Consider the following 53,242-nt stretch of genomic DNA (forward strand, 5'->3'; position numbering starts at 1 on the left):
ATTGAGGGATTATATCCTTGTTCCTATTTGTGACTGGCTGTCAGGATGCATCAGGGGTGGTTGAGATCTTGGTGACTTACATGTATCAAATGAAGAGTGTATTTGTATGCGCTGTTCCCATGACAACAGTAATAACAAGTACCACATTACACAACCACGTATCGTATTCAGGGCCACGGGGAGGCTGGAGCCTATTCCAGCTGACACTGGCAAGATGTTGGCTATGTCCTGTCACTAAGACAGGTTGCCAGACTATCGAACAGAAACAGGCAACCATTTACAGTCACCCCTACTTTTGTGGTCTGCTAGTGTCCTCGTCACTATTACCCTCGTCACTATCCTAACCCTCAAAGTTAAGACTAGGTCCTTGTAAAGAAAAATGTTATTCACAGAGCATCTTAGACCTTAAAGAGCCCTTAGAAGCTCTTTTAAGGTCTAAGATGCTCTGTGAATAACATTTTTTTTTACAAGGACCTAGTCTTAACTGAGGGTAAATTCTAAGAAAACGTCCGAATGCTAAGAATTTTCTTAGAATTTTGTCACTAAGAGCAACTCTTCCAAGCTGTGTGAATACGGCCCCTGGACTGTGGCTTCAGATGTTGTTCCTGGAATCCGCCGGTTTGAGGGTCACTGCCCCGAATGCTCCTACTACCACAGGGACCACATCAACTTTGACCATCCACGTCTATTCCAGCTGTTCTTTCAACCCTTGATACTTATCCACCTTTTCATGTTGGATCATCTGAGGGGCATCTTTGAACAGCCCGCACCTTGATCTGCTTGGTACACCCTGGCCTCTATGGCCCTTGTGCTTAGGACCTATTCTTGTGCTGCGATGATTAGTGCCTCTGTGCTGTCTGCCAGTCCAGTATTCTCCAGCCACTAGATATTTTCATTTTCATATGTAGATATTTTTAAATATATTTTCTATATTTTCCTTGGTTTAAGGACTCTTTCCTGGGGCACTCCATGTAAGGAAAATGGACGTTTAATATAAACCTATAGAATATTCAAACACCAGCTGGCAAAGCTTTGTTTCACTAACCTCTTGTGGTTTAAGATTTAACTCTGTTACAAGGAGCACTGCACATGCGCAAGTGTTATTTACATTATTTAAGACTTTTAAGACTTTTAGGGTGCTGGTAGCTGAATTCGAGATGAGACAATATGTTTTTTCATGATTTTAAAAATAAAATGTTCATGTGTTAGACATGACACTGACAACATGGCTTTCACGTTGACAGGAATGAGAAAAAAATAAGTGGAATTCTGTTTCCATATAGAAATGGAAGCGCCAGGGCAAGAGCCAACATGAAATGAGCATAAATAGAAGTGAAGCTAATCATTTTCTCCCCCCCCAAAAAAACCCTCCTTCTGTATAAATATTCACGCCAAAACAATTATCTGCATGGCATCATCTCCTTGATTAGAGTGAGGAAAAAAACCAAACTCCGTCTCAGTCTGATCTGAGCAGCACACATGGTCAGTCCTCCCACGCTGCAGTCTCATAAACTCTGTCTGAACCTGCCTCAGAGGAAAAACGCTCTCTCACATTCATGTAAGTACATCAGTCTCTTGGGTCTGACAGCTTTATTTGGTTTAGAAATATTCATTGTAAAATTATGTTTTTATTTTGTATCACAGGGGAAACGGTTTTTGTTATTCTTTTATTTTGTTTCCATACTTTTTGAAAACAGTTTGTCTGATAAATAAACAAGAGACCAGGATTTAAAGTTAGCTCACTCAGTGACACATTTTATCTGTGTTTACAACTTGTTTAATTTGTATTTGCTTTCTCCGTCTTGGTTATAGTAATAAAGTGTCGACTACGCACTGATGGCGAGTAAAAAGATGACTCATCAAGCGACACTGATGCTGCTATTAATAACCTGGAGGGAGAGCATGCATTGCAATGGACTTACAGGTTGGCCCAGATTTGTTTACTTAAATTATGAGATAATAAACCGCATGACACTTTTCACGTGCATACCCTTCCATCGTTTGAACTCCTTAGTGGAAACCAAACCACGTTTAAACAAAGGATTTAATGGGACACACAATGAATTAAATGTTGTGCAGAGATGAGAGTTGCTGCCAGAATGGGTGCGACTTTGCGCTCACATTTCCAAGAAATGAGTTGCAAATTATCAGAGTGTAATGTCTGAACAGGCTGAACATACTGAAATAATGTTTTTGGTTTTTTTTAAAGTAAAAATTAAAGGCTATTTTCTGTATATTTTTTCCCCTCTGCAGTGGATCCTCCTGAAGACCTTGTGATATCAGACCCTGGACATCTTGGACATCTCGACATTACATGGAGCCCCCCGGCCAGTTTGATCAATGTGACAGAGTGTCAAAAACAGTATCAGCTGGAGTACTTCAACACATACAAGAACAGCTGGACTGTAAGTGCAAACCATTTTATTCACATCTTACATGGATGCACTTAACTTGCCAAACCTCTTGAAATGAAGTTAAAGCCATAGTAGTTATAGCAATTTTCATGTATATGCACTGGTTCTGATGGTGTAGTTGCGCTTCAACCACTACGGTGGACCTTAGCGCGTCACGCCATACACTGCCACCTACTGGTCGGCCGTCGTAAGTGCAACGCAAATCTCTCAAATCCAAGTTGGCCAGCTCAATGCCACAAAATGCTGTGCAGCAAATCTATCTTGCCAATCTTTACATAGGAAGAGACACTTGCATCTAAATAACATGTGGTAAGATTAAGTAACAACTAAGGAGTGGCAGCCTTCAGTTGTTAAAATTCCCAAGTATTGAATTTATGCTGTGGAAAAAATATAATTAATCATGTCCACTAATTTGGACATCATGCATCTCTGTATGTATTTAAACTACAATTATAGGCCTGCTATTGCTTTGATTCTATTGTTATTGAAAATACGTAATTTTTGTCTGTAAATCACTGTATTTATGTCATAAAAATGTAACTTGCAGTTTTTATGACAAGAAAATGTGACAGTGTGTTTGAGGAAAATGTTAACTGGAGAAAAATATATGCCTACAGTTGACTGGGGGGCTGAGAATTCGGGAGCAAAATAAATACAAGTTATATAGAAGTTAAATACTTATAGCCAAGTTTCCACATCATTAATCATTTTATTCATGGTTTATATGTCTTCAGGTGAAAACTCAATCGCGTGCTCTCGAGCAGACGTGAAAAAACTCCTTGAAAAATGTGTATTTAAAACAAAACGTTCAATATTAAAATATTCTGCCACTCAAATATAATATAACATGTGCCTAAAGAGTAATAAAAATACTTTGGAAGAAAAAATATTGACTGAATTGATAAAAAATAATGCATGACAGAGCTAAATCATTATTAGCCATGTAAATGAGACAATTCACCTCAGAGGGATGTCGTATGCTGTAAAGCCCTCTGAGGCAACTTCTGATTTGTGATATTGGACTTTATGAATGAAATTTTATTGAATTGAACATAAAAACACACATATAATATACTGTATATTTTTATACTGAGAATACGTCTCTTACAAAGTGTTTTTATTGCTCGAACAGTGAATGGAAAAAGGATCATATTAATGAATAAAAATAATAATCTTGTGATTATGGTTGTAATCTCAGCAGCAGTGTATGGATACACCTGCTAAAATGAGAGATTGGGTGAACAAACAGGCCCTTCAAAGGACCAAACAATGCAGCAGGCTGATAAGGCTGAATTATGTTTTTGATGTCTCTCTGTGGAGCGTGCTTAACTTCATACAACCCTGATTATACATGTAAATCTTTGTTAATCAAGTACTTATGTTAAAGAAATCAGGTTTCATATCTCAGGGGAAAAACACAGGTATCCTTAATTAAAATAAAAGTGCCACTTCAACTTTAATGATCTGCCGCATCACTTTTGTTGTGGTACTTTACAGTGTTAGTCAGTGATTCACACGAGGAGAGCAGTTCTGTGGAAGGTGTGAAAGGTCTGTTTGGAATGATCCGGATATTAGCGAAGGGTGCAGTACTTCAGGCCATTACATTGGAAACCTATTAGAGGTTGCTTTAGATCTGTAGCTATGACCTCAGGTAGTGTGGGAACTTTTAATATGTTTCAGTGTCAGAACAGGTTCATATGGTTTCAATTTCACACACCCTGGAGGCTCGTTGATCCAGTGAGAATATTCCAGTGAAGTTCACTGTTACAAACCTTTCATCATTTAATTTTTAATGAGGGGCAAAAACAAAAAAAGGACCCACAGGTCTCTTTCAAATCCCCAGGCTGGTTTTATTTTTGCCGGGTTGTGCATTGATTGAGCACAGGTTAATGTTTGTGTAACATATGCTGGTGTCTGAGTCAGGTCACATGACAATGACAGATGTGACTATGTCATAACTAAGACAATGATCGTATTTGACAATTGTGACTGCCCAGGCTCATCATGAGTTAAACAAAATACATTCATTGTTTATTCATTACTTACATGCTCCAGGATATGATCTTCTCGAGTGAGCACCTGAGGTGTCAAATTTAGTTTCAAACCACAATCAGTAGCTTTGAATTCAAGCATACAGTAAAGGAAAGCACAAGGTTGGGTTTCTCAGAACTATATCTATCATGGAAATTTAAGATTGGGAAGCGAACTTTCTGTCATAAGCAAGGGATTATCTCCGGGTCTAAATAGGCTAACCAATGGGGAAGTGCCTACATTCTTTCTAATGGCCAGCAGGGGGCGACGCCACTGGTTGCAAAAAAAAAGTCTATACGATAATGACTCTACATCTCACTTGATTTATATTTCAGTTAACATTTTCCTAATGAGTTTATGGTCTCAATCGCTAGTTTCAAGTCTTCTTCAACACAATATAATGTTCATTTTGTAAATAATGGTCCCATATAGGGTGTGACTACCTTGTGATTGACAAGTTGCAACCTGGTTGCTGTGTTCTCAGGTTCACAGTCAGATCCACCTCTCTGTCCTCCACATCTCCCCAGTCTCATCCAAATATGGTCACTTCTGGCTCCAAAAATACAACATGGCAACAGCCAAAATGCCAAACATGAGGCTTCAAAACAGTAGTCCACATACCAATAAGCGACGTCATGGTGGCTATGTCCACTTCTTTTATAAAGTCAGTGGTCCAAAAGGCGTCTTTGTTGAAAGTCTGAGCATAGTAAACATCCAATTACACTGTAATCTCAATAACACAGTTGTGTTCCTGGTTTGACAGACTATCAGGACGTCCAGGATGACACACAGTGCCCAGTTTGATCTGATGAAAGACGTCAGAGTGAGAGTGTACACCTTGCTGAATGGACCCTGCACCAATGGCACCATGATGAAGAGCATGAGCTACACTGAACTGATCCGGAAACCACTCAGCACAGGTCAGTCCTTAAGGTTTTATACATGGTGGTAAAGACATCAAGACATCTAGAAAATATGAATTGACATTGATTGGTTTTATTCCACTTTCTACCTCTAGGTGTTGTGGGTACTGCTGTCCAGGATTTTGTCTGTGTGTACCATAACATGAGGTATGTGGAGTGCAGCTGGGGAAGGAGCCCAAAGATGCCGACCAACTCACAGCAAAATCTATACTTCTGGTATGTCATGTGCTCATTAGAGGCGCTTTTAATCTCTTCAGCAGAGGTCAGTTGTCGACCACTTTGGTCCTGAACTAAATTTCTATTTGATAGCTTCCCTTGAAGTTATTCATGGTCCTTGGAAGATAAATCCTGCCGACTTTAGAGATCCTCTGACTCTGCAGTGCCACAATGTAGTTGGCTTTGAATGAAATGGCTCGAGAACTTTGGATCAATTGCCATAAATTTGGAGCGGATATTCAAGATCCCCAAAGGATGAATCTGAACAGCTTTGGTGATCACTTGACTTGTTAACATCCACTTCAGAGTCTGAGAAACTGAGAATTGTTGATGGTCTTAAATAATAGCTATGATTTATTTAAAGGTTCACTGTGTAAGATTTAGGGGGATTTAGTGGCATCTAGTGGTGAGGATTGCAGATTGCAACCAGATGAAACTTCTCCTGGTTAGAATTCCTTCAGGGTTCATTGTTCAGGAAGGTTTTTACTGTGAGATAAATTATCCGCAGAGGTCTCTTCCTCTCCAAAACAAGCGGACCAGGTGATTAAAAGCAGTAAAACACAGTATAAAGCAGTTTCACACAAGATATTAGTGTTTTTCTGATGCTGTTTGTCGCAGACTGGCTTCTATCTAAAGGGGCTGATGCGTGAAAATGCAAAACAGAAACAGCCCTGTCTAGAGTCTATGTTTGATCTGTCTGTTGTGAGCGACTGCAGAAATATGCTGGTGAACACGGAATGAATGGAGATCGCCAAAGATATCCACGGTCTGGGGCTCTTTATAGCTACACAGTCCACCGGTTACATATACGCTGAAGAAAACATACCAATCATATCATATCCCATTTCTGGCAGTACGTCACCCTAAATCCTGGAACTTGTTGAGTGTTGTTGAGTTGTAATGCCACGAAGTATCACAAAACAAAAGCTATTGACCTCGAATTGCAGTGATGCTAAACATATGGTGAACAACTTCAAACTCAACTTTCCACAGTACTGTCAGGGTGAATTGACTGCACCCATATCAATAGTGTTTTATCTGTTCTGTCTCTTCCTCAGGCACAAAGAGCTGGAACAGGCAGAAGAATGCCCAAAATATTTGTTCTCAAGTGGAACCAGGAGTGGCTGCAACTTCACAGGGAAATCTCTCCCGGAGTTCACCAATATAAATTTCTGCGTAAACGGCTCCTCTTCTGAAGGGCCCCTGAAACCGATGTTCATCTCCCTGCAAATCCAAAACCAAGGTACGTGCATGGTTACCTTCTGGTTTAACAGAGCCATAACATGCAAACTCAATGGGGGTCATAGTAATTATCACCCTCATGTTTTGACCCTGTGTTTCAGGCCATTACTTGCTCCAAAGTGATCTCACCAAAATCTGGTTTTTGTTTTCTTCTCAGCTTCTTACACAATCTGTAATCTGTTCTGCACTTTTTATTGCTTATGCAGTGAAGCCTGACACCACAGAGAAAGTGCATCTACAAACAGGTCCAGGCATGCAGCTGGAGCTACACTGGGATGGTCCTGCTGGGAGGATTCCTGGACACTGCCTAGAATGGGAGGTGGAACACAATCAAGAGGAACCTGATGGGAAAATTGCTTCGGTATGGATTACCTAACATGTAAACCTGAAGTAGTCACTGAACTAACCAGAATCCTTTTCACAGAAATCCTGTAGTGTGGAAGGTGTACAACTTTCTGCATCCTTTGTTTGTTTTGAATGGGCTTAAACAGATGCTGGACTGATGACAGCACTGCAAAGCCACCTGTGATAAACAGGATTAGGCTGCTGTGAGAGTCATAGAAGCATCTTCTTTAAACATGTTGCATTCTCTTTAAATTCCTCCTTAAATCACAGGGTTTCTGCGTAGAGATTTAGCCCATTCGCTGGAATAAAACGTTAGCATTGTACATTTCTGCAAACCACAGAAAGCCACAGGTTACATTTGTATGTTTCATATGTATCAAAGTAGCTTTCTCAAGGGACGTAGTTCAGATTACATGTGTGTGATTCGAGTTTCTCATCAAGCAGAGGAGGGAATGTTGCATGGTGTGAGAAAAGTCAGTACATTTCCAGCTGTGTTTATGGTGACAAAACTAGGTTTTTGAAGCCAAAACATCATGTTGTAGTTGTGGTTTTTGTGCCTAAAAGTAACCCCATGTTAACCACAGCATTGACACAAAATGAAATTAAAAAATTGAACGAAGAAACATTATGTTTCTTCAAAACTGCAATAAATGAAACGAACAAATTTAGCATGTCCATGGTTTGCTGAAACGTACAATGTTAACATTTAATCTGACAGCTGGGTTGAGAGATTAGTTTCCGTGCCTAACCTGCTTGCCAGTCATTTGTTTTATTCCCCCTGCAGCGATTTATTCACTTTTCCAAGTACTGAGAACAATTAAAAAGTTAAATGTCAACAATTGCAACTGTCGAGGTGTCAACACACCGCTGACATTTATTGCCAGTCACTTAAATCAGATTATGATCTCACGCTTCCAGTTAAACACAAACCTGTTACAAGAGCAACGGACTGTGACAAAATAAAATATTAAAAAGCAATAAAAGACGCTCAGGGTATGACTTGTTTTGAAAAGACCACATCACATGTAATAACTACCCCACAACAGAACAGTAGCATTAAAATACCTCAGCACCACTTTAATTAATGTGGTGATTACATAGACTGTGAAGAAATGCATAAGGATTTTTGCAGCGCAGTTTCTTCATTGCACTAAAATTTAAATATCCATGGAGGAACATTATTATCACCATCCACAACAACACAGGCGCTGGTATTGTTTTCTCCTCATGAGTCTGTTTATATGATTTTGTCAAAACATTATTGTACACTAACAACCCTACAAGATGCAGTCATGAAACTTTATAGGTGTTTAGACATCAAAATAAAGGCTGAGTTCAAAGATGGGTGTGGTCTGAGCAAGGGGGCTGAAAGTAGTGGGGTAGGAAGCAGAGAGGAGGCCCTTGGCTCCCCCAACTTTACACCCTTGGCCCACATATGTTTTAAGTTGTGGATCGCAGTATCACTGCACTATCACAGCTGGGCTTATCCCATTGCAAAATGGGCTCCAGTTTGTGGCCACCAATACTTTGATTTGGCCTCCACTGACTCCTGAGACAGTTATCTCGGTCTTAAGCTGCAAGATGTCAATCTGTATTTCCCCAGAGCAGTGCTAACTTGTGTGTGCGCTTTGGTGCTGTGCAGGTCGAGTATGATAGAGTTATTAAAGGTAGAAGAAAAGAAAAGGTGACCTAATGCTGTTTAAAACTGGGTTGATGGGTGTGGTGTGACTGAACCAAATGTGCCATATGACCAGGACAATGAGTTAAAAGATACTAAAATAAAAATACTGATTAATGCAACTAAGCCAGTTTAGACTTGGGCTATGAGCGTTAACTTTCTGACTCTAACTTATTTTCAAATCATGTTTCTACAGCATCAGATTTCAACCAAACAGACGACCCTATCTCTGCCCGCCATCCACGACAATCAGAGTAACTGCTTCAGGGTTCGGTCCAGATTGCACAAGTACTGTGCAGAAAAGAGCTTTTGGAGTGAGTGGAGTCGTCCGACATGCCACCCAGGTAATGATGTTTCAATTTACTACAACAAACTTGTTGTCATTACAAAGAAAAAACTCAAAATATGTGCATGAAATCAGTTCACCAGAGGGCGACAAAAAAAGATTAATCACCAGTACTGCCCCAGTGCGCCATCCACCAAACCGATTTTGTCACATGTATTAATGCGTCACATAGAAATCTGACAAATCTCTGCATGAGCTGTTATAGATCATGGGTTTAAATGCTTGAGAGATTTATTTCTAATGCGGCTTTCCTAAAAGATCTACTCAGAGTGTTTCCCGCTGGTAAAGGATTTACAAACTAAGCTGTGAAGCAACTTTTGTGTTTAAAGCAACATCAGCAAGTCCTCATGAGTCCCGCTAACTTTTTGGATTCCCAGCTGGAAGACCCTGATGTCCTCACCAAATAGTAAGTTTAATTTTATATTATCGATAATTATTGTTTTTATGATACTGCAAAACATAAATTGCATATGGCATTGTCATATTTTAAAAAAAAAAAATCATTATTTTCATGCCTTTTGTTCTCATGTTTACTTCAGTTTGACGTTATTTTTGCTCCATATTATTAGGATTTTGTTAAATGAATAATCTAAGTCAATTAAAAATATCAAAAATAAAAAAAAATATATACATTAACAAGTAATTACACTTTGTGTGCATTCTAATCTGTTTTTATGTCAGTATCTAATTTATGTCACCTCACCAGGTGTGTCAAAATACCAAAATGACATTTCAGGCTATTAGGCAGCATTAAAACATTGTTGTCCTTTTGCAAAACCAAAAAACATACTAAAATCTCAACATGTGCAACCCTTCTAATGTGTCCAATTTTTTTTACAGCCACTGATACTGCCCAGATCTGGTCTGCTGAATGGCAAGAGGAAGGATCATCTTCTGTTTAGGCATCAGAGAGTACTGGCAACATCCTGACAGAAATGTTCTGATAATTTTGAGAGGCTCAAACTGATGAGTGCACCATGAATGTATTTTAAGGGCTTCAAACAAGAGACATTTAGTAGCCTGAAAGGCCTCACTGGCACTTTGTGTTCATTTATGTGGGGTCATTTAATAATTTCAAATTTGTTTGGGACTTTATACCACTTAGCAGCAAAAATACTGCACTTGTAAAATGATTTTTTGTATATCTATGACTCACCGTGTGTTACCTTGAATTCATTCAGAAAACTTTGTTTCACTCTTATAATGATAATATAGTAATAAACTTTATTTATATAGCACCTTTCAAAACACAGTTATTAAGTGCTTTACAAAACTAAATAAAAGACAAAGCAATAAAACAAGATAAAAACAATAAAATAGAATACAAATAACATAGTAAAAACACACAAAAAAAGTTAAACCACCACAGTGAACGAAGAACACAAAGAAGGTGAACATTCGGTCTGAATTTTAGTTATTGGGGACCACATTTAACGTTGGTTCTCAAACTCTTACACAACTCGTGCAGTATTATCCAGATGGCATTTATCCAGTCATATGCTCAGTACTTCCCAAACACAAGCATTTTCACTAAAACGCTGTAATATAAAAAAAAGAGCAGAGTTCAAATACCCAGTCACGTTACTTGTCTGTACATTAAACTGTTTGAAATTGCAAAGTTTTGGTGAAAATACCTTTTTTAGATTCTTTGCTCACCATGGAGGCATTCATGAAAAACAATTTTTCTTTATCCCAAAAGGTAACACAGGGTGAGCAACTGATACACAAATGGCTTTTTTATTTTTTTCTTAATATCTGTATTTACAGTATGTTGAGTGCATTACATCAAGAAAAGGATTAAGCTTTTGATTGTACAGCTACTGTTGCACAGCTAGTGACTCATACTGTCTGTCTGTCTGTCTGTCATCACTGCATCTAAGAGTGGGAGCTGGCCACATTAAGGACCGCAGTGCACAGATAGAGTGGTGTTTTTTTCCATTGCCTAATGTAACGTTTGTTTTGTTAAAGGGACATTACACAACTGTACTTTGGAAGGTACTGACAAGTATTATCTGTTTTTATTTTCATGAGAATGTAGGAATGCTGGTTGATTTATGGGGCTCTAAGTAAAATGTGATGAAACTGTGTTCTGCTGAGCGCACTGTACTGTATGGGTACTTGAAGGCAACAGCATCTGTATGTATTGCACAGTGTGGAAGAAAGGGGGGGCAGTAGGGGTCTAGTAGTTCATTTTGCCTCTTGAAGGTAAATGGCTGTTGGCCACAGACTGCCTTTTCATCTAATTTGCTGAATGTTAAAATTGGTCTCAAAGATTCTTGTTAAAATCTCCTTTTGGATGTACACCAATATTGTATAACTAATTGGATGTTTGTTTCAATGTTTTATGGTTGACTACTCGCCAAAACTCTTGCCAATTTATTAAAACATGCATGACTTCACTCTTGTTAAAATTCCTATTTCTACCAATACAGAAGAAATGGACTTAAAGTATCCGTAGCTTCAGGCTTGATAAATGAAACTCTGATCTCTGATTTGAAGCGTCACAATGTTTTGGCAAAATACATTTTTTTTTTACCAAACTCTATGCTGGTGTCTCTGTTATTGCTGTCCAGATGGTTGATTAGGGTGTCTCACAAGGGTCAACATTAAGTCCCATGTTGTTTTAGGAAATAAGTATCTATTTTCCACCATATATTGCAATGTCCATTTATATGCTGATGATACCATCCTGTATTCCATCAGCAGCTCTACTGCAAACCGGGCATTTCTTCAAGTTAGTCTGCTTTTGTCAACCTCCAGACCTCTTTTATTACTTTAAAACTTTATCAACTCAAAAAAAAACCAGTACATATTTCACAAAAGCACAGCATTTTGATGTCCCTACTCCTAAATATAATGACACAGTGTGGCATTATAAGAACTTAGAAATTTGGTTAGATAGAAAATTCTATAAAACTCATGAACTCTAAAGCTGAAAATTCTGATTGGATTCTTGTATGGGAACAGAAAACTGACCATTTTACAATCCACTATATATTTTATGGAGATATCCCGACCCTTTAACCACTGGACGCCATTTACACACAACATTTGATTCATTATAATCACACAGCTATCACTCTTTTTTTCACAGGTTACATGAAAAGGTTGAACGGCAATTTAAAGACTATGTCATCCCAGCTAATGAGATTTTCAACTCACTTAGTTGAGTTTAATGTAACCAACCATGACTTGGATCACAGAAAACGTTGAATTAAAAGACTAAATTACCAACTCTGACTCGGAGAAAACTGGTTTCTGGTACTATGCGCCTTACATCACTGAAATTAACTGCAAAATAAACAAAACACTGATTCCCCTGACGGACTTTAATGTTCTTTTTGCTGATATTTTTAGCATGTGTGACCATTTTGATGTGTCTGTGTGTGGTATGTGTGTGTAATTACTGCTTTGTTTGGCAAAATTTTGTCTCTCATACAACGAAAGTGTTCAAATTACTCATGAATTGAATAACAATGTCCAAATATGCATCATCAGCTTTGTTTAGACATTGTGCTCATCATTTATTGTTGGTTATTTAGATTTTATTTGACTTATCTTTGTGAGGTTCATTGATAGCTTTTTTTTGACAAAGGGATATGTTAAAAAAAAAAAAAATGAGTGTAAATGAGTGTAAATTTGTGTGTATGTTTGTTACAGAAAAGCAAGAAGTCGCGTCTGAACCAGAATGGGACATGGTACCTGTCTATGTTTATATCGCTGTTGCCATCATCGCCATACTGGTGCTGTCGCTGTGTGTGGGGGCAATGCTTAAAGCGTGAGTAAACACACACATATACAGTATACAGTGAGATATACAGAAAGATTAACTCTGAAATTAGAAGCTCACTGCAAAATGTGTGTCTGTTGTAGGAGGAGATCGAGACAAGTAAAGAAGCCAGACTCTCTGCTCACCACTCTGTTTGCCAGAAATTCAGTCCTTACAGTGACGGACGTGTAAAAAGACCAGGAAACCTCTATCGCTCTCAAACAGCACCGTTGTCAGATGATTTTTATCGTATAGCGTTCCACCTCTCTCGTTGTTCAGGGTGTTGGATTGAAAATCACACAATGAAGCTCTCAAAGATGCCTCACAGTCATCAGATTACTACTGCCAACACACAGTTACTGAAGATATAACACATTAGGCTGAAGGTTACAGTGGGTTATTTACCAAAAAAATATAACACTCACATTTTTTATGTACATTTTTATACAAATGCTTGAATTTACATGAACTATTCTGAGTCATGTTAACTGGAAATGTTATGTTCATGATTGTTTACTGTTTGCTATGACACTTGCCAGCTGATTCAGTCAGCAGTATAGCCAGTGTTGTGTTCAGGAGCAGTTGCTTATTCTTTGGGAATTTGTTTTTGATGTTTTTACTATTTGCCAGATCTCTTGCCAGCTGAGTCACTCAGCATGACTCCACTTCATGTTGTGGAGAAATTTTTATTGAAATCTGTTTTATGTTTTCTTGTTAACTTGTTTACTTTTTGCCTGAACTCTTGCCTCTTGGTCCAGACATCAGAGATTTTATTATTTCGTCCAGACCCATTATACAAGGATAATATGTATGAAAAGGTTTAGTACTTTACTGCAAACCAGGCCAATGAAGTCTTTGATCATCCCAAGAATTTATAATAATGACTGAGTGGACTTTTTTTTAACTTGAAAGGGTTTAATACAAAAGAGTGTCAGGTGATTATAATGCCAAGACTCCTTGCCAGTTTTGTCTTGAAGAATTTAAATTGTAACTCAACCTGCAAAACGATCCTAAATGTTGTCTCAGTTACACCAAATGTACTCCACCTTTCTTCTGAATTTTGTACATTTTTATTGTTTGAAATTGTAGAGTTGGTCAGATGTTATCATGCTTTTTATGTGCAACATGCCTCATAAAAATGTCTCTTTTTAAAACATCCAGACATCCAGATACCTGACCCTATCTGTCTGTTCTTGAATACAGACTTTGTGAGTATCATAAACAGGAAGTATGATGCAGAAAATGAATGTATCACACGCAGCTTTCATGTGTTCATATCTTGTCGGACTATTTTGGGCTCTTACTGTATGTGTTTACAGGGTCAACATAATTTCAACTGCTGTTACTTTGAGTTATTACATAGTAAGAGTTTTGAACTGTGACCTGCTTTTATATTTACGGCATTTTTATGGAATAATAATGCAAATGCATAATGGGTATATGGTGCACATCGTCTCTGTATTTCATGGATGACATCTGACATGTGTTCATAGGTTGTAGAAGAAAAAAGTGTCCATTGGGTACAATAAAAAAAACTTGTCAAATACTTTTTGTTCGATTTACTGACACGCAGCAGTTTTTGTAGGGGTGGCCAGATGGGGCCACTGAAAATCTTGGTGGCACACCAAAAGCTAAAGCTAAAGCAAAAGCCGTAACTGAATTTCAGGAATTCAATTATGCTGTTGTAGTATATATACGTAGACTAGTTAAAAACAATGTCAATATGAAGAGTTACAAACATACTGATATACTTTGGATTCTTGTTATAATAATAATGATAATAATAGAACGTTATTTATATAGCACTTTTCAAACAGTTACAAAGTGCTGTACAATAAAACTAAACATGTTTAAAACACAAGGAGAATAAAACATGGCATAAAATGTCATCTAGTAAAAGATAAAATAAGGAAGGCCAAAGCTAAAATCAAGATAATAAATGGGAAATAACATCAATAAGATACCAATAAAATATAAGGACAGCTCAGATAAAAGCAGGATTAATACCTACGCACATGACCTACACTGTTGTGATCATTTATACTTGTCTCTGTGTCACTCTGCAGTTAGTTTAGTTAGTTTTCTGTGTAATGCAAATGCAAAGTTTAGTTGGTTCAGAACACACATTAAACACACATTAAACATAGCTTAATAGCGACAATTTCAAACACAAGTATACAAATCAGCTCCACTATAACTTGCAGCATTCACAGACAAACACTTGTCTTTATCTGGACACATTTTCCCTACAAATACAACATGCTAATGTTATTAGCACAAGCCTATGGCATTTTACATTGTATAAATTAGCCTAGCAGCTAGTGATTATATCCACTTCTCACATAAAACCAGGGACAACAGCAACATTTAACAAAAGTAACGGCACACAATTTGGCTCCGATATAACTCAGGGAGCCAATGTAAAGAGGCTAAAACTGGTGTGATGTGGTTGTACTTCTTGGTTTGGGTTAAAAGCCTTGCGGCTGAGTTCTGAACGATCTGAAGTCGTTGCAAGGTTTTTTGATCAAGACAGGAATAAAGGCTGTTGCAATAATCAAGACGTGAAGAGATAAAAGTATGTACAACAGTTTCTGTATCTCTAAAAGTTCAAATAGATCTTATTTAAGCAATATTTTTGAGGTGATAAAAATATGATTGGTCAAGCTTAGTGACATGCTGTACAAAACATTCTATAGTTAATCTGATGTGCAAAGACTCATACAAACATTTTGAGTTCCACAACAATCCCAGTGTATTAATGTGTTTATCTCAAATAGGCTGGTTATCCTTTTCCTTAAAATTCAAATATACAGCTTTAATTTGAAGGCCTACGCTGATTCTGAGGAACAAAACATTTACTGGGAACAAGCCCTCCCAAGTTTGGAAAACACACACAGAGAGTCCAACTATTTTATTATTTTCATGAGGTGGGGCCAGTAAGGGGGCCAGCGATTATATTGCGCCACTAACATGCAAGCCAGGGAAAGATAAATGATGAAAAAGACAGCTTGGGTTTTTTGTTATTAGGGGCACAATATGGGATGTTTGTTTTGAAAAATGTCTAACAAGTCACTGGATGTTGTAATACATAATAAACTACACAGGAAGCCGCACATAAATTATATCAAAGGCAAAATTTCAAAGTCAACTGCAATATTATATGAAGATCTTCCAAATCAAGCCTCATTATACATCTTATACTGTTCCTTTATTCTACCATACATCACTTACTGTGTGGAAGTGTGGGGAACTTCATATAGAACAAACACAAATACAATTTTCATACTTCAAAAGACAGCCATGAGAATTGTGAGCAAAACCCCATATAAAGAACTGACAAACTTATTATTTGCTAAACTAAAGACTATTAAATTTGAAGATTTGGTAACCTGGGAAATTTACCTAAAAGACATTCACAAATGCTGCATAAATTCCAGACACCAATTTACTCAATTTAAAGTGCTTCACAGGCTCCACTACTCCTGTACGAAACGTCACTCCTTTTATCCCTCTGTCTCTCCACTTTGCCCAAAATTTAAATCAGCAGAAGGCACCCTGGGCTACCTCTTTTGGTCTTGCCCCAAGCTGAACAAGTTCTGGTTAAATATTTTTAAGCGCTTTTCAGAAGTGTACAACTGTGATATTACACCAGACCCACGCACTGCCATTCTGGGTGGAACCTGACATCCATCAGCTTTATCTCACTTGCAACAAAAGACAATACGATAGGGCATGGTGGTGGCAAAAAGGAATATCCCGACTCTTTGGAAAACTGAGGATGTGCCTTCTTTCATGACCTGGTTGACAGAAATCACCAGCTTCTTACACATGGAGAGGCAACCATTCATGTCCTATTTATCACGAATGGCCCAAAATGTTTGCGTGCATGTACAGATACATGTTCATAACAGGTTGGACAAATAACATTTGGTTACTTGTACTATATGCATATGTATTTTGTACTGTTAACTTCCATGGGTGGGGGGAGGGTGATTTGTACCTGGTTTTGTGTTGTTTGTGTCAATATCTGAAAATCTACAAATAAAAATATATGTATATAAAAAGATTTGAAGATTTGGTCTTGGTAGACGTATCACCACGAACACAAAGGGTGGTCCATCAGACTGAATGCCTCGTCCTGGAAATATTTCAATTCCTCTGAGTTGACAGAAGTAAACATTTAGGGATTATTTACTCCTTCAAATAAAAATGGTTCCAGTTAAAACACAATAGGCTATTAAACATCTGCATAATTCGCCTGTCACGACTGCAACAGCTGCAACTACTTTATAATCCTTTTTTATTTTAACCCTTATTGTTGCGGCATGATATATTTGTTTAAACAGGAACAATGATAACGATCACTGCTGCACATTAAGTCTCTGTTGTCTTATTGCATTTTCATAAATTTCAACCTATCTCACAAGTCAATCTCAATAACAGTCATGGAGTAACATGCCATTACCTGCACAGCTGCATTTGCATTAAATTAAAAAACATCTAATGTACAGCAGGACATAACGTTGGTGAAACTGCTATAGGAATGAACTGCTCTGACATAAACAGCATTCAGTGGTCTGTCATTTCAAACAGTGAAGAGCCACATTTGCCTTTTGGTTTCCACGTGCGACACTGGGCTGTATCTGAATATTCTGCTCAGCATTATGTTTTGAATGATTATGAATAGGCAAATATTTTCAGCTGTGGCATGCCTGTAAGTAGACAGAAACAGCTGTGTGAGTGAAGAACTACGAATGGTCTTTGAATAATTTCTCATTTTATTTATATAACACTCATCGGCCACTTTATTAGGAACATCTTGCTAGTACCGGGTTGGACCCAATTTTGCCTTCAGAACTGCCTTAAATCTTAGTGGCATGGATTCAACAAGTTGTTGGAAACATTCCTCAGAGATTTTGGTCCATATTGACATGATGACATCACACAGTTGCTGCAGATTTGTCAGCTGCACATCCATGATGAGAATCTTCCGTTCCACCACATCCCAAAGGTGCTCTATTGGATTGAGATCTGATGACTGTGGAGGCCATTGGAGTACAGTGAACTCATTGTCATGTTCAAGAAACCAGTTTGAGATGATTTGAGCTTTGTGACATGGTGCGTTATCCTGCTGGAAGTAGCCATCAGAAGATGGGTACACTGTGGTCATAAAGGGATGGACACGGTCAGCAACAATACTCAAGTAGGCTGTGGTGTTTAAGCCATGCTCAGTTGGTACTAAGAGGCCCAAAGTGTGCCAAGAAAATCTCCCCCACACCATTACACCACCACCAGCCTGAACCGTTGATACAAGGCAGGATGGATCCATGCTTTCATGTTGTTTACACCAAATTCTGACCCTACCATCTGAATGTCACAGACTCATCAGACCAGGCAACGTTTTTCCAATCTTCTATTGTCCAGTTTTGGTGAGCCTGTGTGAACTGTAGCCTCAGTTTCCTGTTGTTAGCTGACAGGAGTGGCACCTGGTGTGGTCTTTTGCTGCTGTAGCCCATCTGCTTCAAGGTTGGACGTGTTGTTGGTTCAGAGATGGTCATCTGCAGACCTTGGTTGTAACAAGTGGTTATTTGAGTTACTGTTGTCTTTCTATCATCTTGAACCAGTCTGGCCATTCTCCTCTGACCTCTGGCATCAACACTTGATATTTTCTCTTGTTCAGAACTTCCTCTGTAAACCATAGAGATGGTTGTGTGTGAAAATCCCAGTAGATCAACAGTTTCTGAAATACTCAGACCAGCCCATCTGGCACAAACAACCAAGCCACGTTCAAAGTCACTTAAATCAGCTTTCTTCCCCATTCTGATGCTCAGTTTGAACTTCAGCAGGTCATCTTCACTATGTCTACATGCCTAAATGCACTGAGCTGCTGCCACATGATTGGTTGATCAGCTTTTTGCGTTAATGAGTAGTTGAATAAGTGTACCTAATAAAGTGAGTGTATATTCTACATGGCACAGTGTCATGGTAAAATAATCTGTCATTATGTTTACTTAATGGACTCTTTTCACAGCAGACATTTTGACTCGTCACAGCAGGAAAATCACAGGTGAAAGTGATCATATTAACGATGGCTCATGGGGAATTAGCAGTGTCCCAGTGAGTCAGTATGCACAATACCAGGGCCTCCACTTGTGGAATGCAGCCATCATTAATGTTATTAAATACACCTGTGCTTTTCCTACTATGACAAGTCAAAATGTCTGCCTTGAAAAAGGTCTATTTATGTAGATAACCTGATTTTAAGTCTATATACTGTCTGTAGTTAGGAACAGGTGACAGTTGAATTTTAGTAGAGCGCTTGTCGCCCTCTAGTGTCCAGAAAATATATAGCACCCAGCACGTTCATAAATAAAATGACTGTAACTTATATTTTCAGTGGATTCTCTTGTGACTTTTGGACTAAATGACTGTGTAAAATACATCTTATTTAAATTTTTTACACTTATTAATATTAATATTTTACTGTTTGAATAGTCTGGCACATGTGAATGTGGTTATTATGCCACTGGTACGACTTTAGCTTACAAATAACTGCACATATTTCTTATGTTTACTTTTATTCTATTCTTGTTTATTCTATTGATGTGTATATTGTAGTTAAATTTCACACTTACAGCCTCAGCACAGGGACGATATGTATTCTACTTTTAATATTTTAGTACTTTACTACTTATGTTAAACACTGTAGCATGATGCACATTTTAATTTTTTATCTTAATGTACATATTCATTGCTATCTTATTTTATTGCTTTATAGTTACATACTTCTATTTCATATATCATCATATTTTCTCTTATAATTCTCTATTCTTTACATTGGAGGGACTGTAACAAATCACAATTTCCCCTCAGGGATCAATAAGATATTTCTGATTCTGATTCTGGTTGCTATGTACAGGATCTCTCATTAACCTTTATGTGCGGGTATTTGTCTGTGGGAAGACCAGAGTTGGATTTAAACATTGCCAATAAACCCTAAAGAAGCTCTGATTTAGTGTGCATGTTCTTTTCTACTGGATGCTCCTTACTTTTCTGTTGACACTTTATATAAAGCTCACGAAAGGGATCAATCTGCAGTTCGAGCGAACATTAAATATCGAATTTCCACTGCATGATACACTCTTTCTTCTTGGGAAAGTGACCATCTGGCTGCAGGCTGACTGCTGCTTTTTAGTGTTTGATCCAATGTTCACTGACATCCACAAGGTCAGATAGGCAGCTGACTGCTTCCCACACCAGGTCGCCTCGTTCATACCCAACTGTCCATGTGCGTGTATTTGTGTCTCTCTTGTTTCCTTCATTTTGCTTCTTGGTAACAAGACAGAGTTTTTATGTGATTATTCAGTAGAGAATAAATGAGGGAAACTCTATTAAAGATGCACTCACACTGATATTTTAAAGTTTTGTTCCATGGGGAACAGCCAAGATGATTTGGACTGCTGTGCAAATGAAGCACCCTTTCCCGCATGACAAAACAGAAGATAATGGATAATATGATTGAGTTGAGAATGATTTATGCAAGAGATCCGACTGTTGTATTCACACCTGATTTTCAGTGCACGGTGTTCATTACAAGAGCAGTATGTGGGGTTAACAGGACTCAGGGGGACTGCAGGGGAGTAAGTAAGTAACTTTTTTCAGGTTAATATGTAATTTTGGTGGAGCCAAGCTTGATAGAGGATTGGTCGGAGGGTAATGTATAGCCCAGGTGTTACTTTTCAGTCCATTTATCTGCCTCACTCGTCTGACCGTAATCTGCAGAGGACGTCCACAGCTGAGGATCACAGGAGGAGCTGGACGACTTCAGGTTTGCATTTATAAATACATATCATGGATTTTTAGTACACCTCTGCACAATCGTTTACTCACTAAAACAATAATTTCCCTCCTCAGGCACCAGGACGTCAGAGCCCATCTTTGTCTCTGTCCCCCTGGCTCAGTAACTGGAATCTGTCCCTGCAGAGTCAAAGAGTGCAGGGCCTGGCTGGTTACTGCGCCCAGGGGCCAGACTTCTCTCCACAAGGCCATATGATTATCCTCACTACAGTTCACTGCTTTGAGATTTATAATCCAATGTGACTAAATATGATGTCCGTCCAAACAGCTGGGGTGAAGGATTTTTCTTGCTTTGGTTTGTTTCCTTTGCTGACATACAATAAGAGTTGTGCTAAACCTCCGCTGTAGTGGGAAAAGCTGCCATCATGTCCAAAGTATTCAGAGATGAGAGCATGAAGCAGCAGCTGCAGAGGCACAGAGTTATCCTCAGCTGCATGACTTTAAAAATTTGTTGAATCAATATTTATTAACGGAGCTTTATATGAGATTCAGAACATTAATATAGCAGCAAACTGCTATTTGCTATGTACAGATATAGTAGTGTAATGGCATCCTAAGTAATGACTGAGGTCAGGCTCCCTCTGTGTGCATGTTTTAATATGGGCTTCTCTGGTCTTTGTTGCAGCTGCGCATGCATGTCGGTGCATGTGAGTCTCCCACATGTTCACTAACCTCCCCTGCTCTGTACTCCACTCATACATCCTGATCCAGGGTGGCAGAACAACATTGTTGTTATGTTGGAAGCATAATGCTAATCCTCCGGTCACCACGACGCTAACACAGTTAGCTTTGTTACCACTGTTTCCATAACTGTTAGGGCTGTTGGCATCGTTAGCTGATAGCGGCCAGCTCAGCCACCTCCATATTGAGAGCCGTTTGCAGACAATCCCAGCCCAGAATCACAGATATGCTCTGAAATGTCGTATACAGCTCCTTTTATAATTCATTTTTGGATTGATGTTTCAGGTCTTTCTTATTTGAATAAGAACAAGCTCAAAGGTGACGTATGCTATATTTGAATGGAGGTGTAACGCTTGTCTTCCTGCCTATCTTTGAAAAAACAACAAAGAAAAACTAAATGAGTCATATGAAACTTGTATATTTTTCCTCTTTCTGTTCCACCTGTGTATTTTTATAGAGATGGGAGTAAATAAAAATCAAGATAAACACACCAAAGTGAATCACAACTGTTTTTGGATCAAACACTTTAGTGACTGACTATTAGACAGACAGAATCCTAACATTAATTTTGGCTCTCAGGTTTTGAAGTCTCTCACAGCACAGTGACAGTATCATGTTTGACCACTAGGTGGAGGAAGACGTTAGCGTGAATAGTGTGGGTGTGGTCAAACATAATACTCATGGAGGCAAGAGCAAGTAAACAGAGCAAGATGTGCATATTAAGTGCGTATTTCTCTTCACTTGGCCTATGCGGTGGCATGTAATGCAAGAAGAGATCAGTAACTGTGTGGGTGGAGTGCTGGCAATTTGACCTTTGACCTGAAACAACACAACAAAATGTTAAAAATCCTCTCCTGCCAAATAAAGGCAAAGAAATCTTGCTCTAAGAAACACATGTGAATCGGCTGGTACACTGTGTACATTCTTGCAGGTTTAAAATGTTCCTCTAGTAGAATAAATGTGTTTTTAATGTCCTGAGTCAATGTTCCACTCTGTTAAAGTGTCCCATCACTGTCAAAACAACTTTCACTTTGCACTCTCCGCCAATGTTTAACTAAAGACAACATGCTGTATGTGTCTCTGTGATGAAAAAGTAACGTGTTCACGTCTGTGTGCCCTCCACCACGTCACCTTTAACACATGAGTCACATTTGAAAGATTCCCAAGAGGTTGCTGCTATTATAAGACAACCACTGACCCGGCGCCACACACACTCAACACACCACATTACACCGAGTGTAAGGCTGACAGGGCACAGTCGTGTTGATATGGTGGTGATTCGGGTGTAAATATTGTCCACAGCTGGGGACTTTTCACACGGCTGCAGCTGGGTAAATTGTTTGTTTGCTCCTTTTCCAGAGATTCTTCAACCAGCTGTTGTGGTTTGAACTCTGGGGGGTAAAGAAAGTGTGTGCAGGGAAACTTCACACCAGGCTGCTCGGGTGTGACAGTGCCTTCTGTTTTACACCATGCACCCAGGGAAATAGCAGAGATCTCTTTAAACATGGCTTTCATTAGCAGACTACACTACCTACAGCTATCTTGTGATCCTTTTTTGTTTTGTCTTACAATAAATGGTTGCTGTGATTTGAATTTCAGCCCGCAGTGAGCTCATTTATCCACGAAAAGCAAATGGCTGTAAAAATGTCCCAGATAATTAAATGAAATACGCAGATCATCACAGAGGAAGTTATAAAGTTTAACTGCAACAAATGTGTCTTTAGGTTGGTAATAAAATGTTTTATGTTGCTCATTATGCTTCGACTAATGCGTCATATTTCACACATCAACTAGCTGCAGACTATCAACCTGGGGCTATCTCTTTAAATAGCCCTGGGTGGCTACCTCCGAGGAATGTGGGCTGTGGATAATGAAAATGTTTTGCATTTTTGTCTCATTGCTGTTCAGTCTAAAAAAGGGGGCACCCCTGATGCCCCCCCCTCTTAAAATCCTGTCAGAGGTGAGTTTGTGAACTGCTGGTGTCAGAGAGAAAAACAACATGAATGCACACTCCTAATACTCCCAAAACTACAACTGTTTATTCTGGTTTTTCCATCATGTAGAAATACTTTGTACACATTTACATTTTTTTTCCATTTGAGACAAACTAGTGTGAGTTTGCAAACAAACTATAAACACTGGAGAGCTCTAGCGTATATCGAAGCTGTCTAATTTACACTTCTTCTAATATCAGAAGGCTTAGCGTTACTGGATATGTTTCGGCTAGAACACACGGAGGAGGGTAAGAGTTCAGGTATTTCAATATTTATAAAGTGTAAGCCATAAATACATTAACAACAAGCTTGTCTTCATGAAATGCTACAAAAAGAATAAAAAAAAAGGGAAATGTGGAGATAATCAGTCCCTTTAAATGTTCAGTCACTGCACATTCAGGTCTGTGCTGAGGATCTACTGTCCCATTTCTCTAACAATAGAGATCCAGGTCAACGTGCGGTGGAAACGTCCAGCATCGGTGGCTCGCGCCTGTCCAGAAAGCTCTCTGCGCTTTAGCTTTGCCACCTCATCCCTGATACCGGCAGGGCTGAGGGACCTGCTGGCTGCATGGGAGGAGGGGGTGGTGTGGGGCTCCTATTCATACAGCTCTGGCCTAAATTAGGCCTTCACAACCTGTCTAAAAATAACAGAGAGAGCAAGAGAGAGGGAGAGAGACAGGGTCTGTGCTCGAAGTGAAAAAAGTAGCACACCTCCTGTATGGGAATTCTGTGTGTGTGGATGTTTATGTGTGTATATTTCCAGTGGCAGGGGGGCGGGGTTGGAGAAAGGACTCAGTACATGGCATCCTCGTATATGTCCGTCCGCAGGCAGAAGAGGATCCCTCCGCCCAACATGAAGATGGTGGCTCCCCAGCCGAGCCCGTAGCCCCAGTTGAACTCGTGATAGGTCTGGAGAACCGTTCCGTCGATGAACTTGATCGGGTAGAGGACCAGAGCACAGGCCTGCAGGACCACTGGAACCAAAACAGAAGCAAACAGAAGGTTTTAATAAAGAAAATTACAAAACTAATGTTACTAAATACAACTACAACAGTACTTGTGTTACTGAGAGCACTCCTACAACTATAATTAGTAGCCTACAACTTTTACTACTACTACGACTGGTACCATCGTATTATAATACCGTCACAAGTACCAGAATAGTCCAGGCAATCTGTGGTTTGACCCAGGGAAACTTGCATGTTTGTGATCTCTTGGGACATCTAAACAACATATTAAAAGTATACCTCTGTATACTTAGTGGATTATGGTAAATTCAGGGCTCAAGTGCATATCTTTGCTTCTGAACATGATACTTTCATAAAATTTATGTCTAAAGTTTAGTTTTTTAGGAGGTTCTTCCACATATAACCAGATAATCAAATATGACCTGTTCTGAAAGTAAATGTGCAATCAGGTGGTATCCTTACCCCAAAATGACCTTTTTTTGAATCCAAACAAAGTCAGTAAAATTTGATTATTTTCATTCAATTTTCTGCACATACAAATTTGTTTGTCCATGAAAACCATGATGCATATCAGCACTCAGACTAAACTTGAAACCTACCTTGGTTTTTTCATTCTTTGGTTTAACTTTTGGTGCCTTTGAAGGTTGATATCTGTGACTAAGCTGCCACTTGGGAATGGCTATTATGGTGAAATATCATCTGGTATCATTTCACAATACCAAAGTTGAATTTGCCACTCTGGGTGGTGCCAATTAGTGCAAATTCCGACCCGGTTCCATGGACTGGAACATAAAACACAATCACCACTGATTTCCCATAATGTTTTCCACTGTAACAAATAGAAGTTTCCACTATTGCACTGTATGTGTTTTCTATTCCGTCCCATCTAAGCTGTAGAGGATGTCTTTTTCTAGTACATCACCATGAGGCACAGTGTTCCATACTGCTTCTGCAATTTCTCAAATTCAAATGAATTGTTTTAAGTAAATGAAGAAAGTAAGATGATGACAAAAATGCTAATAGAATAGGTGAATAGAAAAGTTGCTAATAGAACCCAACCCTTCACTTCCCCTGCACTACAGTCCTCGACATAATTCTCAAACTTACAACCAATTATGATGTCATAGATACGAAATTATATGGAATTTATACCCAGTTTAGATGCGGATGCACCCATGGGAGCAGTGTGCCACAAAAGTAAGTAAGTGGAAATACAGGTACAACACATCAGATTATCCTCTTTAAAAGTGATTTATTGAAAAGATTGACCTCCAAACCTTCAGAAAAGACACCAAATATGTTGGTTAGGTGTACACAGACCCTTCAATATTAACATCATTTCATCCACACCATGTAACTGTGAAAGGCTGAAACTTTGTTTTGACCTTAACAAAAGAATGTTCCACTAAATCCATGAAGGTATACAAATAACACAGGATAGTATTCAGACCATTAAAAACTATGAAACATTACTACTGCAATATCTTTAGTTAGATTGACTGGACTAGAAGTTCTATAATTAAAAATACTCCAGGTTCTACTTTCACCTGATGTGTTATTGCACTCATGTACAGAAGTCTAGTACGTTCACTTAAGGAAGTAATATGGCAGATGCTAGTTGCCCCTGAGTGTCTGTAGCCAACATTGGCTATTTACATGCGGGTGTATAGTCCTGGGCGTCCTAGCATGGTCAAAAAATGTGATGTTAACACAAACAGGTCTGCTCAGATATTCTGCTAAAGTTCATGTACACAATTTGTATTCACTTAAAATACTAAATCAACTAAGTCTAAAAATCATAAGCCAATAATTACTCACATGGGAATCAAACACCACTTTTCTGTGTGAAAGTCTTGTGCCTAACCCATTATCCATCATGTCCTCCTCCCTCCATGGGCTGTGTTTCTTTTTATACCACGTCATGTGACTTTGTGGCCGTAAATTTGTGTTTTTCCTTGTAAATTTACTCCTTTAATCTCAGAGAGCGTCCGAGCTTGGATAGAACTAGCCCTAACCATGACCTCTTTGCCCTAATCCTACACGCTTCCGACCATGAAACTTTAACATGACGAGTACGAGACAATTACAGCACTCAGTGGGATCCATAATAATGTGTAGGGACGGTGTGTGTCTATTCTCACCTGGGTGCGAATAAACTCTTCAGAAACATATTTGCAGTGTTTTTCTGAACTAGAGAGATTATTACCTCAGAATTATGAGAGAAGTTTTTATTCAAACAAAATTTAACTCTTGTTTTTCTGAATAAATGAGATCATTCCCATGAACGCTTTTCTCAGAATTCTGATAACAAATAAAGAGATAATGACCTCGTTGAGAATTCAGAAAAACAGCTGAATTTTTTTTCATAAGTGAGGTTGTACTTATATTTGTGGCCCTTTTTAACTCCTTATTCTGGTGCTGCCGCTGCAAAAGCCTATGTTTATTCTCCCTCCTCATATTCCTACTTTGCTCTTTATTTGTTAACATTTTCAAAGCCTCCTTTTCTTCTTTCCACCCCCGTCATTGCTTTTGTCCAACTCTGAATTTAATCACTCTTTTCAAGATCAATCCTGCTTTTAATCTACTCTACATATTTCTTCTGTCGCTCCTCGTCTCACACCTTGAGTAGGTTTGAGCTTTCAGCAGTCGCATCCATGAAAACGCACTATTCAAGTAAACACGAGGCTTGTATGGCCTTGCTCGAGTAAGAACACAGATCTGACGGCAAATACGCTGCTGTAAAGGCAGAAAAGTGGCTGGTTTTAAAAAGAAGCTGAAGGATAAAGTAGAGACGGAAGGGTTTTTCAGCGTCTGCGAAGAGAGTCACTGAAGGTAACCGGAGAATGGTTATATAAAGTGATTATCTTCCTCAAGTCGGTGTATCTGCTGCTTCAGATGATCACATCAAAATGAGCCTTTCTGAAGATTTTGCATGACGGGAATAACAATGGAAGTTCGAAGTGGTTTTAGGAGCCTGGAGATGAAAACCGAAATATGTCAAAACAGACTTAAGTAGCTTGAGCTTGGTACTATTTACATTTAGTGTGACGCCTCAGATACAAACTGCTATTACTGTACTGCACCTTGAAATAAATGAGGTAGTTACAAACACCAACGCTAATCAAACACTAATTAATTACATAACAAATTAGATTTGAGGAGTAAATTCATTGATGTGACTGCTCTTTTGAAGTGGCATTTTTCCCCTGACAGTGACAACACATCTCGGCATGTGCATTTCTTTCATTTGTGAAATGTGGAACAATTTTCCAACAATCATCATTATTCTTTTACCCTTGACATCACTGAGAAAGAATGGCTTGAATGCCTCATCACTGTGAATCAGTTTCCCTTTAATTCATCCAGGATCATAACTACCGGTGCTAAATGCGTCATTGTGAGGAGACGTGCACACGTGCAATCAAAGGCACACTGTGGTCTACCCTTACACCGGCTACCTCTGCTCCCGCCCGTGCACGCTAGGTGACTCTTGAGGAAGGGACTGTGTGACTCCGCCTTTCCTTCCTACAGGACGCAGCAGCGGGGCGTGCAGGGGGAACGACGGCAGCCCAAGAATGTGGCGGTGTTGATGGAGCCCAGACTGAGCTCGTAGCCTGGCTGAGGTCATATTTCTGGACAGAAAATAAATACCACACAGCCGTGGTCCTGCCAAGGGGCGTTTAACAGAGTCCAACCCCTCTGCTGCTGCTGCTGCTGCTGCCGTTCTGCTGAGGACTGTGTGCCTGTAAGGAGACCTTATTCTCGCAAGGCTCCTAAAGCAATTACACACAGGAAAGGATAACACTGCCTTCCCACGCTTTTCAGTAAATGGCCAGCAGTCAAAGGCACAGCCATTAAGTCCACTGCACACACTGGTCCTTTGTGGCTGATGGTTTCAGAGACAGAACAAGACAAAAATCCCTTATACTTCCCCATCAGGGTCAGATTAAACATTTTCCTGCACTGTTTGACAGCATCACATTTTATCATCTATCTGCTTGTTCCAGACATTCAGTCAAGCATTGTGCATTATCTAATGCAGATTTTTACAGTAATATATAATCTTTATATTTACATATTTAGTATTTTGAGAAACTTTAGGATCTTATGTTGATTTTTAAATAAACTTAGTATGTTTCCACACAGCATGGGTTTGAAACAATGGACACAACACATGGACTCTGGGGTTGAGGAGAATATTATGACTCATCAGACAAATGTTAGAGGATAAATAATTTGACATTGTGGGAAATACACTCACTTTTTACAAGAGTTACACGGACTGTGTCACTTAAACATGAAGGTACAATGAGCAGCATTAGTTTCGTATAAAGACTAGAAACAGTGGGAAACAGCGAGCCTAACTCTGTCCAGAGGTCACATACCAGCACCTCTAAAGCTCAGTAATGGCTTATATCTTATAGTTTAATCCCTAAAAACCAAAACCAGCTCTTTCTCCATAATTCAAGTTTTTATGCAGAGCTAAGATAATTGTCTGCTGGCTGCAGCTTCTCATTTAATGAACAGATAACGGACAGTGGCACCAATTATCCACAGAAACAAAGAAAGCAAACGGAGAGGCAAAGCTCCCCCTTTCAGTGAAACATAATGGGACCCTAATGTGCGCTAGATAGCAGCAAGAGATTTTGACCTTGTTTGAATCATGCCATGAACTACACATATGATTTTTGTCACTTTAAATGATAATTTTGCACGTCAATAAGATCAGTCTTTCATCAAACTGTTGAAGTAAAGACTGTGAAAATATGTAATTAGAAAGATTACACACCCAAAAACACACAACTTTCATCATGACGTTCTCTTTCATTAAAGCTAACATGCCTGTGTGCTTTGTACCTTCTACGGGACCAACTCACCCTCCTCTGGCATAGCTGCAGCTCACCACATGGGCAAACTTTTAATGATTTTCACCTCTTGTAATACTTCTTCCCTTGTTCTGAAAGAATGGAGTGAAATGTGCCAAGGTAGTGGCCATGTTGGCATTTGGGACATCTATTGTGTGAGACGAGAGATGTAGTTTGCTGAGTGGTTTCGCACAAAAGTAAATGATGCTACGATAAACCTTAGACAGACTGTGACTTTCTTGACTTGCAACACAATTCGAAAAAGGGACCAAAAAGTATTTGTCTGTCGCTGTTGAAACAAAGCGCGAATATAAATTAATTTAATAAAACTTTACAAAAAAAGATTGAAGAAGACTGCATGTTTATTTTGGAACACTGGGTGGTACTTGGACTGTAAATAAACTGGGTTTATTACTTATTTATCTGACTGGGCGGTAAATAGACTGGGGATATATATATATATATATATATATATATATATATATATATATATATATATATATATATATATATATATATATATATATATATATGTATTGCATAATAGTTGTAAATAAATTTGGGAATTTGTTGCAGTAATACGTGAGTTAAAAGAAGAAATGTAAGAAAGGGATAGGGACATATAAGTATATAAATTTTACTTCTACCTACTCCTTTTCAGACACAGTTATCTTTGTCTTTTTTATTTATTATGTGTTGTTTTTTTTTTAAACTTTGGTTCGAAATAAAGTCATTACCATACGTATTTTGTTTGAAATTAGGTCCCATCAGGAACACTGTCAGGGAAGGGACTTTCCAAAAATGTCAAACTATGTCTCTAAAGGTCCAGTGTGTAAGATTTAGGGCATCTCGCAGTGATGTTGCAGAACTTAAACTTCTTCCTTGTGCCACATGTGTAGGAGAACTACAGAGGCCAAGTCCCCTTATCTAGAGCCAGTGTTTGGTTTGTCCATTTTAGGCTACTGTAGAAACAACATGGCCGACTCTGTGCAAGAGGAACCGCTCTGTATGTAGGCATAAAACGGCTCATTCTAAGGTAACAAAAACACAACAATTCTTATGTTCAGGTGATTATAAACTAATAAAACATAGCAGTGAATATTATATACACTTTCTGCCTATAGATGCCCCTAAATCTTACACACTGGACCTTTAAGTTTAGTCCACAGACACGATGTAAAACTGCAGGATGAGGACGGTTATTTACGATGCATGACAGGATGTCTGTTTCTTATATAATCCAATATTATTTTTCATAACTGAAACTGGGCATGAGATAAGTAGCGGCAAGTGGTCAGTGTTTCATCACTGTTTTTAAAGTAAAGTAAGCACAGACTGTGAGTCAGTTATTACAACGCCTGCATAGTGTATGGAACAATGTGTCTTCTTGACTGCTTCGGTTTTAATTATATGTTTCACAAATAGATCCTCCCTCACCAGTGGCAGAATGTGGCTTCAGCCAAAGGACCTTCTCACAGAGCATGCAGGAGAAGAGCAGACATATATGAGACAGCGCTGGGTGAGGAGTCTGTGGTGGCTTTTTTTCCCCTCAGTGACTTCACTTCTCTGGTAAGTCTGCAAATTCTGCGGCTGCTTTTTCTTGGCTCGCAATGCAGCAGCTCCCCAGACTCCACACCACAGAAGGAATGAGCTCAACCCAACAAGCCTCATTCAGCTGCTTCTTTCCTTCTGCACCCTTCCATATAATCTGAGCACTGGAACAAAAAATCCCCAATCCCTCTCTATATGGAAATTGTTGTGGTCGCAGTGAACGTATATATGTGCCGTCTTTCTGTTTCCAAATGTGCATGATGTATTGGAACATTGGATAAACACTCGCACAGGGCAAAATATGAAAATGATTTAAGAACATTTGGTGGTAAAGAGATAGAAAGGAGGAGAAAAGCGTACCTGCAGTGAAGAGGAACACAGCCACGGTGCGGTAGTGCCGTCTCTGTGTCCCCCTGCAGAGGGAAATCAGGGCCACCAGGAAGGCCACCAGAGTTGCCACAGCACCGGCGACCAGCAGCACCAGCGTGGCAATCTGCCAGTCTGCAGGACGAGACACATGCAGGTTAGAGTGCAGCAACAAAAGCTTGATTCACAGGACGGCCCCGTTGAATTGAACCGCTGTGTTGACAAACACAAAACAAGAGCTAATCCCACAGAGTAAAGTGAGTGAAGCAGAATGGACTCAGGTCTGCATGAGACATGGACCTGATTACTCACGCTGTAATCATACTAATCAGATTAAACACACAAGAATGTGGCTACATGTTATTACAAGTATTAGATACATGTTTCGAGGGTTAAAATTTATATTTGCTGCCTATATCTGCAAATTGTATCCTTTAAAATATGGGGAGGCAAAAATAAATCTCCATATTCTGCTGTGTTGGCCTCTCCTGCACTTATTCTCTCACACCCATGAACATTACTGATAGTTTCTGATTACATCTTTATATATGCATTTTTCTTGAGTTTCAGCAGCTATTTGCAGAACATTATTCAACACTCATCTGTCTCCATCAAGGCTGATCTTTACAGCAAAATTAAGTTAGAAATTAGCGCTGGGCAACGATGAACGAATAACGTCTTTGGAATGACTTTTCTTAATGTCCGTTATGTACTGGAGCAGTCTGTCAAACGCCCGGGTGCACATTCATCCCAGGCTGTTCCCACTCCACTTGCTGTTATTGTAAGGTACTGCTCACACTGCCAACTACGGCGAGTAAATGAGAGGCTATCGGACAAGACCTCAAGTCAAGACCTCTGCCAATCAAGGTCAATGGTGCATTCATGTGCTCCTCAGATGGTTGTTCTTCCAGGTTTGGTCTCTTCATGAGCTTGAGGGTGTCTACAGGTATAAATGAGCTAAATTCAAGGCTTTTTAGATCTTTTTAATACCACTTTAAACAGAATTTAAAACCTAACTTGTGATGGAAATATCCACCAAAAGCGAAAATATACTCTTTCTAAGTACACACATTGGTGTCGGTTCAAAATGAAAAGTAAAGTTAAAATGACCCTGTGCTTACGGCTCTACATGTGTGATGCCACTGCCCTGGGGCCGTGTTCACAGACATTCTGAAAATACTCTCAGAGAGCTCCTAACTTAGCCTAAAATTTTTAGTTAGGAGTCCTAGACAAGGAGTGATTTAGGAACGTTCTCGGAGCAACTCTGAGCAAGGAAGGGACATAAACTTTTATCCTAGTGAGGAGGTGTGGTTGACCTTGTCGCTAGGTATAATGTATTCTTTTAACAGGTGTGATTGGTTGTCACAGACACACCCTTTTGTGAACCTGCATGGTGTTCTTTCCATTTCATTCTTTCAGTTTTTCAAATATCTTCCTACTGTGATCATTCTATTTGATCCCAATCTGATCCCCATTGTACCTAGTTTGCACCGGCTTTAACCACCACAAGTAATTGTTGTTCTTTTAAGCTATTTGTCTTTGCACTTGCATTTTCCCATTTTTCATAGCTTTCAAGGTCCTAGTTTAACGATGCAGATTCATTGCACTGAGGGGGCAAAAATAGGGGCATGACGCACATACAAGTGTTGTGCCGAAGTCTGGTACCCCGTCAAATAGTGTTTCCCTGCTGTTAAAATTATGTTTCCTAGAACACCAACACCAAAAATTATATTGGTGATGTCACCAAAAAACATTTTAAGACTTTTTAAAGACCTGCAGCCGCCCTGTTTAAGCTGTAATGTGGAAACAATACGGATGCTACAAAGAAGACGTGTTGTATTTTATTCCTTAAAGTATTTAAAAAACACCTTGATAATGAAAAGCAAAGGAAACAGATCAGGTGAGCCATTAAATATGATCAGCTACTCATGTTTTGGATTATTCCAACACCATGCTGCACGAGGCTGCGGAGGTAACCATAACAACTGCTACTTTACGCTCAAAGAATGACAGATCGTTGATCGTTGATGTTTCAGTAACACCGTATTGAGCTTACATTGCCGACCGACATATAAGTAAGATGCTGAAGCAAGGCATTTAAATGAATATTTTTATCTTAATTAATGTAAACTCATACATAATGACTCGTAATGCATTAAAGAGAAGTTTTGTAGCAGGGCAGCACAAGCTGTCACATATAATGTACACCATATTTTGCAAAAAGTACCAAAACTCAAAAGGTTTAATACATTTACACAAATCGACTCTGAGGAACTGATCTTGTGAAAAGAATCCGTCCACCCCTCACTACTAGTAATCACTAAAAAAATGTCTATTTTGTTGAAATTCTTGGTGCCAGCTAATGGTTACTGTGGTGCTTTTGTACTGCAAAATATCACATGTAAGTCAGCGTGTTCAATACTGTGACATCTCCTTGGAGGTTCTGCCTGTGGCTGTCAGCCTTTTCCATGTCGGCTCAACCATGGTGGCCTTTTAACACCACATTAATTCTGTTTATTCCAAACAACTCTAGCTTCTCCTGGTGGAAAAGTTTAAGTCATCGCATCCTCTGTGTCAAAAGATTCTTCCTTGGAAAGACCTACACAACACCGGGTCACTGAAACGCCACATTTCAAAGCTTAACTGAGCTGAGCTGAACTCTCTGTGCAGTAAAGCCTTGATACAGAGTGTGAAAGCAGAGATGCATTCAGGAAAATGTTTTAATTTCTGCCTGCATTGTGAGTTAGTTCTTTGATGTCCCACTTGTCAGTGTCAGAAGGAGGCCTAACCTCCGAAGACTTGACTCAAGGGAAGAATTTGCATTTGATGGGTGTGTCTGCCTCCCTCACAGCTCCTTCTTTAATTGTCTTTAAAAAATTCCCCAATGTCACATCTGAATTCGATTTGATTCAGCCTGCAGGAAATATTTTTTGTCCAACATCTTTGCTCCATTATGTGGTTAAAATTCTGGTTTAGTCTGAAAAAAAAAAACCCCACTCTCCCTTCAAAGAATATTAAACTGCACACTCACATCACAAGTGTATTTTTCTACCGCTCACTGAGGCTGCGAGTCATAACACTGTTTTCATCTGCATTATTTCAGTCGCTCGCAATTTATTCTGCATTGAAATGTGTCTACTCGGTTACGTCACTCCAAAGATGGGCTGAAATTTAAGAATCCTGGGCATGGTATGAGAATGTGTGCATTATAAATGTGCTTTGCCTTTTGGTGAACTGGCCCTTTAACCTCCACACACCCCTCCACTGTTGCTGTAATGAGCTCTGCAGACACTCAAAGCAACAACCCGCCTCCTATTCACCCCAACACATTCCTCAGTATCAGAGCGGTCAGTCACCCCACGGATGTTTCCCTCTTTGACGCTGTGTGTAAAACGGCACCAAAGGTCACCCAGGCTTCATGAAATTAATGATCAACTAAAATCTAAAATATTTCACATACTTTCAGCAACTAATAGAACACAACTACAAATTGATCATTAAATTTAGTTTCAATTTTACATGGTTTGCCTCAAGCCTTTTTATAACTATTTCCATTAGCTGCTGTGTTTAATAGAGACGCAGCTCCAGATAATAACAAGCCAAGCCACTGTTTCAGCAGCCACCAGCCAAACGCTGGTAAATCTGGTACATTTAATGAGGATTTCCCCCCCTGGTGGGGCATGGGTGGGGGTTGGAGGCATAAACACTCCCGTCATGTGGTTTCTCTGCTTGACAAAAGGCAACCTGGTGGGTCCAGGCGTGGTGAGGTGGATGACGGGGAAGATGCTGAATGTGTCTCTTCAAAACCACTCAAAGCCTTCTGGTGGTGTGAGTGGGTTAACTCTTTGTGTGCCAAAGAGATGATGTTCCTACATGCACATGCTCAGTTTTCTGTAAATTCTCATCCTAAGGGACTGTTCTTTGTTTATCAGAGGTTGGGGGCGGCTGGGGCGTGACTTCTTCCGCTTTTTCCTTACATTTTGACCCTCCCTGAAGCTACAAATATTTTTCCGTGAGCCTCCCTAAGTGACTTGCAGAAAATGCCTGACCCTCCCTCCACCATAAATTTGTAATTAGATTTTTACAACATACCCTTTGATGTTTGAGAGTTAAAGTTAAAAGTTGAAGATGAAATCCTGGAGTTGAAAAAGGTCTTGGTTTTTCACTCCGTCGTGCCTACTGGTTGGGCCAAATCTTAATGAGAAATAAAGCCATTTTGATGAAATATAACTGTTTAAAGCTCGGATTTGGTTGTTTTTTTTTCCCTGATGGTAGCATTCTGTCACACATGGTGTGTTTAAGGACCACACCGGAAATTTAAAATCAAATGATAATTTCAGTTTCTGGCTGTAATAAATGGTGTAATGTGGGCGACTTTTAAAGAAAATCTAGAGTCGTTTTGCTTTAGTCTGAATCAGGGACTAATTTTGTTACAAAGTTGTATAATTGCCTAGAGTTGGTTTGTGTTCTCACGGCAGCATTTACAAGCGGACCAGATAAAATGCCTTGTGTGAGAAAGCTGCTCTTGATTGGTCGGAATTTCCGTGTGGGAAAAATCCAGGAAGTAAACAAAACGTTGAAGAAGAGTACACTTGCAAGATAAATGTGGCACTTCCTAATGTCACAATGGAGGGACAACTACGCAGGTTGATTTTAGCGCTGCTCATCGTGGACTATATTGCTGTCATTGTTCATTTTAGTCAAACCATACAGTTTGAAAACGAGGCGCGGCTCCAACTAGAAAACAATGTTTTGATGCATTGGATGTGCTGAATGTGCATATTAAGGCAGTACAGGAGGAGGTGCACATTAATAATCCTCCAGGACTGTAACATGCTCATGTTTAACCCAAACAATGTGTCATGTGACTGCAGTTGGTTCAGATCGTGGTCGGAACTGGTTCTCACCACAAACGAACCGCACCAGAGGTCATTTGTAACGGGACTGAGACCACCTCTTCAAGAAGGTCTCGGTCCGGTTGTTTTGGTGCACACCCGAGTGTAATTGCTGTGTTCACACCTGCCCAAACGAACCGCACTTAGGGGGCAAACAAACTTGAGTTTGATTGAACCAAACCAAACAAGGCAGGTGTGAACGCACCCCAAAATACAGTCATTTAAATGTGTATACCCCTCTATTAAGCCAATATAAAAAAATCCCTCTCAAGTGCTTAAAAAACTTTTTGACATGCCTCCCCCTTTTTGCGTCACCCCTCACCTCTCATAAGTAACGAACAGTCCCTAAACTCACTCATTTAGAATCAAGATGTAACAGTGATATGTTAACTGCCTTTTAAAATATTTTATAATACCACTAAAACACTGATAACTGAACAATTAACATGGTTTTAATTCAAGCTCTTGCTCAAGAATTAGTCAGACCCATTGCTGAGCATCACAGTGTGTTTGTCACAGTGACACACGTCACTGCTCTGGTATGAACAGAGGAAATTTAACAGCAGCATAAGAAACCCTGAATGCCTCAGCTGCTGCTGCTGCACAGAACAAGCCAACTAAAACAAACTCATCCGGGGAGACAGTGGCCAGAGCTGCCAGTCTGCTCGTACAGTTCAACAAACATTCCTCTTTGTTTTTGTCAAACATGGGATGTGCAGCCACTGTGCAGTCCTAATAACAGACTCTGAAAAGTGCCACTGATAACATGCTGCTTTAAAACCATGCAGAGTTAAATGGCACAATTACCAGTGCTTTACGCATTATGCAATTTATCACATTAATGGCAATTTTACCCCCCAAAAAAAGTAGTTTACAGTGCTACAACCTCAAGATCACAGCTTTTCACACAGTGTCTGGTTACCCTCTCTCCAACAGAATCACAGCATCCTAACTCCAAAAGACAGAAAGTTAAAAACAGCCAAAGAGGTGCACTGATTCCTACCAGATGTGAGGGTGGAGAAGCAGCTCCACTGACCCTCCTCTGTCGGATGCCGTGCCTCGGACTGGGAGCAGGACTCCCACAGAGACAGGGAGAAATGGTCCGCAGTGACCCAGGCTGGGCTGAGCAGAGCCACCACGTCCAAACACAGCGCCAGGAAGACGCACAGCAGCGCGATGAGCTTGAAGGGTCGGAACACGTACACCTCGTTCACAGACATCTTGTCACGACAGGAGATATGTGTATTTACACACCGCCGCAGGTCAGTCACAGTGGGAATAAGCTCGCTGGAGGTCCGTGCACGTCTTCACCCACCATAGCCTTCACTGCTTTGTGTCTGTGTGCAGCTGGAAAAGTTTAACGGGAGACTTCCGGTTGGATCAGCTTTTCAAAATAATTGCTCGACTGGTGGGAAACGTGACAAATATGAGATTACCTGAGATTTTTTTTTCCACGTGTCCGCCCTCTTCCTATATCAGTACACTATAATAATATAACATTATTTTTAAGTACCAGTGTTTCTTCACTCTGTATTTATAACAGCAACCATGAACCAATCAATTATACATTGTTTTTCTGTTATTACTGCTGTTAATAACTTATCATGTCCCACCCTTAGAGGACTAGACATGTGTTTGGGGAAAAAGGCTCGAAACACACTGTTTGAAACAATACAGTTTTTATTGTTTGATTTTTTTTTTTTAACATTTACTTTTTATATATTAATTAATTTATTTTTTATTTGATTACTAATATTTATTCTAGATTATATTTTGATGTATTCTATTTTCTTATATATTATACTATATTATTATATTCCTTATATTATTCCTTTTATTTATATTTATTTATTTATTTATTTTATTGTGTAATGGAGTGATAACAAGTAAAGCCAAACTCAGGACATAGAAGCAGACTGCAGAAAATATACAAAATTAGACAGAGACATACAATAAATACTAAGCCAAAGTAAAAAAATATTGAGGATTTAAAAGAAAAACTGAAAGAAATTTTTTTTTATTTTATTTCGAAATGCATTATCACATGCACAGTCAATACTGTTCTCAAGCCAAGAGTAAAAAATTAAAAAAATAAAAAATAAAAAAAGGAGTAAGAAAGGATCATGTACCACAAATCTCAGCCTTGTTTTCAGTTAGACTGACTCATAATCTATTTTTTTCCATTTTCAAGAAATGGCTATGACAAAAAGAGCCATAACATACACATCCAGACAGATAGAGGTGACAACAAAAATAAAATAAAAATGCTTGTGGCAGTATGGCTTCACATAATTGCACACATGTTACAGTGAGATATTTGGACTAAGGAAAATATGAAATATTTTTCCCCTTGATTTGGACATGGAAGAGAATACAATACAGGAATACAATGTTAAGGACATTGCTCCAGTTAATTTCCTTAACAAAATCAGGTCTCAGATGTTTGACATTCTGCGCCCATTTTCCCCTTTGCTGTATTAAAATGTCCATTTTGGGGTTTAAAGAGAAAGCAAACTTTTCCATCATGTACATCTCAGTTGTTACATTTATCCAGTTATCTATAGTAGGGTCAACATGCATCATCCATTCTCTGGTCAGAGCCTTTTTCCTGCTGCCAGCAATGTAAATATTTGTCCTCTTTAGAGGATGACAGTCCTGCTGTGCTTTTATTTTGAAAGCCCTGTTAGGAAACCAGACTTGTTTACGCTCTCTGGAGGCAGCGGCATCTTTTTAGGGGGTCGGAAAGTTGAAGTAAATCGATAGAAAGTCTTTTCAATTTAGGCATACATTCATCAAAGTTATGCATACACACATGTTTGCAAGAGGATCAGGGGATTCAGACACAGAGAGGAAATACATAGTAAACATCAACACACAACAACAACAACAACAACAACAACAAGGATAAAGACATTAAAAACACAATAATCCATCATAGAACTGATTATATGAATATGTGTTTTAGCCCTTTGACTCCAAGGTCCCAAAAACCTTTGTCCTGTGTTTGTACTTGCAGTTACTGACACTATATATGTATCTTTCAAATAGGAGAGTGATGATGATATTTGCAACTAAAATATATCTATTAAAATTGAGAAAACACACACTAAATAAAGAATTATACACACCACCTCAGTTTAGACAATAATGTAATCTGCCTCTCAGATTTTTTTTTTTGTCATACAGTGCAACTGAAAATTCATTGGTGGTGGCACTGATGTGTAGACATTAGCTCTGTCTTTTTATGTCCCATCTATGTTCTCATCAAAGCCACCAGACACCAGGCCAACCAGTAATTTAAGCTCGCTGAACACGGGAGCTGTTTGTCTGCTTCGATCACTTAGTTAGGTAGTGTTATTGCGTGACATCGGAGAATCAGAATGAAGCCATATAAAAGCCAAAGTCACACAATAACACAAACCAAATAACTGATGGATGCAGCAACTCCAGTGTTCATTGATGTTAAATTGCTGTTTTTCTCAATGGAGTCTGGCTTTGAAGAAAGCAACATAACAGCATCAGTTCTCTGTAGTCAACCTCTCTCTGATGGTGAGGTATAGCAGTGAAAATATTCTACAAATAGCAACACTTAAAGTGATTTTTATTATTTTTAGGTGGGACTTTTTTTAGGTGGCTTTAATTTGTTTTATTGCTGACCCCTCCATGACATCACATTGTTTCACTACTGTGTCAGACTCCAGCCCACTTCTCCAAACTGGGGATGTGCTGACTGAAATCTGCTGTCAGTAATACACTGACTATGAATTAGCACTTCATACAAGCCCTCTTTTAAAGATCGAACTATCTCTTTAAGAAAGTAAAACCACACTGTGTCCTAAAAAGATCTGAACTATCTCTTTAGTGTCATTGTGTAAAAACTGAGGGCTGGAGTATATATTGTAATGTGCTAATGGTCCAGCAGATGGCAGCCATGTGACATTCTGGATGCTGAAGCCCACATAGCAATATTACTCTTGTTATTACTACCTCTAACCACTAATACACCACAGACTTGTATAATTATTAGAAGCAGATGAGACTTTATGAGCAGCAGCAGTAACAGCAGCAGCAGCATTTTATGGACACATTGACCCTGAGAGACATAAATAATCTAGTGCTCGCAGAAAATTGTTGTGACACAATAATAATAGAGCTGTCTATTAGCTTGGTGGTCTTTTCTTTTAATCCTGTTTTGGCTTCTCCACACAGCTAGCGTGTGGGCCGAGCTCACTGATATTTTTACCTCTTTTGGGAAATAACTCTTTGATCCACGCTCAAACATATGTTGAATTTAATATCTCTTCCAAACAGCCAGGGAATTTTGAAATCCCAAAAATGAAGTGACAAGTGTAAAGTTAGACTAGATTTTACTACAATGTAGTTTAATATTCATTCAGCTCATATGTTTTGTGAAACGTGTCCATCTTCTGGTGAGAAAATTAACTACAGGTTATGAACTTTAAACTCAAATTTTTCTGTGTGGAGGATATTGCATAGCTTTGGAGCATGAAACTTTTCACAAGCAGCTATATACTCAGAAACAGTGAGGTATATGATGTTCTGGTTACTTGCCTTGATTAATAACCTTATTAATAACACAAGCAAACTTCAGTAAATTCGGACAATGAGATCACAGTGAGACAATCCAAATTTTCTTTCTGTTATTTATGTCCAGTCTTCATGTGTTTGATGATGCTCATAAAGTGTTTCTGTGGCTTTTTTTCCCCCAACTTAATCCATGTGAACCACTTACACAATGGAGAAAATATTATATAATTAATTCTATCTCTATTTATTTATTTATTTATTTTTCATTTTATTATTTATTTATTTGGATTTTTGCCCTTATCAGATAGGACAGTCTAAGTGTGAAAGGGGGCAGCAAAGGGCCACAGGATGGAATCAAAGCTGTGGCCACTACAGCAAGGACACTGGCTTCATATATGGGACTCCTGGTCTGTTTTGACCTGGACAGTCAGATATTTAATCCCCCTCTTGATTTGACAAAATGACTTATGCCATGGTCGGGGAATACACTGGTGATAAAACTCCCAATTTCCCCAAATCCAGTAACGATTGCAAAGATTAAAGGAGCATTTATTAGCATGAGTAGAGACAAAACACCATCTCTTCCAAGATGTGCTTGTCTGACCTTCACACATTTTTGCTTGAGTGATTTATTGACCAACTGTCACGCATCTGTCTCTTAATAATAACATGACGATGAGAGGCAACCAGTTTACTGTAAATTAGATCACAACCTAATTGTCTTAAAGATGTCTGCCTCCTTTGTCATCAAGAGGAAAATGTACATTGCATTATGTAAAGGGGTCAGCTGCAAGATCTGCTTGATTTTGGTGGTATGTTTGATTTGTATCAATGAGTTTCTGAACTTATCTACCTTGAATGTGGCCTGTTCTGGCAGCTATTGCTGTCAATAAAGTTTTTTCCTTTATTCTCAGTTGTTCTAACTTGAACACAAATACTACAAATAAAAATACACAGTTGTAGTTGCTATAAAATCCCTAAATGTCTGTGCACAAGTGGAGTTTTCAAGCATATGTGTTGTTTTATACCAATAACAACTGAAGGTAGCAACACAGAAAGTAGTTTACATTAAAAAACATGATTGATTGTTACTTTAAAGTACAGCTAAGTAAATCTGAGTGTAGCATTTGCTCTCCCAACAAATTTAAAGTACAAACAAAGCTGATTTGACTACTCTGAATTGCACCTCCGCTGCCTTCTTGCCCAGTTTGGTTTAATTCTACCCCTCTCATTTGGTGCCTAGATTACAGGTTTTCAGTATGTCTGACATAATGAGAGTTTCAGACTAATGCCACCCCTTCTCAGTCCTAATGGTGCTGCCAAGCTGCCAGCAGGGCATCTGAGTAGGGGGAATCTAGTATTAGGCGTATCCATGGGCAGAGCATTTCCTTTAAATGCCCCTCCTCCCCCGACAGAACAGGCAGAGCGCTCTGTCATCCTCCTCCAAAAGCCCTCATTAGAAAATCTGCCGAGCAGACAAAGCTACTTGAGACGGCACAATGGTGACTCCCCACATGGTGATTTGAAAAGAGCATAGAGAGAATCCAGGTCATGTTTTACTTTTTTGGATCCTCTCTTCCTAAATCGGACTTATCCACCGTGCCACCCACCTACAAACCTTCTGTTAAGTTTCATCCGCCATGTTTTAAATAGTCAGGTGGTATTACTCAGACTTCAACATGCCAACACGGAGACTCACACGGCTGGTTAATGTGTTTTCTTTATAATAAGGAGCAAATAAAGTAACAAAGAAGTGAGGGAAACAGGAAACAGTTAAAAAAGTAAACACACGTGACACACATCTGTGATTCAGCACCCTTTATAAACATGATGATGAAGGTTGTATTTTGCTTCTGAGGAAGAACAGCTTCTTCACAAACTACTCATCACATGACGTCATCCTCTGTTGCTCATCACGGTCTTCCTGGAGTGGCTGCAGCTGATTAGGCTCAGAATAAGCCTCTCAAGGTTTTTCTGGCCATGAATAAGCTTCCATGGTAACCGACGAGGCCTCGTGTAATGATGCCATCTCTCTCTTTACCGTAAGAGGCACAACACACCATCGCGAGTCATGCTGTGGTCAGACTGTGTGAACACATGTATCTACTTTTACAAGTTTAACCCTCACAGATCAGGGACGCTGATCCATTCACTCTCATTCATCCAGTCATTTATACTTTCATAGAGGTATCTAATAACTGTACTGTGTCTTTCCCCTAGTGGTTCGTTAAGAGACACAGCAACAGACACATTGAACCACTCATCTTCTCTGCACTTCTTGTTCAGCTCATCACTGTCCCTCCTCGTTTAACCTAATAAGACATCACTAATGACACGTGGCAGCACATTTATCCTCGTCTCCTGAACATCACAGTCATCAGAGCACATGGGGTTTGCTCAAAGTCACCTTGAAACCTCAACCGGTTCAAACTGTTTTTTCTTTCCCCCCTTTTGATGAGTATTTCAAGTCGGTCCAGCTTACAAGTGCATCTCAGAGCAGCTGGGTTTAAAGTGCCTCGTTCAAGGTCATGTTGACAGTCAGTGTTGAGGGAGGCGACAGCGTGTCTCCTTCATTTCCTGCACTCTGGTTTAGCAGCTTGCCGAGGGATTTAAACTGATGGCTTTTACAGTTTTACAGTCTATTCCCAAGACCGCTGCTGCGGCGGTGACTCTGCAAAACGCTGAGGTGGGTTATAAGAAGGACAGGGATGGATTAATGCGGACTGCTGGGATGAAGGCTTTCTCACTGCATCATCATCGCTGTCTCATCATGTCATGATTTCACTGTAAGACAAATTGGGAGAGATGGCAATTAGGGTCATGAAGATGAGTTAGGTGTTGCATTTGGCCTCTTGTATTTTGGGAGTCTTCATCAGTTGGCTAAAAATGTTTAAGTGAGACCATCTTGATAGTAACTTTGTGGACACCAGATGGAATCACAATGTGTGTCAGTACAATAATGAACAAAGACCTTCTAATGGGACTGTTCATCCCAATATCAAAAACACCTCATTTTCCTCTAACCTGTACTGTTTATCAATTAAGATTGTTTTGGTGACGATGTTGGCAATGTATGTTTCTGCAAACCACGAATATGTTACATTTGCACATTTTATATGTATCATATCACGTCATCTGGAGGTGGAGGGAATGGTGGGTGGTGTGACCTCAGGAAGACGCCTGTCAAGTTGCAGTCCACTGTTCAAAACCAATAAATAACACCAGCTGTCTTTTAGGAGCACATTGTGGCATTTCCCAGCGGCGTTTGAGCCACTGAACCTTGGTGTTTTTCACCAACCTGTCCCTTCTTTTCCAGCAGCTTTTGTACCACTATTTTTGGTGTTTTAAGCCAAAACGTGATCTTTCCTTAACCATAATCAAGTGGTTTTCACACCCTCAGTGCAGCATTGTTGAGAAGCGTGAAATCATGACCCGGTGACTCAGGATAATCCGCAGATCTTGCTGTGAGCAGTTTTATGTAGGAACTATTTTCTTTCTACCAAACTACACCTGCCAATGGTGTCACTGCACAAAATCCAGCACTTGGGCAGTGACTTGCGATGTCAGATACTGATGAAAAAGCTGCCCCTTAAAGGATAACTTCGGTATTTTTCAACCTGGGCCCTATTTCCCCATGTGTATGTGTGTGTATGATTCATAGGTACAACTCGTATTAAAATTGGTTCAGTATTGAGGGAGGCGGATGCAGCCAGCAGCCCCGAAACGAGCTGAAACGGTAGATATGGGGGCAAATGTGTCCCGTATAAGTTTGCGCATTACTGCATCTTCCTCTATCGATTATATTGTATAATTATGAATTTCTACTGCTGAAAAGGAAAATAATCGAACATTGTTTATATAACATTACCTCCACTGTGTCTGTAGCTCTCTCTACTCCTGGGACAGCCGTTTTCTTGAGGAAGAGGTGTTTCGGGATTGGATGTCTTCTCTTCTTCAGCTGGTAGTAGTCATATTGGGAGAGGTGAGCACTGCAGACCCGATGGTCTGCAAGGCGCAGTGTCTGGACAGGAGTGTTAGCATCCATTTGTAGCACAACTAGCCACAACTTCAGCATCTCACCGTCCGACAAAGGCAGCCTATGAAAGCTGTAACTTACGGGGTGTTGCGCGACATCCTGTTCTTGCAATTTGGATAAGCACAAACACGAACCACTGTTTTCAATCAATGCAGTAAAACTCTCAGCTGTACTCCGTGACAACCAGCGCCACTCTGAGCAGTGCTCTGCGTGGCTCCTCTGTTATCTCTTTCGGCAACAAGCAAAGCTGTCGCGAGATGACGTCACACACAGCCCAGAGGAAGTGAAGGGTAAGGGAAACACTTAGTATGCTATTTACAGAGATAGCACTGGCGATCTGAACCAGTCAGTGGCGAAAAAAAGCACTTTTAATGCGCAACCTTATACGGGACGCATTTGCCCCCATATGTACCGTTTCAGCTCATTTTGCGGCTGCCAGTTGCATCCGCCTCCCTCAATACTGAACCAATTTTAAAACAAGTTGTACCTATGAATCATACGCACACATACACATGGGGAAATAGGGCCCAGGTTGAAAAATACCAAAGTTATCCTTTAACATCAGCATGATCAGCAGCCAGTTGCTGTGTTAGTTTACCCGTACTGCGATGTCAGGGAGAAACGTGGCGGGACAAGAATGAAAGTTATGGTGGCAAAAGTCCAAGTAAGGCGTGTGGGAGGGAAGGTGGATGAGTCCAACAAACACAGACCTTCACCTGTGAGAGAGGTGAATCTAAACCTAAACATGTGCTTTTGTTGCCTAAACCCAACCACACGTGTTAGTTGTTGGATATAAAAACCCCACTTAACATTGTTTTACTGACATAGTGCTTTTATTCGTATGTAAATGGTAAATTTCCTGTGGAAACGGAAGTACATTTTGAAAGCAGACAAAGCATGTAATAGGCATAACTTGACATGGTCCATGACCAAATGTCAATATGTGACGAGGTTGGAGTGAGAATGTGTTGTGTGCATATACTCATGGACAAGAGGCCCATGCCTGTGACAGCGCGAAATGTAAACATTAATGCTGTCCTCCTTGGCTGAGCTGTAACATTAGTTAGCTCAGTGGTGCTACTGTAGGTGAGCTGGCAGTGGATGGATCCTTCATTTGTTCCATTATATTCAAGATGAGACCACGGTAAGAGGGGGAAAAAAATGTATTTTTGATCATGGGGTGAGCTGTCCCTTAAGCAGTTACTCTGATGTAGTGGACAACACCAGATGGAGTCACAATTGTGTCAGTACAACAATGAACAAAGATCTTTCACAGTGACCAGTGCAGTTCTACTCTACAGAGTCAAATATGGGCCTCGTTTGTTTTACGTTCACTAAATTATATGATGACAGATTTATTCATGACTCCAGAGTTTACGTTCTATATGCAAAGCCTTGCTCCTTGGCTTCACAGTCGCTCTGCAATCCCACTGTGTTCCTGGATGTCCACCTGTCTCTCAGTGGCTCGGCCACTCTGGGCCTGTCTGCCAGCTTGTGGACATCTGTTTACTTCCTCCTCCATCAGTCGTCATGGCTGCAACTGCCCCCCCACTACTGCCACCAGACCCCTCCCCTCCCCTCGCTGGCCGGCCTTCCCCACCCCTCTCTCGTGTTTCCCCCCGACACCAGCTGTGAACCACTTATGCTTATCCTGCAGTCCACCTAATTCAGCCCTGTCATATGACGACCAGCCCAGCACTCTCTCTATAATTTGCTGTTTGTACCTTATTCAAATCTGGGTACTAACACCGGGCTTGTGTCCATTCAAGTTTATTCAAGAAACAAATCAGATATGGAAAACTGTGCAAATGATTAAATGGAAGAGAGACAGATAGATGAAAGCATCTATTGTATGTGTTTACTTAACTACAGGAAATGGCCGCCACACTACAACACATGATTACTCTAACTTGTCATACTGAATACTGTGCAGTTCACTTCCAGTGCATTACCATCATATGCCTGTTGCACTGGAAACTCTGCCTGACCTGACCTGACCTGACGGTGACACAAGCTACAGGCTGTTCGTTTGTGTTAAATTCACAACATTCACTCCAAGGGTTCGGCATTAAATGCTAGTCATCACTAGCAGGAAGGACAGTCGTGACTAAGGCGTTTCATCAGAATCCTTCTTCCAGAGTCCTGACATTTGAGACGTAGAATTTAAATAATATTGAATGGTCTGTTGTTAAAGGGCTCTCTATTTGGCAGTCATGATGTATGAAAAGTATTTCCTATTTCATATTCTTGAATAATTTCAGCACTTAGAACTTTTATTCACTGGCACACGTCTTTAAAGTGCCAGGAGTAACATCTTACTCCTCTCATACTGTGTCTCATTAAAAGATGATTAAAGGGTTTGAACGTGTATATGTGTACTGTGTATCTAAAAAAACCCAGGACTGGTTGTACTTATAGTATATGAACAGCATTTTGGCAGTTATAATGTATACTGTATTATGTTTTGTTATGACTCCACACTAGCGATTTCTTCAAATTTAGCGCAAACGTTCACTTGGACTCAACGATAAACTAATTGGTTTTTGGTGGTCAAAGGTCAAGGTCACTGTGCCCTTTCATCCATCTCATTCTCAGGAACGCAATACTGAAAGAACATCTTGAAGGAATTTCTTCAATTTTGGCACAAACATTCACTTGGACTCAACAATGAACTGATTAGTTTTTGGTGGGCAAAGGTCAAGGTCAAGGTCACTGTGCCCTTTCATCCATCTCATTCTTGGAAACCCGATACGTAAAGATCATCTGGATGAAATTTCTTTAAATTTGGCGCAAATGTTCACTTGGACTCAACGATGAACTGATTAGACTTTGGTGGTCAAAGGTCAAGGCCCATGTGACCTTACATCCACCTCATTCTTGTGAACATGATATCTCAAGAATACCTCAAGGGATTTTTTAAAATTTGACACAAACGTCCACTTGGACTGAAAAGTCAGATTATAATTTGCTAGTTAAAGGTTAAGGCCAGTGTGACCTCACAAATCATCTTTTTGGCTCAACAATTCTCACTCTAATTATGACAAAACTTCACACAAATGTCTGATATAATATAATGATGAAGTGTTGAAATTTTATATCCAAAAGGTCAGAGGTCAGCTTCAATGTGACATCATAATATTCTGCAAGAACACCTCTTTGGCCATTACTCAATATCAGATTACCACCTCACCCTTTTCCCCTTTAAGGATGGTGGCCTTGTGGGTAACCTGGAAGGGAACGTGTGCTGCAGTGTGTGTATGGAGGAAAGCAGCTCTCTCGGTGTGTCATGGTGAAGATGGCAGGCAGCGAAGAGTGATGATAGTTAGCAGAATTAAGTGTCTAGATAAGCTCAGGACTATGTCTTAACCTCATGAGAGGGCCAGGTTTGTTGTTTTGTGGTGAAGACTGCAATAAACCCATCGTTGGTGAATGGCACCTGAATGCCTCACCATCCTTTCTTTTGAGGAGGTGCACTGAGGCATACAACCACAGGGTGATAGTTCTAGGTTTTTTTTTATTAGGTTGGTTTCCATTACCAGGCAAAACATTGGTAAAATATGAGTAGACAACAAATGTGAACATTGCCTTTCACATTCAGTCTTGTTGGTAAGGGGCCTTTTCTGTGTGACCAAACAGTACATATTAGGATGTGTTTTATGATGATTTCATACCCCAGAGAGGGTTTATGTGACCAGATTTGGAAAGTCGCTGAGTACATGTTCACTTTTGGCATGAAACGCAGTGTGACACAGCACCCAACTGAGAGCCAAATATTCAAATCTGCTCCCTCTACGTCCCTCATCCTGATAAACTCCCTTCTGCATTGACACTCTCTTCCCTCTCCCCTCTGACAGACTGCAGGCAGTGGACAGCAGTCCTCAGGGACCTCACTGAGGGAGGTGCGGAGCAGCCAGTGATCAGAGTGAATTAGAGTTATGCATGACATGCAAAGGAGAGGCTCCAGAATGCGACGACAGCTGAGTTTTAAAGTGAAGCTTTTCCGCCTGAGGGGAGAGGAATAGACGACAAAGAGAGTGCGGCCCGCTGTGAAAAGAGTCAACTCCTTTTGTTGGCTCTTTAAAAACAGACCTGTTATCCATTGGTCTACTCGTTTAAAGCAGTGGGCTGCTCGGTGACATCTTCTCTGGCATCAAAGCAGTACAATTAAGGAACATGTTTGCAGCAGTATAAATAATCTTTGGTGTCCTTCAACCCAGCTCTTGTCACAGTCTTATCCTCACACTCTCAGAAGCAGGAATATGATGTGCAACTTCATAAATAATGGATAGAAAAAGACCTACTTTCTAAATATCCATTTTTGCCACTTTTATTTACTCATATAATGAGGTAATTATATAATAGTATAATAATAATTATATAATGAGATAATGAAAAGATTTGATTGACAAAATCACCAAAAAGGAAGACGGTAACTTTCAAGCCAAGCAAACTAATGCCTAGCAGTGGCCAGGATGTGCCCTGCCCTTGCAAAAATAAGTGGATGATGACATTACTGTCTTTAAGAGGCTGTGGCGTGCTTATTTTTCAAGCTAATGTGAAGGCAGATGGTATCCTGTGAAACTAGACAATCTCAGACATCCATTGGTGCCAACCATGTTGGCATAGTTTGTCAGCAAGGGGGTAAATAACACTCCAAAGTTAGGCTAAGTTTTGGCGAGGAAAAATCTGGCATGGCCATTTTCAGAGGGGTCCCTTGACCTCTCACCTCGAGATATCTGAATGAAAATGGATTCTATGGGTACCAAGTAGCCTGGAAATCCAGACCCAAATCTAGAAAGATTTAGGGTCTGGCCATGAGTAATGAAAATGGCCCAACTCGAGGGGCGGCACCAAGCATGCATTTGTAAATATCACTGCACGCAATTGGATAACACTACGACCAATCAGAACAATACACGGGGTGACGTATCCAGAGCCTTTCCAGTGGAGCTAACTGGTAGATTAGACTCTTGCTGTATCCGGTCGGCAAAACAGCAAAAATGTCCTTCTTGCAAAGGAAAGATTTGAGCGCCGTCTTCTGTTCCTCTTTTAGAGAAAAAGCCAAGTCTAACTCGTTCGTTGTAGCAGCCAAAGCCGTTTGAAACAACTGGTGTTCATTTATAGCCATCTTGCAATGTTTACTGACTGATTCCGGACTTCGTCGTCGGAGCACTGTCGTCATCTGTTTAGCTCGCCTCTGGCCCGCCTATATCAGATACACCGATGTGATTGGTGCAGCTCAGTTTCTTGGGCATGGGTAATGAGCATTATTACTGATTGCCAGAGTGACTCGCTGAGCAAATTCAAATTGTGCTCTTGCGAGAACTCTGGATTTCCAGGGTAGGGTACCAAGTAGTCTCCCCTAAACTTTAGAAGGCTTTTTCCAGTAAATATTTTATTCCTTACAATCAATGTACTCCTTCAAATTAAAGCTGTATATTTTTATTTTAAGAAAAGGAGATCCAACCTATTTGGAAAGCAATGAATAAATTAAAACACACACAGATACATAACACATTGAAACAGGATTGCTTTCACCAGAACAGAAAAGTAAACATCTCCATAGTTGCCAGAAATGTTGGCGAGAGTGTGAGTCTTTTGATGTAGACCACAATCATATTTTATGGAAATGTGAGAAAATAATGGTATTTTGGAAAAAGATATGTAAAGAAATTGAGCACATACTAGGATATGAGGTTCCTCACAGTTGTTTGGTGCTTTATCTATGTAATTTTTCTGAAGAAGATGTTATTGCGAGTGATAGATATTTGATCAAAATATTGCTAGCAGCAAGCAAGAACTAGGAATTGGGGTAAAGAACCACCACCAACGAAGGATCAATGGCCAACAACTGTGGAAGAAATCAGTCTATGCACATCAGATATTAGTAATGTTAACTGTTCAAGAAAGAAACCAAAGTACATCAGTATGTGATTCCTTAACTCTATATATGAAAACAGCACAACAGAATCCCTGAAGTTCAGTTATGTTTTTTTTTTTTGGTTTTGGTGTGCGAATATAAGATTTTCAGTCGCCCCATCTGGCCACCCCTATGAAAAAGTTCTGGGGTGCCACAGGTGCTTGGGTAAACTATCCATAAAGAATGATGGAAGTATGGAAAGCCGATTGAGAATTTATTCCATATCCTGACATCAGATGTCAGTTTCCTCCACTACTTTGGTCTTTCTCAGCACATAGTTGGACATTTGGTTGCACTAGTGCTGCATTTTGACCTATTAGTTGAAAAAAACCTCTTAGTCTAATTCCCAACAAGACAGTTTTTTGATGCTCTAGTGGCCCTCTGGACTGAACTAGTATTATTAAAAGTCTGACTATCTAGTGAGCTGCTAAAGCTTTGACATGTTGCCCTAAAGTCAGTGCTGTTCAACCTTTGGACCAAAGATGAACTGCATGCAACCTAACACATCTGTATTGTGGCCCAGTTTTGAAGCCCAGAAGTCATTACTGTTCAAGGAGTATCATGACAATGGAGTTCATTTGTTTGGCGATGTTACGTTTGTGTTTTCCTCGCCACACTTTAGCCTCTTGGGAGTATCATGTGACACCCCTGGCACTCTACATCTCACCTTTCCCCCTGATGTATGACACTGCTTATGGAGTCTCCGCTACCCTGACAGAGGTTTCAGTGAAATCGATACAGCACTACAATAACTAGGACAAAGCCTTTTTATTCAAATTGGTTACACAGCCACAAGGATGAGAAAAACTTTACATCCCCGAGCCTGTAATTCAATATGAACTAATGACCAGTGTGGGCTTTGTAGTGACAAGGTGGCTCCTTCAGTTTGACAGTTTCTCCCTGTGTAATATCTTTTAAATGAGCCTGACAGCCTTATCCATACAGTGACTATCACTTTGCTGCATCTGTTACACAAACTGCATAAGTTCATGTAAAATCAACCACAGACGTTTGTTCCCTTGCCCCCTGGGGATCAGCTGTCATTCCCATCATCAGATGTTTCATTATTCCCGTCATAATTAAGAGCAAACATGTAAAATGATTTCTTTAAAGTAGAAAACAATAACTCTTCTTTGATGTACTTTTCTTTTGAAGCTGCGCCACATATTTTCACACGACAGTGCAGGTGTTCTGTTGAACGCAAATGTAAGAAAGTAGGCTGAATGTGTCACATATATGAATGTGAGCAATCTTGATGTTTAGTCATTGTTGAGCTAAGAGTTAAAGATACTAAACTTCTGGTTCCCTGACGATGAAATAGTCCTTTAAGGTAACCAGAAAAGGGAAGTCAGAAACCAGTACTGTGGTATTCAAGTTTTTATCTTCCACCTACAAAGAGCTCCACCAGACCGAACACATCAAACTGTGCTTTTTGTTAAAGGGAGTCAGCTGACGGCACGGACACACACACAGACAGTCACAACCTTCAGGGATACTCAACTTGCTTTGCCTGGGGGCCACTTTTGCAAATGACAGGAGGCCCGGGGGCAGTTAAAAATTCATTATACAATTCTGGAGAAAAATAGAGGATTACCAAATCTCTTCCCCAGGCTGTCAAATGCAGATGACCTTGGGTTGGTGGTCGGACTGAACCACCAAGACAAAGTGTTGGTATTTGACAACTTGGGGATGAGACCCAACAATCAACTGTCTTTCTCCGAAATTACATACTGCACCTTTAATAAACAAACATAAACACAATTTATCAGATAAAATGAATCAAAATTAAAAAGCCCATAACTTATCTTTTTTAAATTCCCTATTCCCAAATTAACTGACTTATTAACTTAACTTATAAACTAAATTAACTAACACTAGGCCTATATATGACAGCAAATAAAGGCAAATTTATCTGTCAATTTCTCATTTTTCAACCTTTCAGCATTTGCTGTCCTCATTTATCTTTGCAAGGAGGAAAATCCAGTTTCAGCAGCCCCGCATAGGTCAGGCGTTTCTAGGTTTTGACCAGACTGGGGGATCCTGCCCTGATTATGGGGATTTTTCATGCACCTAATTGATACTGACGAAAAAAAAAGCAAAAATCCCAGAGTGACTTAATATATCTTCACTGTGAATTAGAAAATGGTCATCAATGGTCCGCCAATATAGACTGTATAAATTAATGGACGTAGCTACTGTGATGTCACCCATTGGCTTGTGGACTGCATTGGTTTGAAGCCTCAAGTTCGGTATTTCGGCTGTCGCCATCTTGGTTTTTGGTGCCAGAAGTGACCACATTTGGACGAGAGGGTGGAGGTGGCTCATAGCTCATAGTGAGCCTCGCAGACAGCCTGTCACTCAAGTGGCCATGACCTTAAATATTCATAACTTTGAGCCTAATAAAATGGATTGATGACATAAATTAGCTATATAGACCAAAACTAGTTTTTGTACCAGGCTGTAAACATGTTTTTTCTGCTGTTAAGATGGGCATTTTAACGTGGGTGTCTGTAGGGGTTGACTCACTCTTGGAGCAAGCCTCAAGTGGTCATTCCAGGAACTGCAGTTTTTGGCACTTCTGTTTTTGGCTTCATTTT

The 53,242-nt window shown here is 39.8% G+C and overlaps 2 protein-coding genes across 5 annotated transcripts; one reads left to right on the top strand and one right to left on the bottom strand.

Moving 5' to 3' along the window:
* The first annotated feature begins 1,435 nt into the window (after nt 1–1,435).
* On the top strand, nt 1,436–14,499 carry il13ra2 (interleukin 13 receptor, alpha 2). Of its 4 annotated transcripts, none has more exons than XM_049592331.1 (10): nt 1,436–1,558; nt 1,813–1,924; nt 2,254–2,405; nt 5,209–5,365; nt 5,464–5,584; nt 6,643–6,827; nt 7,033–7,187; nt 9,046–9,193; nt 12,856–12,973; nt 13,069–14,499. In XM_049592331.1, exons 2-10 carry the CDS (start codon nt 1,837–1,839, stop codon nt 13,154–13,156), a joined length of 1,212 nt encoding a protein of 403 aa, XP_049448288.1. In that variant the 5' UTR covers nt 1,436–1,558; nt 1,813–1,836; the 3' UTR covers nt 13,157–14,499. The 4 variants fall into 4 exon arrangements, with proteins under 4 accessions (XP_049448288.1, XP_049448291.1, XP_049448289.1 ...); XM_049592334.1 differs by lacking the exons at nt 12,856–12,973; nt 13,069–14,499 and adding exons at nt 9,525–9,601; nt 10,036–12,807; XM_049592332.1 differs by having other exon boundaries at nt 1,472–1,558; nt 1,801–1,924.
* Nucleotides 14,500–23,516: 9,017 nt separating this feature from the next.
* LOC125898713 (transmembrane protein 47-like) lies at nt 23,517–37,499 on the bottom strand. Its single transcript, XM_049592595.1, has 3 exons — nt 37,145–37,499; nt 31,241–31,381; nt 23,517–24,470 (listed from the first exon to the last, which is right to left on the bottom strand). Exons 1-3 carry the CDS (start codon nt 37,359–37,361, stop codon nt 24,289–24,291), a joined length of 540 nt encoding a protein of 179 aa, XP_049448552.1. The 5' UTR covers nt 37,362–37,499; the 3' UTR covers nt 23,517–24,288.
* Between the last annotated feature and the right edge of the window lie 15,743 nt (nt 37,500–53,242).

This window comes from Epinephelus fuscoguttatus, linkage group LG12 (assembly GCF_011397635.1).
Source record: "Epinephelus fuscoguttatus linkage group LG12, E.fuscoguttatus.final_Chr_v1".
NCBI lineage: Eukaryota > Metazoa > Chordata > Actinopteri > Perciformes > Serranidae > Epinephelus > Epinephelus fuscoguttatus.

What these genes read in the sequence shown, in the direction of transcription:
- il13ra2 (XM_049592331.1), top strand. Translation starts at nt 1,837, where the DNA reads ATGGCGAGTAAAAAGATGACTCATCAAGCGACACTGATGCTGCTATTA. An exon ending in CATACAAGAACAGCTGGACT is followed by an intron (nt 2,406 to 5,208) that starts GTAAGTGCAAAC and finishes CTGGTTTGACAG; the next exon opens with ACTATCAGGACGTCCAGGAT. An exon ending in GTGGGGGCAATGCTTAAAGC is followed by an intron (nt 12,974 to 13,068) that starts GTGAGTAAACAC and finishes TGTCTGTTGTAG; the next exon opens with GAGGAGATCGAGACAAGTAA.
- LOC125898713 (XM_049592595.1), bottom strand. Translation starts at nt 37,361, where the DNA reads ATGTCTGTGAACGAGGTGTACGTGTTCCGACCCTTCAAGCTCATCGCG. An exon ending in CTTCTCCACCCTCACATCTG is followed by an intron (nt 31,382 to 37,144) that starts GTAGGAATCAGT and finishes CTCGTCCTGCAG; the next exon opens with ACTGGCAGATTGCCACGCTG. An exon ending in TGTGTTCCTCTTCACTGCAG is followed by an intron (nt 24,471 to 31,240) that starts GTACGCTTTTCT and finishes TTTTGGTTCCAG; the next exon opens with TGGTCCTGCAGGCCTGTGCT.